This window comes from Sitophilus oryzae, unplaced genomic scaffold, assembly GCF_002938485.1.
Source record: "Sitophilus oryzae breed Bouriz unplaced genomic scaffold, Soryzae_2.0 scaffold_682_pilon_pilon, whole genome shotgun sequence".
NCBI classification, from domain to species: Eukaryota; Metazoa; Arthropoda; class Insecta; order Coleoptera; family Curculionidae; genus Sitophilus; species Sitophilus oryzae.
This window is the reverse complement of record NW_022147287.1, coordinates 3,715,915-3,773,273: the sequence shown is the minus strand read 5'-3', so window position 1 is coordinate 3,773,273 and position 57,359 is coordinate 3,715,915. Positions and strand designations below refer to the sequence as shown.

General features: G+C 32.1%; 1 protein-coding gene across 1 annotated transcript; it reads right to left on the bottom strand.

The window, feature by feature from the left end:
• Positions 1 to 21,939: 21,939 nt before the first annotated feature.
• LOC115888028 (doublesex- and mab-3-related transcription factor A2-like) lies at positions 21,940 to 49,384 on the bottom strand. The gene is made up of 4 exons (XM_030907596.1): positions 49,144 to 49,384; positions 36,717 to 37,003; positions 23,957 to 24,413; positions 21,940 to 22,432 (listed from the first exon to the last, which is right to left on the bottom strand). Exons 1-4 carry the CDS (start codon positions 49,314 to 49,316, stop codon positions 22,150 to 22,152), a joined length of 1,200 nt encoding a protein of 399 aa, XP_030763456.1. The 5' UTR covers positions 49,317 to 49,384; the 3' UTR covers positions 21,940 to 22,149.
• Positions 49,385 to 57,359: the final 7,975 nt, after the last annotated feature.

Sequence of the window (57,359 nt, the reverse complement as noted above, 5' to 3'; positions counted from 1 at the left end):
AAATAAAATAGTTATTTTCTGTAAATACCGCTTGCTTGTGTGTTGATCCAACGCACACCAATTTTTAAGCGGTATTTTACTACTAAACCCCGTTTGCCTTTATTGCCGACTCACCCCGTAGATTCGTTAGCAAATAGCAAAATAATTCGATCTTAAAGGGCAGATAGGGAATTCTTGCCGATTTCTCCTCGGATAAACTAACAAAAAGAAGCGCGCAAAGGAGAGAGGCGCGCGTCCTTACCCCTATTCCTTTCATCTGCAGTTGTCAGACGATCTCGCCAATTGATTTCTAACACCCGAATAATTATCAGACCGCAGGGGGTGCGTGGGGGATGGAGTAACAGGCTGGTGTGGGGGAGCAGAGGGCCAGAGAGTATAAATTGAAAAACGGTTACGGGAAAAGATCGTAGTGATTGACTTGATTTAATCTAATTTGAAAATAATGTCTATACCTTTGTGGCAGGTTATTTCTTGAAAAGATTTCTATTTTTTGCCACTGGAAGAGAATCTACAAAATATAGAAGGTATTATCACAGTTTAAAGAATATAAATATATCAGTTGGCCCACTCTTCGCCCGTATCAAAATTCCTCCCGCCGCTCCCCGCCTGTCTTGTAGACTTGGGTCAGCCTACACTTTGAATTCTCTGTCCCCCCATTTTAGCATTTTGTATCTTTCTTCTACTGCGTGCTGTAGGCTGGACTTTTATTAATTTTGTTTTTCGTTTGATACACTGCTTGCTAGCTAGGAATGAATCCAACTGACTACCTGTGTCAATTGCTCTTAGGCTTCCAACAAACTTTTTTATTAACTCTGTATTACAACTCTCATGTTTTGCTAAATCTGCAATACGGCTAAACTCCCTTTTCAGACTTTTCACTACATTTTTATGTTCTTCGCTACCTAAAACAAAAAATATTAAGCAAGTAACAATATTATAACTTTTAGATTAACTTACAAGGTTTACTTTCAATATTTTCAACATCAGTTATAGAATCCGATTGGGTTTGATTACTTGCGTTTAAAGTGGTATTGCATTCCCCAAATGCAACCGAATCGTCATTTTCGATCATGTTTTTAACAAATGAACAGTTTTTTTACCAGTGGCTAGATAAACAATTATTTGTCGGTCATTTTCCGTTAACTGGGGACTCGATAAAATATTGATGCTAAACGAATTTTCTACAGCACATAAATGTTTGCAAAAGGCCCCTCCTGTTCCACTAGCGCAATTGCATAAGGCGGAATTTTTAGAACAGTATAATGCATATTTTTGTCTTCAGCTGAAGAAACTAAAAAAGTTTCATTATCTATTTTCTTAACTGTTAGATTTCTAATTTTATCTTTAAATTTTAAGTAGTTTAAATTAATTTTCGTTTTTCTGTTGCTAGCAAATGATATCAGACGTCTTTTATGGTAACATTCCAGAATATTGGTTATAAAATCTAATACCACAGCATTAAAGGATTTACATCTTTCCAGTATAATATCTTTCAGTACTCTGGTAGATGCTTCAACAAAGTTGTTTGTGTTGTGTCCTTTAGTACACAATGATTTTCTATAAAAGTGACACCACTCGTCCTTCTTTCCCACAAATTTTTAAGATAGTTGATAAAATTTGGGTATTTGCATTTTCACATAAGGTACCAAATAATTCCTCTGCTTCTTCTTCACTTTGTGCATAAAGTATATAACGGAATTCCATCATAAGTTTTTTTCTTTCTTTAATATCTATGTGATTTTTGCATCCCACAACCATCTCCACACAGCCTGACACACGTGAAATGAACATAAAATTAAATTTTCCAACGACGTATTGTTGTGCTGCAAACGTTTAGATTTTGGAGGAATGTGCTGAGATAGATTATATTTTCCAATGACGTATTTGGGGGCGTGTCTTGTGCTGTAATAGTATATATTTAGTAAAATCGCCACCCGGTAAACGTACAAATTTTTTGTCACCTCGAAGGGTCACGGGCCGCCTTTGAAGTCAAAATAACAATAGAATTCCTTAGAGTGAGCCAACTGTATATGTATATATTCTTTAAACTATGGTATTATTGATAAACACGCGTTGGAATCCAAACAAGCGTTGACAGAAATTTCCGAGCGAATTTCTTCAACGGAGTCTTAATTTTTTAAGAATGAAGATTTTTCTTCATATTCTTTCAACGTCCCAAAAAAAACCCAGATCTTGTGAAAAATCCCCAAATTTCTTGTATTTTCCTATTTTATAATTAGGAGAAAATGTTTAATAGTTATTTTTTATACAAGTCGATAAAATGGTATTTTATCGTCGACAATAATGCAATTTCATAATAATAATAAAAAATATTCAGAAATTATTATTTCAAGGAATTTATTACGAGTAGAAAAAATATTGTGCTGGGTTGGTGTTGGTTTCTATGTAATTTGACAAATAAATACAGCTGTCTCTTTAGTTGTCAGTTTTGAGTCAATATTTTTTAATTCTCTTTTGTGTCGATTGCTGATTGAATTGGAGCCAGAAATGGCTCAAAACGAAATAAGTAAATTACCAACAGATATTCAGGCTGAGGCGATAAACGCCATATGCAAACTACTTCCATTTAAATCCCGAATAACTTATGAAAAGGAATACGAAAATTTTCAAAAATGGAAGCAATTAAAAAACGTGCGAGAAGAAATTAAGTTTTTACCCTATCCTCGCTGTTAAAGTATCATTATTTAATCTACCCTTGCGGTTAAAGTACTATTTTATCTAGGCAATTTTAACAGTTGCTATGAAAAAAAAACATATAATTCATTATACAAAATACAGAAAAACATTGTGGATTAAAGCAGGTAAATAGACAGACATTTCAATAACGTCACAAGACAAAACCCTTTATACAAACCAAACAATAACACGCATAGGACATATCATGTTCGCTAGAATAAGAAAATGATATTATTTTTCCAAACTAAATCTTCGTACAAAACCGTCTTTTGTAGTCGCATTGACCCCTCGGGGTGCTGCGGATCACGTATCGAAACACTTATATATATTTGTATAAACTTAACCTTACTCCGGTATACAGGTAACACATCTTTGAAATCCTAAACACCCCTAAAAGCGACTGCCAAGAATAAAGGAGAAACGGATAGGATAAAACGGCTAAGAAAGAAGAAAGAGAAAAAAAAAAGAATTTTTATTAAGGTATCATATTAACCTACCGGAAACCCAACGTTAAAATGCAATTATTCCAAAAGTTCCCTCCTCGTCTTTCTTGAATCTTACGAGGGATTGTCAAAAAATACTTTAATAAATTTCACTTAGGTAATGAGTTTTTAATTTATTAAATCACTAGCGTGTACTAGCGACTTCGTTCGCGTCGAATTAATCGTTTGTAATGGTGATGATAAAGCAAAGCAAGAATTTCAATTAACATACAAATTGGATAAAATTTTCTCACATATATGTCAGCATGAGAAAAAACAATATGGCGATATTATTATATAACTTGGTAATATTTGAGGGGTAGTTTCATCTCCTTGGAATTTGACTTTCGAAAAATCCGTTTGCCAAAAATAAGCTTTTTACGTCAAGCAGTTCGTGGTTAAGAAATTACCCAACTTTTTGGAACACCCTGTATGATTTTTTAAAAAAATTCAAAATATGTAAGAAAACCAAATAAATTATGCTTGTTCAAGCGTTTTCCCGAAAGACTAACCGTTTTTTAAATAACAAATATTGTAATATTTGAGGGGCGTTTTCACCCTCTTGGAATTTGAGAATCGAGAAACCCCTCCTTATCGAACCTCTACACCCCACAGTCAATCCGTTTGTCAAAAATCAGCTTTAAACGTTAAGCAGTTTAAGCAGAATCGTGATTACTCGATGGTCATATTTTATGAAACACCCTGTATAAATTTATAAAAAATCTTAAATTATGTAAAACAACAAAATAAAATATACGTGTTTAAGAGTTTTTCCGAAAAACTCACCGGTTTTTAAATAGAAAATATTTTAATATTTGAGGGATAGTTTCACCCCCTTAGAATTCGAGTTTCGAAAAATCTCTTCTTATCGAACCTCTACACCCTAAAGCCAATCTGTTTTCCAAAAATCAGCTTTTTACGTCAAGCGCTTTAAGCAGGATCGTGATTAATCAATGACCAGATTTTTCAAAACACCCTGTATCATTTTTAAAAAAATCTTAAATATGGTAAAAAAAACAAAATAAAATATACGTGTTTAAGCGTTTTTTCGGAAACTTGACCGTTTTTTAAATAAAAAATATTGTAATATTTGAGGGGTGGTTTCACCCTCTTGGAACTAGAATTTCGAAAAATCCTTTCTTATCGAACCTCTACACCCTAGAATCAACCTGTATGCCAAAATTGAGCTTCTTACGTTGAGTGGTTTGAGCAGGATCGTGATTAATCAGTAAGTCAGTCACTTGGAAAAAAATTGAAATAAAAAATGCAGATCTGTATTCAAAAAAAAAATAATTTGGACTCTGTATCTCACAAACTATCAGCTAATTTGAAAATCTAAAAATACTACCAAATAGCCCTAATAAAGTGGCCGTAAGAATGTGTAAATAGATTTTTGTTTTTGTAAAAAGTAACGAAAGGAAAAAATAAAATTTATTTTCCAAAAAATTGTTTCTTTCCAAAAAACTCAGCAATCCTTAAAATTTTTAAAACTTTTTTGATGGCATCTTGGTAAACATCCCAAGGGCGCAGCTTTGCCCCAATTTAACTATCTTCGTATCTATTACGGTTTCCGAGATACCAATGCTCGTCCCTCGAATTTGTAGCACCCTCTATAATACATTAATTAAATTTCTTTTGTCAGCTAGACAAAATTTTTATTTGTTTATGGACTAAGACTACTAGATGGCAGGACCGGTTTCCCTACAGAAAAATATTTTTTGTTACTCTGAATTTTGAAGCTACCAATAAAAACAGAAAATAAAAATCGATAATTTTCGGACAGTGCCAATTGGTTACTATTCGACCAGATACTTTTTGTCTATTAGATATGCTATAAAAGCTGGCAATTATACAATACGACCATTGTAAATACCCGACAAATTCTTCAAGGCCGACAAGGCCGCTGCTTCTCACTGATAAGAAATAAAAATATTTGTTTAGATAATTTTCGAGGTATTTTTTCTTTCTGAATGCACATTTTAAAATATTTTATATTCTTTGTCCCCTTGACCTATTATCCTGGTTGCACGTATGGAAGTTCTGTTTCTTCTAGTTTTAGAAAATGTTCATATTTCTTTTTTCTTTGAAGGTGTAGTGTAAAATTAGATTAATTTATTAAGTTTAATTATAGTGTTTAGTGTAGCATGTTAGTGTAGTCTACCAAAAATAGTTTAGTAGTGTTTTTATAGTTTATTTTGTAGTTAAGTAGTAGGTGAAGGGATAATTTTGTTATTTTTTCTTTTTGTTTGATAAATTAGTAAGTTTGATAATTTGTTCAGTGTAGAATACAAGAATAAGTAGTTGTGTAGTGTTTTTAAGAGATTATATTCGTTTATTTTGTAGTTGAGTAGTAGGTGAAGGGGTATTTGGGTATTTCTTCTTTTTGTATTTCTTGTAATAATTGTAGTAGTTCTATTAAGTATTGTGATAGATACACTATATCTTCCTTCAACTTCGTTGAAAAGTGCTTTATCATATAATCTTGGTTTTATGATAGGTATCTGATTTATGATAGGATCTTGGTAGCAGAATATACGAAAAAAAATCTGATCAAATTTATTTGAAATTAAATTAATCTAGCCTTATTAATCAAATTAAACTAGTCAAATAATAACAATAGTTAGTTTCAAAATACTATACAGGGTGAGTTTCCTACGATGTTCTCTATGGGCATCTCGGAAACTACTGGAGATAGAGAGTCGGTTAATGGGAAAAGAATTGCAGTTTTGTGGAGTCATACATATGCGCCTTTCGGATTTTTCGGAGAAGTTCAAGGCTTATTAGATATTTCGAAAAAAACAAATTTTGGCTATTTTAAAACTTGTCTCTAATTCCATTATAATCTACCGTATGATCGAATAAAAACGGCGTCAACGATGGCTATGAAGTGAAGATCGCTGTCATTTTATATGTAAAATTATATGGGAAATATCATTGATCGTCATTTCATAGCCATCCCTGACGCCGTTTTTATTCGATCATACGGTATTTTAGACAAAAAGTTTTCAGATAAAAGTTGTAGATAATCACATATCTAATGAGTTTGTGTTTTCTGTTTTTTTTTCTAAAGTCTGTCATTTTTGACATATGACACAAACATATGTTTTTTTAGTAAACCATAGTTGGCCATGACTTCATAAAAAGCACCATTTTTTAAGCTTTTCAGCGATAGGTATAATATGTTTTTTTCGAAAAATTACAAGTTATAGCCAATTCTTTTCTTTCTTGGCTAATTTCCATAACAATAATACCATGCCAATTAGTTAGCATCAAAAATGTAAAAAGTTTTATGTTTTCAAAAAAGAAAATATCGTAAAATTCGTAAAGCACTCAATTTAGAATAAAATAATCTAAGAATGAAATGATTCTTTTATAAACCTGCATTAAATCGACTTAAAATAGGTAGGTATGTAACTTTTTTTTAAATATTAATTAATAGCCAATTAGCATAAAATTACCATAAATTATAAATAATGTACCAACATATCGAAATAATAATTTCTTTGTTAATACTGTTTAGAATTCTTAAAATAACAGACAAAAATAATCCACAGTTTACAGTAAAATAAAAGTTTCGTTTAAATTTCTTAATCAGCTGATCACATTAAAGTTCGCAGATACCCGGGCTATATTATTACATTACTCTGAGGAAAATAACGAAAATAATCGATATTTTGGACTCCGCCCCGAAAGCTTCACGATTTGTCCTCCAGTTAGCAGCACATTTTGTCTAGTCGGTTGACCAATGGTTGACCAACTTTAAGAATATATAAACAAGGATGAAACTAAACAAGTTTAAAACTACACGAATGCCCCTCGTACATCTACGATACGAGTAAGTCTCCCTTTTATTTCGGTGAGTTTGTCGAGTTCTTCAAACGAACCCCGGAGATCGCGCAGCTTCCGTGGAAGTCGAGTGTACCTTTTCAGTAACAATCGCCTGATACGCGTATCCCTATTGAGCCTTAATCAAATAGAATAGGTCGCATTATTGTCGCAGCATGTGCACCTACCTCCCACCGGCCGCCTCCTTTGTTTAGAACTTAGTTCCAAAGAGGTCCACCTTTTTGTTCTCTATCCGTTTAGTTTTTATTCGGGTATTGTGCGAACGCGACCCGAGCAATATAGGCATTATATAGGCTTTATATTGAAATAAAACAATGCGTGGGCCATATACAATCGCCATCAGTTGAAATGAAAGGAATGGGAGGAAAAAAAACGGTGGAAAAAGAAAAGAAATAGTCGCTGTGGTGTGTCTTTGGTTTCTTTTGAAAATTTCGTTAAACGTATACCTTTTATTTGATTGGATCATGTGTAAGGGGATATATTATAGAGTGACGTTTCTTAAAAACGATTGTGGGTATTTCGTCATTGAAACAGAACTGTAATAAATAAAAAAATTAGGTTTATTTATTTTTTGTAAAATGCCACTGACTATAATACAAACGGAAACAAAAAATAAAAATTGTAAATTTATTTGCTCAACTCTACGAACAAGTACTACTTTTAAAGCGTACTTTGCGACTACAAACAAAATAAGGGTGGCTCAAAAAAGTGTGAGTGGATCGTGCTGATTTTTTAAATGGAACACCCCGTATATTATTGCATTTTTGGCTTCCTTTCAGATCACTTTATATAATTCTAAGATGCGAGTAAATATATTTGGGTTAATTTCAGAGATAATAATAAATAAATATATATATTTTTCGCAATCTTTCTTAGAAAAAATATTAAAAATTGCAAGAACTGGTCCTGAAATAAAAACTATATTAGGTATTTACTTTAGATGGTTTGTACTTACTTTGCTATAAATATCGTAATCTTAAATTATACAGGGTGTTCAAAATTCTACGCCAAAGTGTCTAAAATAATTGTTATTTTTATTCTTTGTTTTTTTTTAAACGGAACACCCTGTATTTTATTTTTTTATTAGATGGAGAGTTAAAAAACGAGCATTTTTTTATATTTATAGTATTTTAAAATTTTTAATGATTTCGCAGATTCACGCATATTCAGGCATTTCATATTTTTCTTTCCAGAGAGAAAAATCATGGGGTGGCTTTGATAAAAATTTACTGTGGAAAATGCCATATGAAATAATATAAAACTGAGAATATCTGGGAAGCCGTTAAAAATTTTGAGATACTCTAAATACAAAAAAATTAAATTCTCCATTTATTGAAAAAATAATATGTAGCGTGTTCCATTAAAAAAAAAGGAAAATTATTTTGTATTTTAGAAAGTTTCGCGTAGAATTTTGAACTTCCTGTATGATTTACGATTACCATATTTATAGCAAAGTAAGAACAGACCATCTGAAGTAAATACCTAATATAGTTTTGGTTTCAGGACAGTTCTTGTATTTTTAATATTTTTTTCTAAAAAAGGTTGAAAAATATATTTTTTTATTTATTTATTAATATCTCTAAAATTATCGAAATATATTTGCTCATATCTGAGGATTATGTAAAGTGATCTAAAAGAATGCCAAAAATGCAATAATATACAGGGTGTTCCATTTAAAAAAAATCATTCCGATACATTCACACTTTTTTGAGCTACCCTGTAGAAGTTAAAATATTTTCTTTAATACATCCTAATACATACTTTAGGTTTGCACAAAATTTCCAAATTTTTTATTCTAGGAGCTACAGATGCCCGACGCACTATTGCCGGACCCTGCATGCTTATTCGTGTTATTTTGTTTATTTTTATACGTTTTGAATAAAATTAGAACAGCACTGATTTAAATCAGCCATATTAAACCTCCATGGCGCTCTTCTAAAGGTTGTTGTTTTGGTCCTTCCCTAAATCTTTTATTCAAAGATTTATCGTCTATAATTTGTTTTATTCTAAAACCTCAGCAACAGGACTGTAAAGGGAGACATCTTATTCTTTTTCCCTGAGATTTCTTACTCAACCAAGCGGAAAAATCACTTAATACAACAGAAAAACACGAACGGAAGTATAAAAGACCCGAAAAAACGGAAAATAAACCACCCGATTGTAAATAAAATGGCGCAAAGCATTTTCTGCGCGTTTTCAAAAGATACTTGTTCGATTTTGGGATCAGTGATACTGTTCGGGTTTGCCTTTTCAAAAAGCTCGTCGATGGCACTTGAGCGCCCACCGCAACCGACGGAATAAAAAAGAAATACCCACATTTTTGACCAGCAGCAACCTTTTAAATTATAATCGCTATCTGTGTGTATACTCTGCCTTGGTCCTTGTCAAAAGGGAGATATCCTTTTTTTAGATATATGCACTTATTCGTAGGGAGATGTTTTGTGATTTTTTTCTAGAGGTCTAGAGGATGTTTTTTTTATTTTGTTCGTGTAGTAATATGTCTCTGGTAAGAATAGAAAGGAGAATTTAGGTTTATGTTAGTCAGGAAACTTTATATTTTTTACTAGACTGGGTTTTGAAGTACTGCATTTCTTTGAATTGAGGCTAGTAAAATGTTTTTTAACTTTAAAAGATGTCTCCCGTTTAATTATAGCCAGTTTTTCTTATTATTGGACAAAAACAAGTAAAATAAATGCAATAGTAAAACAAAATAACAACTAACAAAACAAACTAACAAAAACAAAAAAACTAAACTAACAAAAACAAAAAAAAATAATAACAAAAACACTAAATAACAAACATGCCGATTGGATTTATTTTGATTGTATTGAAAAAAAAAAATTTTTAAATCATTTGTATCCAATAAAAATGCTAAAATATCCAACTTTTCTATTTATTGTTAAGTACAGCTAAAATGTATAAAACTCTTTGCTAAGGGTTGTTATTGTAGTTTTACTAAATCTTTTGTGTTGAAACAATGCTATAGGGATTAACTCGAAGAGGTAGGTAAGCTTATTTAATAAGCTATGTTAGTTAATTGTCCATTATATTGTAAAATCCCCTGTGAGTGATTCTAAAATAACAAATATATTCCAATTATTTATACAGGACGTTTAAAAACAGATGGGAAAACCCCTCAAAAGTCAAAAAATAAAGCATAACGTCGTGCTTTATAGAGGGTGAGTCTTAAATAAGTGCAAATATTTTCAGGGCTGGTAGATCTCGATAAAACAAACATATTTTCTCTTTACCGCTTTTCAATCAGTCCAAAATAACCGAGTTATTTAGTTAACTTTGAAAATTTACAAAAAAATGATCTTTTGCTTAATTTTTCTTTAAAAAACCACTGGATCTTTCTGAGTTTTCTTTATTGTAAATTTAATCTACTACCTAGGTTGTCATATTATCAAGAAATTAAGTTTTTTAACTAAAAAATTTTTCAAAAAATTTCAAATTTTAAAAGCTTTTTTTTCGCGAAAAATACCTCATAATCGTGTTTCTGTAGAGTCGTTATTTGACATAATTTGACACAAATTATAACAGCAAAATGTAATTCAAGTAATGCAAGTAAAGTAATTATTGGCAAAAAATAAACATGTTGAGTAGATTAGAGTAGAGAGTTATTTGAGTGAAATGATAAATTTGGGAAATTTTTATTTTTTAAATTAATCATATTTTTTTTCGAAAAAATGATAAAACAGTTTCTGTTGAAATTTTGGCACAAAAACATTTAAAATTTATGATTTCAATCTAATAACTATTTAGTCAACATGTTTAATTTATGTTTATTGACAATTTAGAATTTAGAACCATCACTTTTGGCGATTTTTACCAAGTGACTTTTTTTACGTAAACAACGTCGTAAATGTATATTTTTTACTTAGTAGTTTTGTACAAGTTTGAAAAGTTATTACATTTCAAACCAAAAAAATATATAGGTGGCGTCCTCTACAAGTAGAAAGTAGAAAGGAGTCATATTGACGTATAAATCGAATTTATCATGTCAAAAAACTCCCAGACACCAATTTTCATCCAAATTTTGACGTTACTTTAGAAATAACTTGGAAAAAATCGAAATAAAAATGAAACTTCTACACCCTGTATCTCCGAAACTAAGCATATTAGAACATACATTTATACGAACTTTTTTATTTATTTTTATCTGCAGAATATGCTGCCGAAGTTTCCGGTATACAGTTCGATACAATTCAAAAATCATATCTACTTTTTTCTTGAAAAACATGGATTGGTATGGCCATCATTTGCCTTTTTCTTGTCATCGTCTGTCGATATCTTCCCTGAGCCGTCGTACACACTATATTTAGTTTTCCCAGTAATACACTACTCAAAACAATTATCGCATATTAGAATAAAAATAATTATTACATATTTGTAAATGAAGCATGCATTTTTCTGCCTTTCTCTTGTAAGTTTTTTTAGGGTAATTAGGGTACGCACTGGTAAGTAATTTTTAGTCGGCCGACTATTTAGTTGCAAAAGTGAAAACAATACATTCTTATGAAGCCGATCGACCCAATATTTGATTACATTGCGTAGCCTAGGCTATGCGCTGACAGGCAATTTTTAATCGGCCGAATATTTAGTTGCATATATGTAACCAATGTATCCTTATGGAGCCGGATCACATGCAATCAAATAGTCGACCGATACACTTCATAAGTATGTATTGTTTTCACTTTTGCAACTAAATAGTCGGCCGACTAAAAATTACAGGTCAGCGCGTAGACTTATTGTATCGAATTTCCCTTCACGTATCCATACTATTTAAAATCGTAAGTCAGAGAATTCAAAGTGGCTTGTTTTTCAAATTAATATTTTTTTAGAAAATACGCGATCATTGTTTTGAGTAGTGTATATAGTTTTATTTCCAATCCCTTTTTACACAGATCATAACAAACCCAAATCTAAATCAATCATCAAAACCATTCCCCGTCCACTAAGTCCATTACTTACAATCCCTCTCGTCGATGTGCACCAAAGCGTCAAAGAATATTTTAAAAAGAGGGCGTGTTTCTCGATCTTTCGGAACAATTAAATTTTCGGCAAGGGCCAAACGAAAAACGAGGAGGGTGAGGGGAGGAATTATAGCGAAAAACTTCCGCGCGAACAGTCGCATCAAAATTTAATTATAAAATACATATTATTATGAATCGAGCCAGGAGAACGGGATGGTAGTCATTGCCATCGTTTCTATTCATCGGACAATCCACATTCGAAACGAAATGAATGAATGGGTCACCCTATCGTTCCGTTCGTTGTTCACTGTTCACCGCTGTTCTCTGTCTCTTTATTTCCCCGTGCATCCTGTATTTGTAGCCAAGGATGGGTAAGAAATGTCGTTTATTTTCGTACTTCTATATTTATTACACGTTACGTTTGGTAGCGTTCATAATGTGGCGATTTTGAGGACTTTTTAGGTGGGAATTCTAGTTCCTTAGTTCCAGTTTCTCCAGAGGAATAGTTCCTTGAACTAGGTCTTTAGTTCACAGTCACATGGCGTGTCGCAGAACTACGCCGACAGGATCCAGAGGTTGGAAGCGTCTTGAGGCTAACCGACAATGTACATGGTCAAGCAAGGCCTGGTCACCAAGGAATGGTCCCCGAGTAAGCCGACTTATCCCAATCTATGGAATACCCTGATTGAACTGAGAGAAGCCCTGCTAAACAACAACATTACACGAAGCTGGCGTGTGGACTCGATGGTTTTAGTTGTGTTGGTGTATAATCCGGAACATGATTGAAGTCTTGTTCAGATTTACGGGAATCGAGATCTTCTTATGAAAAAAAAATTCTTTGCCTCCGGTACAGATACCGCCACGTTTTGGAAATAGCTCAAAACAAAACAAAATTGAACGAGACAACAAAAAATGCCAAAAAAATCCCCCCTCGCCCTCCTCACGAGTAGTTTTCAGGCGCTTTTAAGAATCGAAAGTAGGTCGAGGCAAACCGAAGTGGGGCTGTACTCCGTTGCAAAACCAGGCGAACCAGACCGGTAAACTACGGTAAAGAGCGGTTCCTGAAAAACATCGGTTTCATACGGAACGGTTTGGTAAAATACTGGAAACATCAAATAATGTTGACGTTTTCTAAATTTCAATACCTCTATTATAAAATGTATCTTTTATGCTTTTTTAATGTACCTGTTCTCTCCTTTTACGTTTGCTTCTTCTTTTCAATGGAGTTTAATATTGAAAAGTACTTTATTAATAAATTGTTAAACTCGTTAGACAGCTCAAGTGAGGATCTGCAGGTCCAATATTAAAACAGATCAATAATAAATAAACAAATCTAATCAATATTTATATTTTAAAATTATATAAGGATTCTTGCCACTTAACTGCTTATATAGAAATTTAATTCTACCCTGTCTTTGTCATAATGTGGATCAACCTGCTCTCACTACCGGTTTCGGAGCCCTACTCCATGATCAGGTGAGCCTGGGCAGATCCACAAAATGACAACCACAGCGCAGAGATAGTTAATTCCGACTTGTCGGAAAGTGTCGGTTAGATATTAAGTCCCGAACGGGAGATAGCGGCCTGCGTGCAATGGTAGAACTTTCGTACCACCGGGGCGCAACCATCGCCCAACCAAACCAAACACAGCGTAGAATTAAATTTCTATATAAGCAGTTAAGTGGCAAGAATCCTTATATAATTTGATTATATACCTATACTGCAAAAAATTTGTTTTCTATTTTATTTATTTTTTATAGCTTACAAAACATTCACGATTCCTTGTTGTCTTGTTTTTTATGTTTTCTTAAATGTTCCTGACTTTAAGAAACAATAGCTGCATGATAAGTTTAAATGGTCCTAAAAAGTCATTCTATTTAGTTAATGAAATGTATTTACCTTTACTGCCTACCTCCATTGCTTTTGGATGTAAATACAAAATATTATTACAAATTTTAGAAATTAAATGAGAATTTTACTCGAACTTTCAATATTTGCTTGATTTCTGTCACATAAATGACATTGATTGACAAACAAAACCAGAAAAACCAGCCTTCTCGCGCTGGTTAGTTTGGTGACAGTTGTAACCGAATTTTTCAGGAACCGTGTTCCGTAATAAGAAAACTTTCCGGAAACCGATAGAAACGGAACATAAAACCATAACCAAGGTAAGCAACGGAATACACCCTGGGTCAAGACAACTGGAAATATACCGAAATGCGTCAAAGTTGGGCAACAAAATGCCACCTTGGCATGTTTCGAAGAGTTTCTCAGATAGTGTAGACTATGACTGTTTAACGTAGTAAATGAGTAATAAATACCAATCTTACTACGTCGTCCCAACCCTTCCTTGCAGACTCACCCCGTGTTGCTGCTGCGTGGCATTACGGTCTCGGCCCGGCCGTATTGAATACATGAAGCCAGTTATTAGGTCCCATTGTTAGCCTGTAGCTAACAGATCGTATAAATTATATTGTAAACAGTGGCGTGTGTTTAGTTTTATTGTTCGAATTAAACTGCGGTCGGGCTCCCCTTCCGCGCCGTGTGCCCTCTATGGGGGACGACGTGACCAGTAATTGATGACGATTTAATTTGGAAGATGAGCGGTTTAATTGAGACTAGCGGGGGGAGGTCATTGTGGAGTTTCTTTTATTTCGGTAGTAAGAATGATTTGAATTTAATAGTGCACAGATAGGAAGAGGAAAGAGTCTTTGACATGTGACGTGTAAAATTAAAATAATGTGGATGAGGATAATGGAGGATTTTAATATAATGTAAACTCGGTATAAAAAGAAAATTAAGACTAAACTCGTAACTGGCAATACAGACAATTCCGGTTATGTTACTAAAAGATGTTATTAGATAATAATTATCTACAGTTTTTGTAGATGTGGACGTAGATAGATGGGTGGGCAGAAGTTAATCACCGCGACTTTATACAGGGCGGTCCGAACTGTATTCCGGAAACTTTGGCAGCATATTCTGCAGATAAAAATAAGTAAAAAAAGTTCGTATAAATGTATGTTCTAAAATGCTTAGTTTCAGAGATGCAGGGTGTAGAACTTTTTTTTTTTTTAATTTTTATTGCGATTTTTTTGAAATTATTTCTGAAGTAACTTCAACATTTGGATGAAAATTCGTGTCTGGAAGTTTTATGATATATGAGGGATTTGATTTTGATGACAAATGACTCGAAACTATGATTCCTACTTGTAGGGGACGCCACCTAAATATTTTTTAATTGGTTTAAAGGGTAATAACTTTTCGTCCGTACCTGTAAAAAACTAATGAGTAAAAATATATATTTACGACATTTTTTAAGTAAAAAAACGTTTCTTAGTAAAGGTAATGGTTCTCAAGATATTTGAAATCTAAATTATTAATACCTGTCATCATTGACATAAATTAAAAATGTTGAGTGAATAGTTATTAGACTGAAATCATAAATTTGAGATGTTTTTGTGCCAAAAGCTCAACAAAAACTGTCTTATCATCATTTTTTCGAAGAAAAATTTATGATTAATTTAAGAATAAAAGTTTCCAAATTTATCATTTCAGTCAAATAAGTATCTACTCGACATGTTTATTTTTTGTCAATAGAATTATTGACTATTTTCGTTCTAAATATTTTGAGAACGGCTGCTCGTAGTGATTTTTATCAAGAGACATTTTTTACGTAAAAAACCAAGGAAATGTATATTTTTTCACTCAGTAGCTTTTATACGAGTACGGGCGAGAGAAAAAAGTGATTACTCTTCAAAACAGTTAAAATACATGTATGTAGATGGCGCCCCCTTCAAATCTCACAAAATCAAATTTCTCATGTCAAAAAATAGATAATCTTCTATAAGAAAATAAACCTACAAAATAAAAAAGGTATTTTTTTAAACACCACTGCGTTGAATCCAAAGGGAATCAGTGGATTTCTACAAGGGTTCAGGAGGTACCGTATATGATCGAAAAAAAAACGGCGTCTATGGCGATGAAATGAAGATCGCTGTCCTTTTATAAGTATGTAAATTTATATGGGAAATGTTATCGATCGTCATTTCCCAACCAACTGGACGCCGTTTTTTTTTCGACCAGATGGTATATCCTCCCGTCCGCAAAAGCAAAAAAATCACAACGAAAAAAATTAAAATTATATTTAATGTACCTATCTAAATACAATTCAAGAAAATTTTAGTTATAAGCAGATAGATAAACCGTTGACGTTCTGTTAAAATGATATTACATGAAATCAACATTACAGTGGTGGAGTGTTGGAACTTCTGCTGTTACAACAGCAAAATAAAACACCAATTCCCTCCTTTTCATGTGGAAAAATAAAGTTTAAAATTTCATTTTAACGTTGTTCGATGTAAACCATTCGTCCATTATTTCAACATTAAAGTAAAATGAAATACATCCCTATCAGCTAAGGAGGTCATAGAAAACTATTTGAGACGCCCTGTATAAAAAGAGTTTTTGGAAAAAAGTAAGAATACCAATGGGTCGATTGGTTAAATAATAATAAAAATATTAATGATTTTAGATTAGAGAAGGTTACACACAATAAGACAACAGTTCTTAATCAGACAAAAAACATGTATTTCTTTAATAATACTAATATATACATTTGCTAGTGTTTTATCAACGATTTTGTATATTATGAGATATTAAAACATCTTTATTTAAATCTTGATAATATACATTTCTGGACAATAAACATTTTTAGTACTAGAGTGTACCTAATCAAAACATAGATACATAAATACAAATTTAATACATTAATTAATTGTCTTGATATTATAATACATATACAAATCACTCACTATTCATTCCTAGACTTAAATATTAATATAAAATCAGGTTATATATATACATGTCATAAAAAAACACCTCCTCAAAGTAGTTTATATATTAAAGCAAAATCATATATCATAATGAAGCATTGTGATACCAAATTTATTGAAATTAATGGCCATTATTTAATTTTTAAGATTTTTTTATTGTATTTATGACTCAGTATAACTTTTGACAGTCTTGTTGGGTTTTTTTTACCCAACAGGACCCCTCTTACCTTATTACTTACCATTACTAACAGTTGTTATTGACATCTAAGAGGATTTGAATGATTGATGTATTGTTTTTAATTCAAACTCATCTGATTTTGCCTGGAATCTATAAATAGTATCGTGGCGAAATATTTAGTCGTTTTGATATTATACCCACTTTAGTATATTCCAGAACAATTTTCGAAGCATAAATGAATCATACTGATCAATTTTTGTTTTATAAAAGTTCATAAAATCAGTTTAATTTAAAGTGCACTAATTTGAAAAAAAAATTAATTAAAAGGTAACAGAAATTTTACCTAAAATATGATTAAAATTTCACAGTTTAAAAACAAGGTACTTCTTGATTTGGACCATCCCTTATCTACCTTTACACTAACCAAACATTACAATTTGCTCCCCCTGAAAAAAATACCCAAAAATCATCCAGACTTTCTACGTATTCCTCATGGGTAAATTTAATTAAGTATTGACAAGTCTCCAGTTACCATGTAATATAATGGCATAGTAACCCGTATAATAAGGGCTCTAGACGTTGAGATTAGTGCGGCGGGATAATAGTCATACGTGTACCCTCCTCTTGACGCTCTGAAGATCGGGCTATTGTTTACCCATGTTTATTAGCATATTGCAAACGCTGAAACTTAATAATACAAGGACAATAGCAGACAGTAATGTTTTCTGTAGTGATACATTGAATAAGAAGACTAAAAAAGGCTTCAAATATGATTTTTATGTTTGTATGAAAGATGTAGACCAAGAGGAAGACCAACCAAAACATGCAATGACACAGTAGAGAAGTAATACCGTATGATCGAAAAAAATGGCGTCCAGTTGGCTTGGAAATGAAGATCGATGACATTTCCAATATAATCTATACTAATATACAGGGTTCTTCACCACATACGACACGGAGTATTGTAGCTAAACGATGAGATTTTTACAAATTGTAAGTTTTGGGTTCGATGAAGGACTATTAGAGGTACAATTTAAAAATAATTTTACAAGATACAGAGTGTCCCAAATAAGTAAAAAATATCAAAGTTGTATTTTTTTAAATGGAACACCCTGTATATTATTACATTTTTAGTTTCTACGATTAAAATAAAGGTAAATTTGATTAAGATTAATTATACTTAAACTTTACCGTTTTTGAAATATTTTCAATTTTGTGAAATTGCAGTAAAAATGTTAAGGCTTCATTTCTCCAAGGGTATCAAAGTTTTTAATACTAAATATTTACTGAAGTTTTTTTACTGATCAGTTATTGTGTTGCAATAATAAAAATAATACTACCTTATACAGAGTGTCTAAAAATTTATTTTAAATAATTATTAGCTTCAAACGGCAATAACTTGTTTAATTTAAATGGAACACACTGTATATTTTACGAAAATCAGATGCACAATTTAATTGTCTATCAAATTATATTATACCATTTTTTACCTATTTCTTTAAGGTTCCGTAGAAAATGCATTTTCTTGTAATTTAGAACTTATTTATCAATATACCCATGGACTATTGACATTTTAGATTATTTTTAAAGATGTACCAAATTTTTGAAGAGTACAGATACTAATATTGTCGATATAATTCGTTATTTCATTAAAAAATAAAAAAAAACTGTTTAAATATTTGTTAAAGAGGATCAGTTAATATGATTCCAGTATTCAAACAACATTAACTGACTGTTTGCTTTGATTAATAATAATTGCTCCAAATACTAAAAAACTGAATTTTGTATGGGCATTAGACAGTGTGATAAAAAGTAACACCTTAAAAATGATATTTCATTTTTTAATAAATGCTTATTTATAACTACAGAGACTTTAATTTGATAACTTATTATTATATTGATTTCTGACTCAAATCCACATTTATTTATAATAATTTAATAACGAACACAATTAAGTATGTAATTAATTAGTATATGGGCGCAAATAATGGTGTTATATTTAATTAATGGTATACTCTTTTATAAAGATTTAAATAGTTTTCTTTTGCATACAAATGGGCTAGTAATATTATCGTTTTGCTAAAAACGATAATATTACTAGTCTGTACATTTTGTACATTTGTTGCTTTAAAAACAATCTAAAATGTCAATATTCCATGGATATATTGATAAATGAGGTCTAAATTATAAGAAAATGCATTTTCTACTAAAACTTGAAGGGATAGGTAAAAAATGGTATAATGCAATTTGATAGACAATTTAATTGTGCATCTGATTCTCCTAAAATATACAGGGCATTCTATTTAAATTAAAGAAGTTGTTGCCGTTTGAAGTTAATAATTATTTAAAGTAAATTTTTAGACACTCTCTATAAAGTAGTATTATTTTTATTATTGCAACACAATAACTGATCAATAAATAAACTTCATTAAATATTTAGTATTAAAAACATTGATACCCTTGGAGAAATAAAGCTTTAAAATTTTTACTGCAATTTCACAAAATTGAAAATATTTCAAAAACGTAATGTTTAAGTATAATAAACCTTAATCAAATTTACCTTTATTTTAATCGTAGAAACTAAAAATGTAATAATATACAGGGTGTTCCATTTAAAAAAATACAACTTTGATATTTTTTATTTATTTGGGACACTCTGTATTTTGTAAAAATATTTTTAAATTGTAGCTCTAATAGTCCTTCAACGAACCCCAAACTTACAATTTGTAAAAATCTCATCGTTTAGCTACAATACTCCGTGTCGTATGTGGTGAACAACCCTGTATAAAATCCTTAATTGACTCACATACTGATTAATCACGATCCTGCTCAAACCACTCAACGTAAGAAACTCAATTTTGGCATACAGGTTGATTATAGGGTGTAGAGGTTCGATAAGAAAGGATTTTTCGAAATTCCAGTTCCAAAGGGGTGAAACCACCCCTTAAATATTACAATATTTTTTACGTTATTTAAAAAATGGTCAAGTTTCCGAAAAAACTCTTAAACACGTATATTTTATTTTGTTGTTTTACATATTTTAAGATTTTTAAAAAAAATATACAGGGTGTTTCATGAAATATGACCATTGTATAATCACGATTCTGTTTAAACTGTGTACAGTAATGTTAGTGTGTACAGTATAGTTACCGACTGTGTATAATTGCCACAACTAAAATATCTCAAAAATTCGCTCATTAATAAAATATTCTTAAAAATACTTAAAAAAAATAGAGAATATTGTATAAAAGATACACTTTAAAAAAAGTATATTATCAATTAAAGTTATTAAAGCTTTCATTATTTAATTTTTACGCAAAAAAAATCATACATCTTATTCATTTAATGGTTTCACCTTTTATTAATTATAATATCATCAACTATGTATACATTTTTACTATGTTATTCTATTACTACATCTAGGTTTTTTATATACAACATTTATAAAATGTAATAATATGTTTTGTTCTTTTTCCTAATACACAAATTTCATATAATTATATATTTTTGTTTGTTCATGTACAAGGAATCCCTAAAAAGTATTCTCTCTAAAAAATCTATTTAGTTTAAAAAACGTAGAATTTTTGAAAGTATGGATTTTAAATAATATCTTTAGAAATCCCTTGTAAAAAATATTATAACAAATGTAAAATTTTTCGATATTATATTGAAATAATAGTTTTATAAGTTTAGGTACAAAAATAACTTAAAATAAGTGATTATAAAAGTAATAAAAGCTGATTAAAAATATCTAAAGTTCTAAATAAGGTTCTTAAGGAAAAATTAAATTTATTTCTTGACTAGATTGTTATACAGGGTGGTCCGAACTGTATTCCGGAAACTTCGGCAGCATATTCTGCAGATAAAAATAAGTAAAAAAGTTCGAATAAATTTATGTCCTAAAATGCTTGATTTTGGAGAAACCGGGTGTAAAAGTTTCATTTTTATTTCGATTTTTTCCAAATAATTTCTGAAGTAACGTCAATATTTGGATGAAAATTGGTGTCTCGGTGTTTTTTGATATGAGAAATTGGTTTTTGATATCAACATGACTCCTACTTGTAGAGGGCGCCGCCTACTTATTTTTTAACTGTTTTGAAGAGTAATAACTTTTTGTCTGTACCTGTATAAAACTACTGAGCAAAAAACATACCTTTGCGAGGTTTTTTACGTAAAAAAGGTCTCTTGGTAAAAATCGCTACGAGTAATGGTTCGCGAGATATTTGGAATCAAAATTATCAATATCTGTCATCATTGACATAAATTAAACAAGTTGACTAAATAGTTATTAGACTGAAATCATAAATTTGAAATGATTTTGTGTCAAAAGTTCAGCAGAAACTGTTTTATCATCATTTTTTCGAAGAAAAATTTATGATAAATTAAAAAAAAATAAAAAGTTCCCAAATTTATTGTTTGAGTCGAATATGTAACTATCTACTCAACATGTTTATTTTTGTCAATAATGACCTGTATTGACTATTTCCATTGTAAATATCTTTAGAACGGTTGCTCGTAGTAATTTTTACCAAGAGGCGTGTTTTACGTAAAAAATCACGGAAATATATATTTTTTCACTCAGTTGTTTTATACAGGCACAGACGAAAAGTTATTACTCTTCAAAACAGTTAAAACACATGTAGACATCAAAATTAAATTTCTCGTGTCAAAAAACTCTCTCTCTCTCCCCCAGACACCTATTTTCACCCAAATATTGACGTTACTTCAGAAATGATTTGGAAAAAATCGAAATAAAAATGAAACTTCTACACCCTGTATCTCCGAAACTAAGCAATTTAGGACATACATTTATACGAACTTTTTTACTTATTTTTATCTGCAGAATATTCTTCCGAAATTTCCGGAATACAGTTCGGACCACCCTGTATATTATTGTATAATAAGTACAACAAATTCCGATATTTTTTAATATTATCCTATATTTTGCATGTGCGTTTGAGTCATGAATAACAATTTTTCGAAAAAAAAAATTAATCCAAATTAATCTCAGAGAAAAACAATAAGATCAAAGTAACCATTCTGACACTCAACAAGCACATCTCCAACCCAAGTCCGACCAACATCAACAAAGTCTATCCTATTCAAGGTAAAGCACATTACCTTTACCTGTAAAGCTACTCAGAGTACGACGTCTTATCCGAACTCGTATTGGAAGCAGGTGATGAGGCTGTGGTGTCATGCAGCGACCCCACCAGAGAGATGTAATCCGCTGGAGGTCGGATAACGGATGACAGGTATCCGGTACCAGCGTAGGGTGCGGCCAGGAACCTCCTGGGAGGGCTGTACCTTTGTAGGTGGTACGGTACGCCCAATGGGGAGAAAGCGGATGGTATGGAGGGTTCGTCGGATACTCCGCCGATCATTAGTTCCATGGCTTGGAGGATATCGCCTCGACATCTGGAAGTAAAGAAACAATAACATAGTAAAAGAAAAATAAAATGCTCATACTAATATATGTTAATAAAAAGTTGGTAGGCAGTTCTTTTAGTTTCAAAGTAAAGGAATTTTTCCAATTTTTTGATGTTATTACAAATTTTGTTGCAAATATTATTCCTAATCTTAAATTGAAAACCGCGTTTCGCTAGCTACAGTAATTTTGGAGATTTTTTAAAAATTTTAATCCCCTCCCATACCCCCTTGCCAACCCCTCACCCCCACCAAAAACTAATGGCCAGATTCTCGGGTGCCACAGTATTTTTGTGCCAAATTTAGTTAAAATCGGTTTAGGGGTGTTTGAGTTATCGTGTTACAGACAGACGGACAGACAGACACCATGAAAATATTTTGTATTTAGGTCATTTTTGACCCAAATAACTCATTTTGAGTGAAATTAAAAAACTTTTTTTTGTCGATCTTAATAGCCTACCATACCTGTTGGTGTGGTAGAGGAGGTAAAAGAGGATGGTATAGTATGGTATAAGAGGATGCATTTTCTATAATCGCGTTGCTTGGCTAATAAACTAACATCATTTAAAACAAGCTTTGAATTAATGTTCGGTATAAACTGAGCCCAAACAGCTTAAAACTTGATATACAGGGTGAGTCTTAAATAAGTGCAAATATTTTGAGAATTGGTAGATCTCGACAAAAAAAACATATTTTTTACCGTTTTTCAAATAAATTTAAAAAAAGTAATATATTGCTTTATTGTACGAGGCTGTACGTTTGACTGTTACCGCTGGCATACAGCCAAGGCACAAAAAGTCATTTTTACTCCGAATAGAACATGCTATTTTTTTCAAATCCCACAAATAAGTTTTTAAACAATTTTAAACGTTCCTAATAATATAAAAAGATTTCAAACTCATACATTGTATGTAATTATATAGATATATATATTGAGAAACTATGGTTACGCTCGTTGAATTTGACACTTTGTCAGGTTATTAATATAGTTTCGTACTTTTATACTTAGGCGTAAAAGTGCTTTAGTTTTATGCCTAGACATTAATATTACTTTTTATATTGTCAATCACGTCGCAAAAATTAAAACTTTTGTGACGTTTAAAAAACAATGTTTTTTTGGTTAAATTTTGAGAACCACTGTATCTTTTTTAGGTTTTCTTTCTTATAAATTTAATCTACTACTCTATGTTGCCATATTGTCAAGAAATTATATTTTTTAACTAAAAACTAACAAAATTTTCAAAAAAATATCAAAATTTCAAAAATGAATAAATCTCTAAAAATATTTGCACTAATTTAAGACCGAGTTTAAGACTGACCCTGTATAATCTGAGACACCACTGACCGACAAATAATTGATTTCTGAAGGTATTATAACCATTTTCACAAACTCGGGACGCCATTTTACATAAAAATTAGCAGGAATGGTGCCAGTGCTTCAGGTTTTTTTTTTACAACCAGTATTATTAAACAACGCGCCTTCACTGAGTTTATTGACACTTGATCAAAACCTACCTTTGCAAAATAGCCTCTACGTCCGACCTCCTCCTCCCAGGAAACACCCTCATCAGTATATTCACCGGCGACCTCTGCGACGGAGGCTGAATCTGCTGCAACTGCTGCGGCGTCGGGAACTGCCCAATAAAAGGATTATGATGGAACCCGCCGAAACTCCCCTCCTGCCCCCCACTGACCGGTTCCGGACTCTGCATCTTCTCCCGCTTCAGCGACAGGTTCTCGGGCGTCTCGTGCTGGACGTCCTCGTCATCCTCCTCCACGTCCAGGTCGGCATCCGGGCTGGCCGTGAGTTCTTCGGGTGGCGAGGGGCACATGGTTATTTGGGGCGGCTGTTGATGAGCAGAGAGCATAGACGGAGGTGGAGGGGGTGCCGGACTGCGTGAGGTAGGCCGGCGGTGGTCTTGGTCTTGGTCGGAGTCGGAGTCGTCGGGGGTGGTGCGGGAACGTTTGGTTGCTGGAAGAAAAAAAGGAAAATTTAGTATAATTTTGTAGTATCATACTGTTGCAAAACTCTTATAAGGGTTTCAAAGAAAACACTTCGAAAAGAACTCACGCAACATATATGACACGGAGTGTTGTAGCTAAACGATTAGATTTTTACAAATTATAAGTTGTGGGTTCGTTGAAGGACTATTAGAATTACAATTTAAAAATATTTTTACAAGATACAGAGTGTCCCAAATAAATAAAAAATATCAAAGTTGTATTTGTTTAAACAGAACACCCGGTATATTATTACATTTTTAGATTCTACGATTAAAACAAAGGTAAATTTGATTAAGGTTCATCTTACGTTTATGAAACATTTTCAATTTTGTGAAATTGCAGTAAAAATTTTAAGGCTTCATTTCTCCAAGGGTATCAAAGTTTTTAATACTAAATATTTACTGATGTTTATTTGTTAATCAGTTATTGTGTTGCAATAATAAAAATAATACTACTTCATACAGAGTGCCTAAAAATTTATTTTAAATATTTTCTAGATTTAAACGGCAATACCTTGTTTAATTTAAATAGAACACTCTATATATTTTTGGAGAATCAGATGCACAATTTAATTGTCTATCAAATTCTATTATTCCATTTTATACCTATCCCTTCAAGTTTTCGTAGAAAATGCATTTTCTTATAATTTAGACCTCATTTATCAATATACCCATGGAATATTGACATTTTAGATTGTTTTTAGAGCAACAAATGTACAAAATGTACAGGTGCTAATAACTACAATATTACTAGCCCATTTGTATACAAAAAGAAAAGTATTTAAATCTTTATAAAAGAGTATATCATTAATTAAATTTACCGCCATTATTTCCACCCAAATATTCATTAATTACATACTTAATTGTGTTAGTTGATAAATTATTCTAAATAAATGTGAATTTGAATCAAAAATCAATATAATAACACCAATAAAAGGCTATTAATTTCACAAATTATTTTTTTAGAATCCAGTGCCGTAAAAAAATCAATCAAATTTATAAAAATTCGTTTAATTTAAATCAAAATGAAACCATAAATGCAACCCCAAAGGAACAAACATCCGTGCCGTTTAGTCTGGACCGAAGAACAACGTACGTAGCGGAAAAAGCAAACCCGAAGCCCTTAAGAGGACTGGTTTAGGGGTAAAGTGGGGGGTGGGTGTAGGTCCGGCCTTCGTCGGACGCCCTTTAATCCGGGACCCTGCGCGCAGCCCCAACAATACCGGAAACAAACTCTGGAGTGTGCGGTGGCCACTGCGGGATAATTAATAAAAAGCCGTGTCGAGTGGCCGGAGCGGCCATTAAATTAAAAAACAGTTTACATTGGCTTCGACTCCCTCGAAAACTGTTTTCACGTTTTTAAACTTCTCTCGTTTTTTTTTTTTTTTTAATTAAACGCTGAAATTTGCGGGCCGCTTTTTTTCCGTTGGTACTCGAGTTATTCATTTTTTGCAATAATGAACATAATTATGTTCATTTCTCGATAACTCTATTAATATACAGGGTGGTCCGAAGTGTATTCCGGAAACTTCGTACAAAATTCACCCGTACAAAATTCAGTTGGTACAAGAACTCAACGAAGACGATTTTGATCGTCGCTGCAATTTTGTGAAACTGTGAGTGAACGAGTGGCGAATGATAATAATTTCCTATTTAATGTGTGTTTTTCGGATGAGTGTACTTTCTTTTTGAACGGTGTAGTTAATCGGCATAACTGTCGGTACTGGGCTGAGGGTTTTTTCACGAGGTGCACACACAAAACCCTCAGAAGTTGAACGTGTGGGCTGGTATTTTTGGAAATTCTATTTTGGGTCAGTTTAACGATATTGAGAAGAACTTCAACGCACAAGTCACAGAACAGCTATCTAGCAACTGCCGCACCTGATCGTTCAACCTTGTGGCAAGTGAAAAAATGCTTAAACATCTAGAAATAATAAGAAAAAACAGCAAATTGGTAGAAGGAATTTATCCTTATCATTTACTCTGATAAATGTTTAAATAAACTTTTCAAATTTCAATCCTTCATATTTTCTCAATGACTCGACCGATTTTCAAAAACAAAGCGGGAAAGTATAGAGAATAAAAAGCCCTTTTCATTGCGGTACCACTTGACCCCGCTTCCCATTTGAAAAAAGTTGGGGGATGACACCCCCGCTTAGAGGGTTGAAGATTTTGCAATCATTTTTGGAACAAAAGTTGTCCCCCTCACAAACAAAATTGACGTGTTTTTGGATTTTTTGGAAAAAAAAATATCCTGGCCTTTATGCCTTGCGGAACGTTTTCGATGGGCCACCCTGTATAATAATTAATATTGAAAATTGCAGTGTTGATACAATATATTCCAAGAAAGAAACAGAGGGTGTTCTGAAAAACTATTTGTTCTCAATTTTCTTCTTCTTTTTGTTTCAAATAAACTGAAAACTTATTTTCTCTCCAATAAATCAACGATAAAAACGGGAAAATACAGATAAACATTTATAAAAGTTTTATATAGTGGGTTAGTTTTAGTTTAAATTAATTTAAAATATTAGTTTTTTTTACGAAAAATGATGAAGTAAAGTGTTTTTCATAGTGAAAAATCTAGAAAAGTGCGCTGCCAGCTAACGAAGTATTTTGTTAGTTAATCATTAAATTGCGAGTTAACAAATAAAAAAAAACAACTTTCAAGTAGTCAGTCACTAATTAAAACAGTTTACAATGACTTTACCTTCAAACAGATTAATTAACAGGTTTTTTAATTTTGTTTTATTTTGTAATTAAATTCTGAATTTTTTTCGCTTTTGCTGTTGCGCGCGAACTTATTTTTCTCACTGAATGAACCCGTTGAAGTGGAAATATTGAAAAGAAATGCTAAATGTTACACGGTAGACGCTTTTTCTTTTTGTAAAACCAAAAGCCAAAAATAAGTGGATAAAATGACACTAAACCCCGAAAAATATTTTATCCACAAACATATGTATATATTTTTTTGTTAAAGATTGATATCCCACTAGAGGACAAAAAATTAAAGTAAACGCTTCATATGAGGCTGTTAACGGGAAAGATATACAGGGTGGCCCATCGAAAACGTTCCGATAAATGTTTAAATAAACTTTTCAAATTTCAATCCTTCATATTTTCTGTATGACTCGACCGATTTTCAAAAGCGAGGCGGGGAAATATAGAGAATAGAAAGCTATTTTCATTGCGGCGCCACTTGACCCCCCTTCCCATTTAAAAAAAGTTGGGGGATGACACTCCCACTCAGAGTGTTGAAGATTTTGCAATCGTTTTTGGGGCAAAAGTTGTCCCCCTCATAAACAAAATTGACGTGTTTTTGGATTTTTTGAAAAAAAGAATACCCTGGCCGTTATGCCTTGCGGAACGTTTTCTATGGGCCACCCTGTATTATATTCCATGTTTCAGCACTGTAGATTTTAGATTGTGTGGAAGGGGGAAGAATTAACCACCAAGACCGGACCTTAAAAATGTATTGTGTCCTCTTTTCTTGAGTTATAACTCATCATACAATCTCAGGGCTTTGACAAAAGTCAGTGTCTCAGACGCTTTTATAGAGGTTAGTTCTCCATTATTAGTCGTACCAATGTTTAAGACACGAATGGTTGTCCGTGTCAACGCACTCAGTGATGAGGTGTTCTAGTGTTTCCCCATTTTCCTCCCAGAATCTCTATTCGCCGTTGTTTCTTAGCTTCGATCTAGGTGTCTCTGAGGTGTTCATTGAAAAGTATCCTGTTAAAAACCCCGTGACAATGCGAAGATTCTTCTTGCTTAAATCGAGGAAAATCTTTAATTTTTCTCGGTCGTAAGTTCTGATAAATTTCTTCGAGTGTCGTGGACCGTTGGAGGGTTCCCATTCCAGGTTACGGATGGAGTTTTCCAGGTTCTTGAGTTCCGCTTTAAGTTGTTTTCTACTTGGGAAACAGAACGATTCTGGTCGAGTGGAGTGTTCGCTCCTTTTCTAGCAAGATCGTTTGCTTAGAATAAGATTGCTAACTTTCAAAATTAAAAATAGAGGACCCGAGTGTAAAAAAGAGGACAAGCAAAAAATGTTTAAACCTCGCTCAACTGTCAAAATTTTATCCAAAAGCTATGTAAACGTTATACCGGATAATGGCATTTTTACTTTCTCAGCGCATCCACCAATATTTCTTGTACGTAAATATTTATTTTCTGAATGAAGGAGTGGAGCTAGCAAAAGGCATGCTGTTGCCAGATTAGCAATTTTATTAGGCATTGTTGCGATAGACGATAATTTTATACTTAGATTTTGAGTTTGGTGTGTAAAAAAGAGGTCTTGCGGGATGCGCCAGAGAAAAGAGGACGGTACGATCAAAAATAGGGGGGGAAGGGACTGTCCTCTGAAATAGAGGACGGTTGGCAACCCTAGTGTTAGAAGGACTTTACTTTCTTTGCCTAATTTGTTCAAGTTCTCTAGGCATTCTTTGATCAACTTCGAATTGGATGTTACTGAGTTGATCGCTTTTAATGCTGCTTGACTATCACATAAGATGGCTATTTCTTGTGCCCGATATATTGTTTCAGACCGACTGTTCAAGCTCCTACGCTATGTTCTTGAGCTCACTCATATTTTTATCCACGTCGCGTCAGTGAGTTAAGAAGCTGTTAACTCACGCATTTTGAGTGAGTTAAGAGCTTCTTAACTCACGCATTTTCATTACCGCACTCCTTGTTTAGATGACTACCAAAGAGAAAAAAATGTTTTGTAAAACATTTATTTTGCACTAAATACAAATAAACTGTTCTATTGATAATAATTATAAAAACATGAAAACTATTTTATTATAAATGTTAATGATACAGTTTGAACAATCTTTCAAGTAAATGCCGATGAAGCATATATATATTCATTTTAATAGATATCATAGTACGTATCATTGAATAGAAAGCCCAAAGAGACGGAGGCTTATGAGTATCGGATAAATTGAAAAAATATGTTATGAGTACCTTTTCATTTCCATAGTTGTGTACTTTTTTTTCGGTGCATCATTTTTCATACTTATAGAGTATGAACTTCTGTTTCGATCTTGCTGGTAGCAATCCAGAAATGGCTCTGAATGTCTCTTCCTCAATGTCAGAGGAAATGCTTTCCGAATCACTCATTTTTTAAACTAGTGACATCAATATTATTTACTGTCATATTGACATTGCCATGCATGGTGTTATTTGAACAAAGGTATTAAGGTAATTGATTTTTAGGATAGGTATAGTTAAGTACAATAATTTTTAAAATTCATTGTGTGTTTTTATAGTTAGACGTAGATAAAATATTGTACAATATACGCGAGTTAACTCCATTAAGATACTTGTGTGGTTACACAACTCGTCCTCCGCACTCGTGCAACTTTCACACGAGTATCTTAATAATGCTGTTAACTCACTTGTATCGTGAATATCTATTATATCTCTATTTTTTTAGAAATAGCAACAGCTGCAAAATTTCTTATCAAAAAGATTCAAAATAAAATGGAAAGTTAAAAATACCGATGTGATTATTAAAACCGAAATTATACAATTATATATTATACAATCATTCGCGTTATTCAACTTAAAGCAAAGTTATCTCCACAAAACCTGTTCCCAATATTGATTTAAACATATAGTAAAGTGTCTAAGTTCCATCTAGCTCAAGGTATACCCACTTAAAAGCGTAATCTATGCTCGAAGCGCTTGAAAAAAGAAAAGGAACAACACAATTCACTAACATATATTTAAACGTTCATCGGCTATTAACTTTACATGTCGTCGATTGCTGCGACCAATCGGGACTGTAAGCAATAAGTAATATTCTTGTTTGCCCTGCCATTACCTTCAGCAAATGTTTCTTATTTTGAGTAACAGTTTCACATGGACAAATATGCTTTTCCCCGGCGAGCAGCATGGGCAAACATGGGCTTTTAAAAAGGCGACTTCCAACTGATCATCGCTTTAGATCAATATTTGCACTGCAGCGTTGTGGTTAAGAGGGGTTGTGTTTAATCGAAGATTTGGTTTCGTTTAAAGTATTTTTAAAAGGATATTATTTTTCAATTTTTTTACTGAATTTGAATATTACTTCAGGTATATATTACATATTTTTAGGGTTAATGTATATTATGTTTCATAGTAGTCCTAAAAATATTAAACTTTTGTGTCTTTTATTTAATTAACTTTTATCAAAATAACTCATAACCGGTAACAGATATCGACGCGACGTGCGGTTTTCACCATCATGTTTCTGATAAAAATTGAGGTTTAGACACCGACATTAGTGTTCGTCTATCTACAGAAAAGGGTGTTTCCTTTAAAAGCGTCCAATTTGACCCACCCTGTTCAAAACGTAGACGTAAGTTGTTGAGAGAGCTTACATAACAGTTTTCTTATTTGATTTTAAACATTGATCAGAGTATAGAAAACAAAAAATCAAACTAAACCATTTAAAATGATTTTAAATTACAACGTAAAATTGAGGCGATAGCAGTTTATTGTGATCCGCACAATCAACCTCGACTTTCCTGCTCAATGTTTTTTTCTCTCCCTCTTAACCAAAACAACCCCTATCTCTAATTGATCTCTCCGTTGCTCTACACACTTCTTAACCTCTCCGCGCCACACAACGGAGAAACAGCTCCGGCAGCCGCTCTAACGACTCTCGAAAACGATACAGAGGATTCGTTAACGGCGGGGCACACGGCTCTACATAGTTTTCTGAGCGGTTTAAGATGAATATTATCGAACTGGGTTTTAATTGGAGCCGGATAGATTGTACACAGTGTGCATTCGACCGAGCTGCGCTTTTGTGCGCTGTGACGTGGTCGAGGGTGCCGTTTTATTTCGTCCTTTTTTATTATTTCGTTTTTTCTCAATTAAAAAGTGGGAGATTTGAGTTTCGGACAAGTCTATAAGTTTAGGGTAAAATTAAGTTTTTAAAAATTTAAGAGTCTTAGATAGTTATTTAGTTTTTGAAACATCATTATGGGGATAGACTAGGGTTGCCAACCGTCCTCTATTCCAGAGGACAGAGGACATTCCCCTTTTTGATCTCACTGTCCTCTTTTCTCTTACGTATTTAATAAGTCATATTTTTTTAAATACCAAACTCAAAATATAAAAAAAATATTTGCCTATCGTCACAGTGCTTTAAAAATTTGTTAATTTCTCTCTTTCGCAAGTAAGTAAGAAATATTTGTAGAACCGACAAACATGTTTAACTATTTTATGTTTCCTGACTGTTAACTTATGTTTTAAAAAAATTCCCAGATTTTGCTACATGCGCAACCATCATAGGCGTATTGAAAATACCACACACAAAAGTCGACGGTGGTCAGCAATCACCTGTTTTTACATTTTATATTAACTTGTGACGTCATTTGGAAGAGCTCAATAGAAACATAAAAGAACTAAAGCTTGTTTGGAAACCAATTTGACATTCGTGACGTCAGCACTCCGGCAGTCTAACGTATAGCTAATTGCCATTCGCAAATATATTCCAGATACGTATAGTGATATTGTATTAGTATTTTGATATTTCATTTTTAACGTGATGGCTTTTTATAAAAGTGAAGAATTTAGTAAGAAAAATATTAATGATGGAGATGAACGTGTACGGATTCATGAATGGTCACGATCATGGTCACGACACTATAGAAATGTGAGGTATGTATGTATATATATACATAGAATTAATGGCATTAATTTGCAATAGCACCTCGAATCCACAGTTTCATTATGGAGCCAGATTAAACCAATCAGAATGAGTATTATGTTACCGTAAAAGCCCGAATATTGGTAAAACGTAGGGTTACCTTAAAAGGTCACTTTAGGTTAAGTTTAGATTAGGCCTATATTTTTATTAATGCAAAACCAACTAAAACCTAATTCTAATCTAACCTTAACTCACTCTCTTTTTTGCATATTTCGAGCTATTATCTGGGTATTTCTAAGTTTAACCAATATTCGAACTTACGGTGTAAATTTATGGACTGTCCATAAATTTAAATTCGCCGCACAAAAAATAAGTAATAGATACTGTAGATCAAAATAAATTAAAATATAGTTCCAGGATAACTTAGTTGGCAGCTTCTTTTCATCATACCTAGTTAAAAACCCGTCACTACCACTACTCATAGTATGTATACCTATGTATTTTTAAACATCATTATGAGATTTAAGTCATAGGTGCCCATAATATGAGTAGCGGTATTGACGGTTTTTTGTTATGATGAAAATGTTGTGTGATATGAAAAAGCAACAAAATATATTATCGATTGCAGCAACTATACCTAGTTTACATTCAGTATGTCCAATTAATATAGAACATTATAGCTATGCATGATTTTAAAAATTTGCTACCATTATATTTTCATAGTTGAGTTTTTGAAATTATTTGTTAGCTTCTTAAACAAAACAGACCCATAATAATTCAAATCTTTATCATCCAAAACTTCCAAGAATTATAAAGTAATCTCAATTTTTTAAAATTATTGCATGCCTTAAATGTTTGCAGAGTTAACAAAAATATGTCTTTGATTACCTGCAATTAATATATTTGGTCCAATTTATCAGTTCTGCATCATATCCGAAATTCAGATTGTGTGTGACACAACGAAGAGTCAACGTGCAACGTGAACGACAAGAAAATGGCAAGCAAAAAAAAATGTAAAGTCTTAATTACTAATTACACAGTCGTTCTCTTGAGTTCTCCTGCCTAAAATCTATATTGCCTTCCCGAAGATTTTAAATATAAATGATTGAAACTCATACAAGTTTACCACAATTCAAACTTAAGATAATTATTTAATTATTAAATCCATAATTATATTAAAATATAACACTTACGAAGTTACTAAATATTAACTATTTCTACTTAATCATTTAATAATTGTGATAAAAACACGCTTGATTATTTATTTTAGAAATCATACGGGCTATAATCATTAATATGACTTTATTAACAATACTTAAATCAAAATTTATTTGAAGGAATGCTACTGTATTACAATAATTGTAAAACAAGTATGTAATAATAACTCGGAATAATTATTAAAAACTGCTCATCTTGTTATAGATGTCGACGTCTTTTCTCTATTATTTTATTAGCCGTTTAGCTATAGTTTGATTTCAGATAATGCAGATTTTAATGTGCCATTTGTGTTTTGTTATTGGAATTATTATTTTTAGCATATTTGGTATACTCTATGAAGTTATTTTTAAGTGCTTCTGTCCATTTTTCAATTATTAAAGTGCCTTGAGATACAATTAAAATTAATTAATTGGTGTATAGTATTCGTATTATGGGTTTGTTTATTTTTTATGAAATGATTTTTTTTCCTATTAAAATAAACATAGCTTACTAAATCACTAGCTAGCCATTTTTAAATACAGGATGTTAATTAAGTATTTGGCCAAACTTTAGGAGGTGATTCTTTGAGTGTTTTTAAGGTAAAAAGTTCATATAAACATTTGTCCGGAAATGGATAATTTTAAAGATACAGGGGTGTCAAGGTATTTTCTAATAGACCTTTTTTATTAATATCTCAAAGATCCGTTAACCGATTTTGTTGAAATTTCGCCGTGTTGTGAAATTTAATAAGTTAGCACTAATTAAATGATAATTATTATTTACAACAATATTTAAACGATAAAAACTTATCCCAATAAATATTTGGCACCGTCTTGAATTCATTTGTTTTACGTTATTTTTTATTTTAAAAAGTTTGGCGTAGAATTTTGAACATCCTGTATGATTTACGATTACCATATTTATATAGCAAAGTAAGAACAGATCATCTAAAGTAAATACCTAATATAGTTTTGATTGATAGAACAATTCTTGTATTTTTAATAATTTTTTTAAGAAGGGCTGAAAAATATATATTTTTGATTTATTTATTATCTTTGAAACTAACGAAATATATATAAGTGATCTGGAAGGAAGCCAAAAATGCAATAATATGGGTGTTCTATTAAAAAAAATCATCCAGATCCATTCATACTTTTTTGAGCCACCCTATAGAAGTTAAAATATTTTCCTGAAATACATCCTGGTAGATACTTTAGGTATGCACTTAAACAAATTTCTCAAGTTTTTTTATTCTAGGAGCTACACTACCCGAAGCACTATTGCAGGACCCTGTATAATATACGCATTTGCCAAATGCATCACCCGGTATTACTTTAGTAATAATGATTAACTTTTCTAATGCGAAGCATTGCCATTCTTTTTTTGCTTTAAAATTGAACGAGAAACCTTGTCACGAATACTAATGCCATAATTTAAGAGGCCATGAAAGGCACTTTATTAACAGCTCCTCCTCTATTAAACTGTTACTCGGGCATTTACTGCAAACAGTCAACCGCACATTCCGACTTTATTGCGAATTCTTCAAGTATCATTTATGGATAATGAAAAGAGGCACGGAGAAGAGAAGCCCTCTTTTACCATTTACGGCATTACGGTTTTGTCTTTTGGGGCGCATCTCTATATCTTCTTCCCCATCTCTCCCTTTCTTTCTTCTGTCTCTGTCTTGCGCGTTTCGTCGCTTTCAAAATCATCCACTTAATAACCTGTTGAGTGGGAGGGATTTTGCGGTTTTTAAGTGACAAATTGATGGAGTAAACGTATCGTTTCGGTTGGAGTGGTGGTTTGTTTGCGAAAGGGGCGGATCGAAACCTTTGACGAATCATTTCCGAAAATGTGATTGTAATTTTAGCATACACTCCAGGTGAAAAAAATCCGCCAAACCAAATTTTTTGTCATTTTTTATGTTTTATAACTGTTTTATTATTAGTGTTCCGTAACTCAAAAAGAAAAAAGAAACTGTATGTGCAACTTCTTACTAACAGCTATGAAATTGAAGGATTTGAAGGATATGTATTTTTTTATGAATGCTTTTTATAAACCTCAAAAAAATTGGAGTTAATTTAATATAAAACCGTATACTATCCTAGCTTCATAATATTATAATGTTTTTTTCTTAATTTTTATTAAAAAACTAATTAATAATAATTCTATCACTCGGCCGGATAGCCTGGCAGATGTGACAATTAAACAAAATACTACTATAGTAAATGCCACGAATGTTTGGGAGTGATTCATCGGTCGCTACCATGTGAACTAATCTGTTCAAGGTCACATAAAACTTAATTCCAGTGCCGTAGTGTTTCAAGTCATATAATAATCAATATATAATCTGTTGTAATTTGTTGTTTTAACTGTCAAAGTCTTGTCAAAACATATATTTGGTTATAAATATAAAATGGAATGCCCCATTGGTCGCCCTGCAAGCACACCAATGGACTGACGCACAAAAACGAATCAATCAAAGAAACGCGATATAGTATCGTCTTTGTCAATCACGCTAACATTTTAGAATAAGTAGGAGGAGCGCAGGCAGATGATTAGACCGGACCTTTAAAAACCTACGTCTGCGGTAAAAATTTACGTTTTTAATGTAAAAATGATAGCGAGCGTGTCGATTCTAACTTCATCAAGCGATGAATCACTCCCAAACATTCGTGGCGTTTACTTTACATCTATATCTCCGACTACTAGGTACTAACTGTTACTAACCAACAATTTGTTTTGTCTGGTCTGTGGTCTGTTTTTGTTTAGATATTTGGTTCATTATTCATGTTGGAGATTTATCTTTAAATTAATGTTAATGGTTAGGCAAATTCATAGAATATGTATTTCTTTTGCATAATCAAAATGATCACTCTAAATTTTACATAACCAAATTATCACTCTAAATCGCTGTCTTTTTTAGACAGATGTCACTTGCCTTGTCATTATTCAATTCATTATTCGAATTCTCAGAATGTTGTTAACAAAAGTTTTATCTTGAAATAAAATTTGAGTCAATCACAATTGTTTATCTCCATCAGTTACCGGATTAATAATACAGAAACTACAGTTCGATTACAGACATTCATTACTTATAGTAATTTACAGTAATTTTACTAAATTAAAGGAATATTCTCGTCGATTATTGGTTTGAAATAAATATAACAGTGTCCTCCAATAAAAATGCGAGTTACTAACTCTAAATTCTAATTCTGAGCTGGCAAATAAGCTAGATACTTTACCTAGACCGTTATTCAGAAGCTACGAGCCTATCGATGAAAATATGCATGAAATCAAGGCTTACAATATACAAAATTAATTTTCTACGTCTGGACGTGTCTGTCTATCTGAGTAAAAAATGTAAAAAATTAGTTGGTGTAGAAAATATAAAATTTTCTATCTACCCAGCCCTGCTGTCAACTGAACCTACCTGGACTGGCTGGTTCTGCAGCGCCCGGTGGTGTTTTTCTCTGATGCAAGAACGTCGTTTGACCTGCGCCCAATTCCAAGGGAGCGTTAGGTTCTGGAGGGGTTAGAGGGGGCAAAGGACCCTCGGTCAATGCCGGGGCTGGCGTGGGGAAAATTATACCCAATTCTCTGGCTTCGTTCTCTTCCTGTGCTTGCTGACGTCTGAGAGCTACCTGGGCGGCCATAACTCTTTGCCGTTCGGCAATAAGGGTGCATTTGGCGCAGTTGCAATCCCTCCAACGGCAGTACCTGGAATAAAAAAAATACAGCTTCGATCTACATGTATTTTTTAGGACCCTCTGTGAAGCTACTTAAAAACATTTTGAAAATACGAAAAAAAAATTTTGATATACAGGGTCGTCCGAATATTTTGCAGATAAAAATAAGGAAAAAAGTTCGTATAAATTTATGTCCTGCATCCTTTCGGAGATACAGAGTAGGTATAGAAGTTTCATTTTTATTTCGATTTTTTTCAAATAATTTCTGAATTAATGTCAATATTTGGATGAAGATTGGTATCTAGACGTTCTTTGACACAAAAAAATTGATTTCTATGTCAATATGGCTCCTACTTGTAAGGCATGTAGTACTATCTAAATGATTTTTAAATGTTTTGAAGAATAATAACTTTTCGTTCGTACCTGTATTACACTACTGAGTGAAAAAATATACATTTACGCCATTTTTTACGTAAAAAAGGACTCTTAGTAAAAAATCGCTACCAGGAACCGTTCTCAACATATTTGGAATGGAAATAATCAATATGACTAAAATTATAGATTTGAGAACTTTTTATTTTTTTTTAATTACTCATAATTTTTTCTAGAAAAAAAAATATGATCAAACCGTTTCTGTTGCACCTTTGCCACAAAAATAAAAATTAAATATACCATATGATCGAAAAAAAAAGACGTCAGCGATAGCTAGGAAATGAAGATCGCTGTCATTTTATATGTAAAATTATATGGAGACGGATAACATCGATGTTCATATCCAAGCCAACTGGACGCCGTTTTTTTTTCTCATACGGTATTTATGACAAATCATATTATGTCAACTATTGACATTTTTGCTTTAAAAAATAGTATTTTAATTTTCTCGAAATATCGAGTATATGATACCAAATTATTCGTAAAAAAATTATCCTTACAAATATATCGACGAGCAAGCCTGGTTCCATTTTCAAAAATTGAGTTAAGATTACAAATACTATACAGGGTAAGGTATAAATAAGTGCAAATATTTTCAGGGGTGGTAGATCTCAATAAAAGAAACATTTTTTTTTATTTCGTTTAAAAATTAAAAAAAAATGATTTTTTTTTGGAAAAATTTTGAGAGCCACCGGATTTTTTCTGTATTTTCATCCCTTTTATTACCGTAACCGTAGAGTAAAGCCGTAACTATGGTAATATCAGAGATTAAGAAATTATACCGTGGGAAAATTTGCGGTGAACAGGCAGTTCTAAAAAGTTTTCGAAAAATATACAGAGAAATTTAAAAGAAAATGCACGATTTTCAACATCTTTTTTTAGCGAAAAAACCTCATAGACGTGTTCCTGGGGTCGAAATATGCCACCCTTGAAAATATTTGCATTTATTTAAGACTCACCCTGTATAGGCATCTATTAACCGGCCTGAAACAGACACGAAAAACATTTTACGATCAAATATGTTTTCCAAGGCTTCTTAATTAAAAATTAGTGATATTAGCAGTCATGGCGCTCTAGAATTAAATTTAAATAATATATAATAATACTATTTTTTTTAATTAAAAATGTCAAAAGTTGGCCTATGATATATCATTCTAACCAGAATGACATTTTCTATCAAATAAAGAAAAAAAATACAGCTGGTATACCATTTAAAAATGAAAAGTGGTAGTAATTTCCGGTAAAACAAAAAGTGACCGAAAGTATAATGACGTATTTAGTCAATCAATGTCATACACTAACATACCAAATCTCGTTTTTTTTTATCTGAAAAAATAAAAAGTTCTAGAAGTGAGACATTTTTGAAAGACACCCGGTATACAATAAGATGTACAGAAACAGAAAGATGATATTTCTTGAAAATATTTAATTTAATATTTATCAGATTATTCCGTGAAAGCTTCTTTTAATATCCATACCCCGCGGAAGAAACCCTTCGTTCGAAAAGCAATTAAAGTAAAATTTTACTGCTCAACTTTTCCAAAGAGTCTGCAGATTATATCTTCACCGGGAGAGAAGAAAAAAAGCAGGGATAACTCCAATTAAGAGAAGCTATTTGTGATTTTTAATGGATTTTTGGCCGCGCAGTATAATTTGTATAATTTGCAAATATAATATCGATGAAAAATCACCACAAAACAGTGGCGGCTCGTGCTAGATGTAGATATAGATTGTATGGGAGGGGCAAAGTTAGTAATCGCAAAACAATTTCCGACGCACGTGATCAACTTTGATTGACAAGCGATGGCAAGAGCGCTGCCAAATTGTGATGGATTTATGAGATAAATCTTAGTCTTTTTTTTGATTTTATGGAAAGCACTGTTCAATAAAATGTTGTATCCTATGTTATAGGGCCTATTTCTCTCTACAATTTCCTGTCTCACAATGTACCGTTTGTGTCGGGGAAGGGATCATAGTTTCATAGTTGTCGATTTTCGAAAGAAATCAGTACATGTATATTATTTCGTATATTTTTCATTTTATTGATTTTATGGAAAGCACTGTTCATTAAAATGTTGTATTCTATGTTATAGGGCTCGTTTCTCTCTACAATTTTCTGTCTCACAATGTACCGTTTGTGTCGGGGAAGGGATCATAGTTTCATAGTTGTCGATTTTCGAAAGAAATCAGTACATGTATATTATTTCGAATATTTTTAATTTTATTGATTTTATGGAAAACACTGTTCATTAAAATGTTGTATCCTATGTTATAGGGCTTGTTTCTCTCTACAATTTCCTATCTCACAATGTACCGTTTGTGTCTGGGATGGGATCATAGTTTCATAGTTGTCGATTTTCGAAAGAAATCAGTACATGTATATTATTTCGAATATTTTTAATTTTACTGATTTTATGGAAAACATTGTTCATTAAAACGTTGTATCCTATGTTATAGGGCTTGTTTCACTCTACAATTTTCTGTCTCACAATGTACCGTTTGTGTCGGGGAAGGGATCATAGTTTCATAGTTGTCGATTTTCGAAAGAAATCAGTACATGTATATTATTTCGAATATTTTTAATTTTATTGATTTTATGGAAAACACTGTTCATTATAATGTTGTATCCTATGTTATAGGGCTTGTTTCTCTCTACAATTTCCTGTCTCACAATGTACCCTTTGTGTCGGGGAAGGGATCATAGTTTCATAGTTGTCGATTTTCGAAAGAAATCAGTACATGTATATTATTTTGGAATATTTTTAATTTTATTGATTTTATGGAAAGCCCTGTTCATTAAAATGTTGTATCGTATGTTATAGGGCTTGTTCCTCTCTACAATTTCCTGTCTTACAATGTACCGTTTGTGTCCGAGAAGGGTTCATAGTTTCATAGTTGTCGATTTTCGAAAGAAATCAGTACATGTATATTATTTCGTATATTTTTCATTTTATTGATTTTATGGAAAGCACTGTTTATTAAAATGTTGTATCCTATGTTATAGGGCTTGTTTCTCTCTACAATTTCCTATCTCACAATGTACCGTTTGTGTCGGGGAAGGGATCATAGTTTCATAGTTATCGATTTTCGAAAGAAATCAGTACATGTATATTATTTCGAATATTTTTAATTTTATTGATTTTATGGAAAACACTGTTCATTAAAATGTTGTATCCTATGTTATAGGGCTTGTTTCTCTCTACAATTTCCTGTCTCACAATGTACCGTTTCTGTCTGGGATGGGATCATAGTTTCATAGTTGTCGATTTTCATAAGAAATCAGTACATGTATATTATTTCGAATATTTCTAATTTTATTGATTTTATGGAAAGCACTGTTCATTAAAATGTTGTATCCTATGTTATAGGGGTTGTTTCTCTCTACAATTTCCTGTCTCACAATGTACCGTTTGTGTCGGGGAAGGGATCATAGTTTCATAGATGTCGATTTTCGAAAGAAATCAGTACATGTATATTATTTCGTATATTTTTCATTTTATTCATTGTATGGAAATTCACTGTTCATATTTATTATAACATTTCTTAAAGAGTTTTTACGTTTTATTTTTAATTTAATAACTAATATTTTAGTAATTATTAATTGATTTATAGCTTATTTTACTTATTACATATTGGCAAAAACTAGTCCATTATGAAGATTGTTCTAAGTATTATTATGGGTTATTTATTTATTTATTTATTGATGTACACCTTATAACGCCATAAGTGGTAATAAGAAGTAAGAAGGTGCTATTAATGCACAAACTAATAATCACAGAATTTAATAAAAACTAACTTTGAAAGTGGTATAATATGCTTATCAATCAAACTTACTTCTCTGACTGCAGTCAAGGATAATAACGGACCTTTATTGTCACATTTTCGTGCAAATTGTTTATCAGGGAAGCTACAAGCTCTTTGCTTCGACTGTTTAAAGGCTTCGACGTATTTTCAACACACAATTTCAAGAAATACGTTACAAAAACTCGAAAATTTAATTCTTAAAAGAACTGTTTGCATGTGCTTAAAAGTGCAATTTTTAAAAAGAGACTACAAAAATTAGTAAAAAAACGAGACTTGCTCACAAAGATTCAACAACAACACGATATTATACAAAATTATGACTGACATTAGGATAATTGTCAAATAATAAAGGACAACATTGCTGAACACGGCGCAATGTGACCAACATAGCGATAATAAAATTCGGTTTAAACTAATTTTTGCAGCTTTAAACTACATAAAATATCTATTACAATCATTTGCTCTATAAAGTAAAATGACGAGCTGTTCGGTATCTAAAATTTAACAACAAATTTAAACATTTTTGCCAAAATTTCATTCAGTCAGGTTTATAGACTTTATTATATAATTAATTATATTTTTATTACCCTGTACTGTTCGGGGCGCTCTCGGGGGTCGGCTAAGCGGGTATGTGACCGAAGAAAAAATATATTATATTTCAGAAATCTGCCTAAGGTTTAGCCCTATCCTGTCCACACCCAAAATTCCAAAAACACGTGCTTTGATTAAGGCTTGATTAAGGTTTGCACGGCTTCAGCCTTTACCATAAAATAGCGAGTAATTTGTTACAAAACCATATAAATTATATATCACTGTAATCAAAATCTTAAAAATAAAGAAGACTAAAAATGTGCTACAATACGGATATAGTATAATCCTTTATCTTTAATTTCCTTCTTCATTTGTGTAAAAATACCCAGCCAGTTTTACATAAAACCTTAAATGCCGAAGGCTGATTTTGCTACTTTTTCGGACTACTGAAATGGACTCTTAGTTTTTGGAATAAACAGAAAAAATAAAAAAGTTATAAAATTTATAATAGCATTAAATTTGGGGGTTCACGTGCACATGTGTCACCATTAGGGTTACGCCACTGGGAATACGTAAACAGTTTGGAAATCTTTGGTCAAATATTATTAAAAGCATTAAAGTAATAACTGTCGATAATGCTTTCTATTTGATTTATGGATTTTTACATTATTTTTTCGTTATTCTAAGTAGTTTTATGCTAAATACCTGGCTTTTAAAATGTTGCGTCAATATATCTACATTAGATAAATATTTGAATACTGTTTCTCAATTAGTAACTTAATTTGAAAAAAATACAAATAGTATTTTAGAAATCACTTTACTATTAACCTCTTCACAAACATAATACGCATATATGAATACAAAAACATGAAAAATATAGAGATAGATATTTATTCTTTAACTGACTGACATTTCTTACAGAAAAAAGACAGTCGTTATAAATTTCCATTAAACTCTTCATCCATTTTCTAATATCTGCATATTAACCTAAATATTTATCAAGATGTGATTTATTATTATAACACTAGTTTACATGGTTTTCATACCCCAGCTGAAAGTTGTTATTTTATTATTTATTTAGGTAGAATTATCCAGAAAAAAATAATAGAAAATTCTGTCACATCTGGTTTAAGAAACATTTATTTACTTATCTGAAATACATAATGTTGGTATTAATACTAAAAAAATTAAAAATGACAAATTTTTGCCTTCTTTTTATAGCTATTTGAATCAGTTTCTCTTATAATGAACCAACAGTAATCCCCTAACATGTTTTCATCCCAAAATCCTTGATGTCGTTCTTGGTGGAAACGTTCCCCTTGTTCGTCACTCATACTTCCTAAGTTGTTAGGAAAAAAACTCAGATGCGAGTGCAAAAAATGAATCTTTAATGGCATGTTTACTCCCATCTGTTGAAAATTTTCCAATAAATCGGTAACAATTTCTTTGTAATTTTCACTTTTTTTATTTTCCAGAAAAAGATTCTTCCACAGCCATTTGGAATGACTTCCAAGAAGATTTTTCATTGACAGATAAAAGGCTTTCAAACTGAGAATCTTTCATAATTTTACGGATTTCTGGGCCAACAGTGGAACAACATATCCCAATGTCTTCGTAACACAAAAGTAACAATCATTTTCATGATTACTAGGTTCTCTCCATAGCATTGGTGAACCAAATGGAAGGTGATGACCACGAATCTACAGCTTTCGCAAAACACATGAGGCACCCACTTTTTATCTTGGTTTGCAACAAGAAATCCAAAATAATAAAGATATGCAAATTTTAACGAATCTACAATGGGTCTTCTCTTCTTTGATAATATATATTTTCCACAAACATACCAAAAACGATCAGAACTTTGTTTACATATTCTAGTCGACATTTTAAATCAAGCCGAAACAAGATAATTCTTATCGTTTGAAGCGAACGAATAACACTAAACTGTCCTCACTATGTCAGGCATTTGACTGCAGCAAGAAATTGTGACGTGATAGAATATTTATTCTAACACTTTTAGATTTAAGGAAGGTAGATTAACATATTTGTGTGCATTTACTTCGGGGTATATAAAAAAAGTTAAACTTTGTAAACTAGGGTAATTATTGTCAAAAAATATGGTAAAAATATTTTTTTTTACTTTTTTTATTTTTAAGTTCATGCTGTTTCAGTAGCAAAATATGAATATCCTGTTTTTCTCAGAAAATGCTTAGTGTGGAGTTAAAAAATATAGTCAACACACAAGAGAGCATTTAAAATATAATCTAAAAAAGTATCTATTAGGTAATTCTAGAAATCTTTTTAAAATTAATGTATGTTTAAATCTTTGAATAAGAAGACTAAGGAAGGAGCATATTGCTATCCATGTATTCATGCATGGTGAGCGGAAAAAGCACTCTAGGGTGGGGATCCTTGACAGTTCTGTTTGACGATTCATTTGACACATTTGAATTTGATTTGAAATTTTGTGGATTTGTCAGTCTTTACGGAGCTTATTTTATGTTATTTATTATTTATTCTACTACTGATAGTTGTATAAAGGTAGTAAATCTAGATGGAAATTGTGGCAGAACTTAAATTAACAGTGACACTATCGCGATTTAACGAAAAAGACTCTAAAATAGTTGGTTGTGTAGCGTGCGGTAGATCTCGGCAAAAACTGAGTGAAATAATGGAACAACTTTTCGCTAGTAAGTGACTATATAATATACATACGTGTAGTAAACCGATCATTTATGAAATTCACTTATATTAACTAAATTATATATTTTTCTTGCATTTTAGCTTTTATTTATTACTTGTCAAAGATTAGATGTCAAAAGAATTTAGATACGTTAATTTGACTTACCTGCTTCAGTAGCGTATCGGATGTTTGTGTTAATAAATACTTATTATAACTTATCTATTTTTATTAGAATTATATATTTTTATAACAATTTTAATAACTACCAACATTTATTCACAACGTAAAATAAAACAACAAATTATTGAGTCTACCCCACGTCTACCCTACATCATAGTTTTACATTTTTTAAATAAAATTAGAACGACACTGATAAACCGGAATTTAAGTCGGCCATATTTGAGGCCCATCGCGGTGTACCTAAGATTTTTGATATGCTCCTTCCTTAGTCTTCTTAGTCAAAGGTATAAATGCTCTAGAAAATCATTTCATAACCTGTGGTCCGCGACTATGAACATTTGATTTGTTATAATAATGTATTTTTTCCATAGCAACTGTTAAAATTGCCTTATATCTATCAAAAATAGAAGATAAAATAGAACTTTAACCGCAAGGGTACATCATTAGATTAGAATGCTCGTCAAAATTTTGGGTCGCGACCGTTGTACGCGGTCTGGCGCTGCTATAGCGGTTGCTAAGAACAACCGCAAACAAAGACAGAAATAATTTTCTCTGGTCCATATCTCTTGAAAAAGTCAGAATCTTCAAAATTTATAAAACCTTTCAAAATCTAAACTGCTCTCATTGAAAAAAATCCAAAAAGCGTTTAAAGCGTCCATTTTCAAAGTAATTACTGCTATCTTGTGAGTTTAATTTAAGTTTTATTTAGTCAAACCCGTGATAATTGTGAAAAAGTGGTATTAAAAACTTAAAAAGCTGTGCTGTGAACTGTGAACTACAAATACCATCGTGGATCGTGACATAACGTCGGTTTCCAATGATTCATAGATATTTCATACATGATATAAATCCTTATATAAATTAAAGTTTCTTGTATGCAACACACTCTATTTAATTTATAAAATTAAAAGAAAATAATAAAAAATTTGAATAAATAATATTTGCCAAACCGTTTCGAAATTTTCAAAAGATTTGAGTCGCGACCGTTGCAAGAATAGCGCCAAATAGTGTTTACATTGTCCTTATGGGTAGTTTCCAAACATGGGGTAGATTAAATGATACTTTAACAGCGATGGTAAGTTAAAAACTCTATTTCTTCTCGCACGTTTTTTAATTGCTTCCATTTTTGAAAAGTTTTGTATTCCTTTTCATAAGTTATTCGGGATTTAAATGGAAGTAGTTTGGATATGGCGTTTGTAACCTTTTCCTGAATATCCGTTGGTAAATTACTTATTTCGTTTTGAGCCATTTCTGGCTCCAATTCAAACAGCAATCGACACGAAAGAGAATTAAAAAAATTGACTCAAAACTGACAACTAAAGAGGCAGCTTTATTTATTTGTCAAATTACATAGAAACCAACGCCAACCCAGCAGAATATTTTTTCTACTCGTAATAAATTCCTTGAAATAATAATTTCTGAATATTTTTTAAAACGTAACTCGCTATGGATAAAATATAATATTGTTTTATACACGACGATAAAATTGCATTGTCGTCTCCCGAAATTAATTAATTATTAAATTTAAATCTTTTCGGTCGACGACAAAATACCATTTTATCGTCTTGTATAAAAAATAGTATTATTTCATAATACATTGTCTAGTCCACCATTCAAACAAACGTTAAAATACGTCTATGGAGTGTAGAGGTAAGGAGAAATATCTTCGTGCATTAAAAATAGTCAATACAAAAGGGAAGACTTAAGATGGCGCTGCTGTAGCAAAACCTTAAAATTTAAAATATGCGCCGAAAATTTTTAGAACCGGAAATGATTCAAAAGAGATAAATATTTGACGTGAAGGCGCGGGTTTCAAAAATATCCAAATTTTATTATCATGTCAAATAAAATAAATTATCGATTTTTATTCAGCAGCAATAGACTGGGCCTCTAATATATAAAAATAATTGTTTTATATTCTAAAAAATAAAAACAAAACTTTTTTGGTAATGTTTGGTTATGTTACTTTTATTCTCTTATCTATATGGTTACTTTTTATTTTTTAGATTTGTGCGTCATTAGCGCCACTGTGGTTATTTGGTGAACCCTTATTCTTCCCATTTTCGTGACCGCTTAAGTAAAGTCCCATAAGAGATATTTCTTGTAACGTTTTAATAAAACGATACTATTGGCAACCCAACATACAGCCTACCAAATTAGTTCTGACTAATTTCGGATACTCTGTTGATCGTACTTGCCCTTGACGGCGCCATAACTAGAGCATCTTTTTGACTATCGGAAGTCACCATTTTAGATTCAGATTTCGTGGCTTAAACATCGACATACTTATCTGAAGTCATCCGAAAAAGTTTAAACTTTTTAATTCTATTAACCTTTGGAATGTAGTCCTAATGGTTCCTGGCATTTGGGGAAGGGATCAATTTTAAGTTTTCATGGGTATTTTGGTGGTAAGTTTGATCTTCATCATATTTTTACTCTTTTGGTTCAACCTTATCTCTTTACAGATTTTCTAAACGTGGTTTTGGTTGTCCTGTCATGAGTTTAATTTTTGGGTAAACCCTCAGCATCGTGAGGTAAGTTCTAAAATTGCTAAAATGCATTTTGTGCATAAGTTGTGTCGTTTCCAGGGTTTTACCGTCCAGTTACATGGCGAGTTATATGTCGTGATTGGTGGTTTGAGGTACGAGAGCCTGTATCTATGATCCATGTTTGATTTCCATATGGCTGGTGGTATTGTAAGGGGCTGTTCGAGGTGTGGTAGATTGGAGATGAGCTCCCACACCTAGCGTCCACACACCATCCAGAGGGACGATCAGGCCAGATTTCATATTTTTTTATTAATTCATTTCAAATCTATTTACTTACTGTTGACGAATTACGTAATTAATTATGTAATTATTAGAAATCATTTTTGAATTTAATTATTAAAACATAATTTTCTTAATTTTAAATATACAAATTTTTATATATTTTAATATCTTGTCAAGTATTTTGTGATGGTGTCACTTGACATATTTATTTAATTAACTTTTGATTGATTTACGGCATTATGTGCGCATACAACAAGGTTCATGAACTGCGTTAGTTTGAGGTATATACTTATTTAACTTTTTAGTTTGCGTAATTTAATATTAATAATGTCAATGATTTTTAATCAACAGAACAAGTGATACTATGTTTTTTATGTCATACATTTAAATTTTGATTACTTATTATTCTTAAGTATTAATTCATTTTAAAAACCTAACTTCATCCATCAATTACTGTCCTTGTCTAATATTTTTTTAATTATAAATAAATTTAAGTTGGGGTAAAGAGATCTATTATTTCTGAGTGGATGTCCTGGCGCCCAATAATTATTGTTTAATTGATTAATTATAACACCTAATAAAAAAATAAAAAACGAACCTACGACTGCTCGCAAAGACGAAAAGCTGCCGTTTGCATTGTGTCAAGAAAACGTCACATTCTTCTCATCTCTATACACTACATAAATACGTCATAAACCGATCTAGTAGGAAAGTAATAATCCTGTAATGTAATTGGGTCATAATAAGGGTAAATATAGGGGAGATGGAATGGACTGATAGAAGAGGCAGACCTAATGAAATATACAGGGTCCGGCAAAAGTGCGTCGGGCATCTGTAGCTCCTAGAATAAAAAACTTGGGAATTTTGTCTAAGCTCAAACCTAAAGTACTAAGATGCATTTCAGGAAAATATTTTAACTTCTATAGGGTGGCTCAAAAAAATGTGAGTGGATCGGGATGATTTTTTTTTAATGGAAAACCCTGTATATTATTTTTTTATTAGATGGGATAATTTTTAGTGGTTTCGCAGATACATTCAGTTTTATCTCATATGGCTCTTTTTACAGTAAAATACGAGATAAAAATCGTTGGGTGGCTTTGATAAAAATTTACAGTGGAAAATGCCATATGAAATATAAAACCGCGAATATCTGCGAAACCATTAAATTTTTGAAATACTCTAAATACAAAAAATGTTCATTTTTTAATTCTCCGTTTACTAAAAATACATTAAGGGTGTTCCATTTAAAGAAACAAAGAAAAATTATTTTATATTTTAGAAAGTTCGGCGAAGGATTTTGAACATACAACATACTGTATGATGTACGGTTACCATATTTATAGCAAAGTATGTACAGACCATCTAAAGTAAATATCTAATATAGTTTTGATTTCAGGACAGTAGATATACTTATATTTTTAATATTTTTTTTAAGAATGGCTGAAAAATATATATTTTTTATTTTAATATCTCTGAAACTATCGAAAAATATTTACTCATATTTTAGGATTATGTAAAGTGATCTGAAAGGAAGCCAAAAATGCAATAATATACAGGGTGTGTCATGAAAAAAATCATAATAAATCGAAAAAAATTGAGACAAAGCAGAATCCAACCTATATGTTGATATAAAAATAAATCTTAATTTTACGTAACAAACGAGAGTTGGCACATGTTTTTTGTATCACCCTGTAGAAATATCATGCCGCTGGATCACGGTATTTTTTTGTATACACCAATTAGGTTTTATTTAAACTAAATCAAACATACCTCTTGTGGCCTTTAAGTGCTGACACCACTCCATGATTCCTGCACCTCGCGCACTTGGGCGTTCTCTGGTACCGCTCCGAAGCCCTGAGAAAAAACGACGGCGGTATAGCGCCCAGCACCGGGTGCTGCGACATTATCGCCGACATGTTCACGCCGCTACCCGGTAGGCTCATGCTCAACGCGAAACCTCAACAAAATCGCCACAAAACATCGATCGCATCCGCACGCTACAAACAACGGCAACTGTGAGATAGACACTCCTCTCCATCCGCTAGCAAACTTACCACACGGTGGCTACACTGCTGAAACTGTTGGTTGTCACCGAACTAACCCCTCGGCCAATCCGAGCGCCGCATACTTTAGGCCACGCCCGCATTCTGGGTGACGTAGAGAGAAAAGAGGCGGAGCAAAGGCGTCCGGTGTGTTTACTGTATTATGTGCCGAGGCACAATGAGCGCTTGAATAGGAATACAAACTAGTTTTCAATGGCAAATATATATTATATTATGTTCGGGATGGTATAATGGGTTCTTGAGGAGGAGGAGGAGGAGGACGGGTTTGCGAAGTATAAATGTGTATAGAAGTTGCGCCCCGCGCCATTGTTGTCGACGGTGTGTTGAGTGGATGGAGAGCGTTTTTTTTTCGGGAAGGGGGTGAGGGGTATAAATTAGAGTTAAATAGAGTTTGTATTGAAGCGTGGGATCGGGGTTTAGCGTTATTAAAAAAATATATAAAGTCTGCTTTTTTTCTTTATGCCTAGGTTTCTGTTTAATATTTTAACGGATTTTCTGCCCAACTACAATAATGAGTTTTAAAACTTTTATTAAATGTTTCTTTTCAAGCTAGATTTTCATAAACCTATTAGAGAGTTAGGTAGAAATTTTTGTGGATTCTTCAATTTTCCATTGCATGAAACTACTCAGATAAAGAGCATTTTTTTAAGAAGACATCAAAAATATTGTTCCTACGATTCCTTAGTCCAGAAGGAAGGTGATAAATAGGAGACATAGTAGTTTTTAAATAAATACTCTCATTTATAGTATACCAACATTCATCATTCATTGAACTTGTTTTTGCTTTTGGTGAATTGCATACAGCTAGTTTACGAAAAATTGGGTTACAAAGAACCAGCACTTTAGAATTGGAATTTTACGAAGCGATAAGTCAATTTAAAATGAAACTGTAAAATATCAAACAAAGGCTACATCCATTCAATACTGAAAAACTAAAAATAAATATAAAAATTTTAAATAAAATATCATCTAATTAGTTATTTTTTATTTGTAGGGATGATTGTTGCTTGTTCGCATAATGAAAGAAAATTAATGAAGAAAGGTAGTTCATATACTGCCTAATTATGATGAGAATGAAAAGACAGACGAATAGACATATGAAAAGGCAATTCAGGCACCCCAAATCTGAACGTCTATGCTTATTTTTTAAGTTTATATTTAATTTTACACAAATAAATAAACAAAATTAACAATTAAATAGATATTCTAAAAGTGCTATAGGTAGTAATAGTAAATTTGGAGTTTAAATTTATGTAATGTCAGTTTAAAGTTTGTACATAGTATATGCTAGCAGATGCTAAAAAGGAATGTAAATAAATGTTTAAGTACAAAATCTTAGTGTAAAAATAGAAAAATAAACCGTAGTTAAAACAAAACTTTTAAATTTGGCCTAGCAAAATACTCTTTCCTGTCAAAGAAAGTATATGTAGTAAAAATAACAGATATTGTTAAGAATTTTTTTTACAAGAATAGAAGTCGAGGCATGTTTTAATTACTTAATTGCCTCTAACGAAGTATTAAATAACTAAACACTTTGTCAATATAGAAACACTTAATATTTAATTAATAAACGCATAACTAGTTAAATGGAAAATACGAAAATAATTTAATCAGGTCCTGTATTATGTTTACACTTACCTGTGATTCAACACCAATTTCAGTGGATTTCTTCCTCTCTACACGTTGTCGACTGCAACAACTACTTACAGCACACGAAGACATGTTCGGAAAGTCCAAATATTCAAATAAAAACACAGGAATAGTCTTGGAAAATTAAAAAAACACTCGCAGCAACGCACTTAACCTCGAAAAGTGAACTGTCAGAATTGCCAGTACCAATATGGCGTAACTGGGTAAATTTCTCGATAGCTTATGTCGCCTCCCCCCCTTATAACCTCATTGCGTTTCACAGACTATATCACTGTAATCACAAAACTTCAATCTATTTCCGTATTGTAACGGAATTTTAAATTTTGTCTTTATTTTCGAGAAAATTTAGTCCAAATATAAGGAACATTTTGTTGATATTTGATCATCAAAATCTTAAAAATAATGAAGTTGCCTAAAAATGTACTACAATATGGATATAGTACAATCTTTTATCTTTAATTTCCTTCTTCATTTTAGTAAAAATACCTAGCTGGTTTTACATAAAACGTTAAATGCCATATGTAATGTTAAATGTTTTTCTCAAGAGATAATTTAATGATTAAAATATAAAAAAAAACAATTAAACTTTAAATTAATAAACATATTATCAAAACTAAAAACGATCCATTGTTATATCGAATAAAGGGGTGTGAAATATAGCCCCGGCTCGTGGGCAAAGTGTTAGAAAAACGAGAATTTCTCAACTTCGACAGCTCCCCAAAACCATAACTTTCGTGAGGGTGTGGGGAGGGTTAAAGTGAGGCGTGAGGGGCGAGAGGTAAAAGAGAATCGATAATAGATTCGGTTAAATTGCAGAGTTGCACTCGAACGAGCTCAGAGCTCTCTCTCACAGCGAATTCCTGCTGGTTTCTATTCAGAACAACTTCGATATTGAAAGAATAAAATTTTAAATTTTACTTTAATTTATTTCTTAGGATGGTAAAAGCTGTTTTTCTTCATAACTTATTATTAACTATCAGTTTTTATTAAAAGATGCTAGAGAATACTAAAGGTGCCCATTCATATACAGTTCGCCGGCAGTTCTATACTGAGAGAAAAAATGCTAATGAATCAAATTAAGTCAAACATATTTTGGCCTCATTAATGGTCATAATTGAATTAATAAGATCTATTGATTTTATGCATATACTCGTACATATAAAATATACATGATCATTATTAGTGGTATATCAGATTTAAAATAAAAATACTGCCTATTTGATTTAAAGAAATATATATTTGTTTATTAGTGTTTTCCTTTTGTTTTTCAAATACATTCCTTTCATTTCGAGCCTTTCTCTTCAAAATATAAGTGCAATGCTTGATGATTTATTAATATGTATCTTTGTTTAAAGCTTGAGTCGATTTTAATCGAATAGGATCAGTACTAACAATTTAAATTAAATAAATATTAAATTTATTAGTAAAATAACTTTACTTCTGAATTAATTTTTTGGTGATAAGTAGGTAAATACAATGAGGAAAATGCATGTTTTTAAATAATGGTTTTAAAAAATAGTTCATATAATTACAAATTGAACAAAAAAAAATCGTTGATATCGGTTAAGAAATGCCTCTAATATAAAATAATTAAATATTGTTAATTTAAATGGCCGGGCAAACGCTCTCTACCGCGCCTTGCCGCTGTGACGTCAGCCGCCGTTCTTCTGGTTGAGTGGAGCCAGACGCGTGTTTATTTTACACAGTTTGCTTTTAAACGCCGTTGAATCCGAGTCAAAATTTTAGTTATTTGTGTTAAATAATGCATAATTAGTAATTAGTGATATTTATAAATAGTAATGGATGTGAGCGAAAACAGAAAAAAATGGTCCAAGGCCATGATGAGAAGAGATGAAAAGAAAAACGTTAAATTATCCTCTATTTTTACGATTTATTGTTGTAAAGATCATTTTGATGTAAGTTACTATGTATATTGTCTTACATAGGTATATGAAATTTGAATGTGTGTACCGGGTTATTCATTATATTTTGACACCCACATATAGCCTTAACTGCAAGTTTTAGAAGAAAACATTATCAATAAAAAAGTTGCATGGTTTTTCATATACTCTCTTTTAAAACTAATTCTAGTTATACAGGGTGTCTCAAAAAAGTTGGTGCGGAAAATTGTAGGTATTTTTCGCTTTTCAACTGTCAATATTTCGTAAACATTTGAAGATAGGTATAGGATATTATACATGAAATATATCTAGAATATTTAGATATTTCCGAAGAATCCAAAAATATATAGGGTGTTTCACTTAAAAAAGTAACTTAATTTTGGCGTTTGCTTATGGGACACCTTGTATAATATTTTCATTACTGATAAACAATTTATTTTCTATAAATTCGTAAAAAAACAATATTTAAAAATAACAAGGGTAAGGGGGTGTCAATACATAAAAAAAACTTTCTTTTTCACGCTATGCTCTAGAGTTATTTTTCCACGTACTAAACAAATATTTTTGTCACTTTTCACTTCTACATAACCTACAGCATTATCTCCATACGTCTCCCTACCTGATCTGAAAAATAAGTTTATAACATAATATTTATAACTATATAAAAGTTCGTAACAGTAGGTACCTACTTATACTTAAATATGCCTCAGTATTACAAAGAATAAATGTTACATACCTCTCTGTGTTTTTCCTCGTAATTCAGCACCAATAAATTGGGAATTTGTATTTATAAAAGCAGCCAATATAAAAGCATCGACTTTTGGCAAGTTATCTTATTGTGCTTTTACAAACCCGGAATCTGCCATTACTTAAAAAATTCTCAGAACACACAACACATACAAATAATAACTGCACAAAAAAGCATAAAAAGCTCCTTCAATCAACGCTAAAAGCAACAAAAATGTCTTAGTACGCCACATAAATACGTACATAAACGGAACACGTCTGGCTGCTGCTGGCCATCGCGCGTCGACGAGAACGGCGGGTGACGTCAAACCAATAGAATATCGTTTCAATTCGCGAGGCGTCGCTTGTGTTATCCATAGTATTTTAATGGCCCATTTTATAAAATTGTGGTACTGCTTTCAAGAAAAAAGTTTTTTTTGCATTTACACATATTTATTCTAATAAATTGAACAGTTTCCGGCAAAAAATAAAATATATGCATCTTCCTCATTGTATTGAATGTCTTCCAAAATAAAAAATAATAGATACAAGGGTATTCCGGTGAATTTTGTCTAGTGAGGATTGGTTTTTGTAATGTCCTGGAATTGATCTGCCTTTATTAGGTTCCTTCAAAGATCACAGAGATTCTAAAAAAAGAAAAAGCAACATTTAGTTAAATATATGACATACTTTTCTCCATCTTAAAACTGGACTTAACCTGAAAGAGAAAATTTGTCTATACAGAGAATACAGGAATTGCAGGTTTCCTAAATCGTATAATTCCAAAAAAACAGTATTTTTTTAGGTTCCTAACGTCACTATAGATGAGAAAACCGCGCTATGTTGAATTTAAAAAAGTGTTCTTAAATTACTCGAAAGACTCGAAAGTCAATCACTCCTTCTTTAGCGAAAAAATATTGTAATTGCGTAATACATTAAATTTTCCACCCTCTTCAAATTTCTGTTCTCTACAGGATGAGCCAATGATAGAGTAAAGTCCATTATTTCATTTGTTTGGATGTTTACAAATAAATGTTAAATACAAAAGTTATAGGGAGGGTTATACACATTTAAAAATAGGGAAGGTTATACACCGATATATACATTTTAAAATTATTGTAGAATATACCTACTGTAATGTTCAACAATATATTTTTTTACCTTTTATATTGGTACGAGCTGTAGTAAGTTCCACTTTTTTCGTATTCCTCTACATCTGAATTTTCATCATCTAGCGAAATATTACTTTGCAAATTTGAATTGTTGAATTCGTCCAGCGTTATGTGTAAATATAGAGTGATATATAATTTTGACAAGCTTATGACAAGCCCGATCATATAATTTATAAATATATCTACAAGGTATCATATTTAAGAAAACATAACTTTAGTTCATATCTTCAAAAATATTCTTTTAGTAGAATAACAGACTACGCCACTGTATCCTACCTAAAAAGTTCTACAATAAACAGTTTTCGCCTTCTCGATACCACAGATTAGGTATCTTATAAGTATACAGAAAAAAATCTTGTCCCAAATTCGTGGTACGAAAATTGTTTTTTATGACGATGTGCAAACGAGTAAAATTTCCTGTGCGCAAAAATAAACTCGCGTAAAATAACAATAAACAGCATAATAGAGAGATATCGCTAAACCGAATAGCGTGCATGGACGTTAATAAGGCCAGGTGTTATTTCCTTTACGTGAGGTGGTATTAACTCTCTTCATTTATAGTTATCGGATCGGAAAGAATTCTGTTCACGTCGCGTCCGCTATTTAAACTTAACCTAACTTTGAATTTAAAACTTTGAAATCGTTTTGTTTACTAGGTATTTTAAAACTAAAGGGCTAAGGTGCTTATTTCCAGTGCTTTTTTGTTCAACGTCTGCCAGTGGGTTTAGGGCAACAAGCAACAAATTCCCTTAGAAGGCCTAAGTCGTCATCTGCTGTAAACCTAAGCCTCTTTATAGGTTCTTTAATATTGGAAGAGGTGGAATCCATATTTTGGGCCATATTTATTTATTTAAAACTAATTCCAACTACTTAAATATCAAATTACCTAATAAAACTAATGTAATAATTCAAAACAATTCAAACATAACCTAAAATAAAAGATCTCGCCGGCCGGCCCGGGTTGTCAAATACATGCCCATTTAAACAATTTTTAAACGTTATTTAGAAATAGCGCTTGGTGTAATTGATCCGCAAATTACGTCAGGCAGTAACGTTATTAGCGGGTGTTAGGTTAAAAATTGACTCGCGCATATCGTAACCACGATAAGGTACGCGTAAATACTGCATGACGCTATTTGGTTTTCCGATATCTCTCTAATAACTGTGCCGGTCAGGCGCTGTGCACAATTTTAGAGGCCATAAGTGGGCGTGCTATGTGCGCTAACTAGTAACCTAACTATAGTGCCCGATTCCGAAAATTGGAACCACGAAAAACAATAAAGAAAAAACAAAGTTTCTAATCTGTATAATCTGTGTCGATACCTTTCACAATAACAGAAATATGGGGAGTGTCCCAAATTACAAAATTTTCAAAAATATTCTGTAACTTAGAAATATAGAGAGCTATAAAAATTTTGTTTACAGCATCTTCGGTTTGACAAAAAACTGGAGTAGGTTTGTGCAAACCGCACCCTTCTATCTTCACTAATAACAGTGATACTGTATGATTTCAACTAAAATGGGACAACCTGTACAGAATTTTCTACCACTATTCCTTCATTATAATAATTGATTAAACAAATTTAAATAATTTTTCTCGAAGTATTATTCCTCTTTACTTCATCATATCTTCATCAAGTTTCCACCTTTATCATCCAAATGAAATTATACCGACAATGTCCCCGATCCGTACATATAAATTACAAATTCCCCAGCTCCAGCGTCTCCGCACCAACTCAAACTATTAATTATACTTCTCTCTGACGAATACCGAGGAAGCACAGTAATTAATAAAGTGACGCCAAGCAAATTTCCACGTCGCGTAGAATCGGCAAGACAGAAGAAACAGAATAAGACGCATCGGCGGAGTGGGATAACTGTGGAAAGCGGTGGAAAATGGAAAGAGAAAGAACAAACGTCGACATAGTCTTAGAAAGAGGAGATAAGGTCTCCTCCCCCGGTCAGCGGAGCGTGAAATATAAAGTCTGTCTTTGGTCGGGGCCACAAAGTTATTGTGAGAACAATATTTTACTCTGCCTTTGTGGATTTTCTTTCTTTAACTGGAGAGTTAAAAGTACGCCATCAGGCGCACACACCGAGAGAAAGGGTGGGGGAGGGGAGGAATTAAACGTCGAAAAGTTGTGCAGGGTTGGGTGTGTAGTGAATTCGGTATTTGTTACAGTAGTAAATTGAGTTTAGTTGTTTTGACGACGTACACACGGATCGAGCAGGGAGAAAATGTGGGAAGTGGGAAAAATAGACATAGGAAAACAAGGTTAGGTATGTAGTAAATTATTTAATTTACTACATACCTAACCCTGATTTTTTATGTCTATTTTAATAAATCTCTAATTTTTCTAAAATTTAATAAATCTAATCAGGGTTAGGTAGGTATGTAGTAAATTAAATACACACACCGGAAAAGTCTAGGGATATTACAATTTTATCCAGCCATCGTCAGTAATTTTATTATT

Coding starts and splice junctions, on each gene's coding strand:
- LOC115888028 (XM_030907596.1), bottom strand. CDS start 49,316: ATGAGCCTACCGGGTAGCGGCGTGAACATGTCGGCGATAATGTCGCAG. Junction 37,004..49,143: donor GCACTTAAAGGCCACAAGAG/GTATGTTTGATT, acceptor TTTTTATTCCAG/GTACTGCCGTTGGAGGGATT. Junction 22,433..23,956: donor GTAGAGGCTATTTTGCAAAG/GTAGGTTTTGAT, acceptor CTTTACTTCCAG/ATGTCGAGGCGATATCCTCC.